This window comes from Mauremys mutica, chromosome 15 (assembly GCF_020497125.1).
Source record: "Mauremys mutica isolate MM-2020 ecotype Southern chromosome 15, ASM2049712v1, whole genome shotgun sequence".
In the NCBI taxonomy this organism is placed as follows: Eukaryota; Metazoa; Chordata; order Testudines; family Geoemydidae; genus Mauremys; species Mauremys mutica.
Window position 1 is genome coordinate 21,282,351 of NC_059086.1, and position 71,257 is coordinate 21,353,607.

A 71,257-nucleotide genomic window follows, 5' to 3' on the forward strand; every position below is an offset into this window, starting at 1 on the left:
AGGAACAGTGCGGGGACAGGGCCAGGATCACTGAGGGGGGTGGGTCACAGGTCAGTGAGGGGCCGGGTCCAGGACATTGAGAGGGTGAGGCCAGCAAGTGGGTGGGGTAAGGGTTGATGAGGGGCTGGGGGCGGGGCTGGCAGTGGGGCCAGTGAGCATGGTGAGACTTGGTGAGCGGGGCAGGGCGAGAGTCCATGGGCGGCCAGGCCAGGGTCAGTGGGGAAAGGGTTAGTGGGGGGGGAAGGGCCTGTGAGTGGGGTAAGTGTTGGCAAGTGGGGTCAGAGGCAGGGGGTGGCAGGGCCAGAATCAGTCAGGAGGCGGGGTGAGGAGTGGTGAGTGGGGCGAGGTTCGGTGAGGGGTGGGACGAGGGTTTCTGAGGGGGATGGGACGAGGGTTTGTGAAGGGGGTGGGACCCTGCCGTGAGATGGTGACAGGCCTAGCCTGGCAGAGCCCCACAGAGGGGAGCAAACCCAGCAGCAGAGACAGGGGCTGCAGAAGGGACTTGGGGGTTCAGGACCTCGCTGTGAGGGAGCAGGAGACAGGCAGAGACCCAGCGAGCAGGGGCGGCTCTAAGAATTTGGCCGCCCCAAGCAGGGCGGCATGCCGCAGGGGGCGCGCTGCCGGTGTCCTCTTGCAGACATGCCTGCGCAGGGGCCGCTGGTCCCGTGGCTCCGGTGGACCTCCCGCAGATGTGCCTGCGGAGGGTCCGCTGGTCCAGCGGCTCCGGTGGACCTCCTGCAGACATGCCTGCGGAGGGTCCGCTGGTCCCGCGGCTCCGGTGGACCTCCCGCAGACGTGCCTGCGGAGGGTCCGCTGGTCCCGCGGCTCCGGTGAAGCATCTGGAGGCATGCCTGCGGGAGGTCCACCGGAGCCGCAGGACCAGCGACCGCCAGAGCGCCCACCGTGGCATGCTGCTGTGCTTGGGGCAGCGCAAATCCTAGAGCCGCCCCTGCCTTTTAACAGCTTAGGTGTGGATACAGCTACTACCCCAGTTAGGGGAATGTTAGTCATTGGGAATCTATCTAGTAGCCAGGCAGGAGCACTCCAGCTCGCAGGTGGATCCGACGTGGATAAGAGGAGAAGCTGGGGAGACGGTACTGTGGTGAGGGGATAAGGCAATGTGAAAGCCCCTTTGCCATAGTTTCCAGTGTTCAGATTCAGTCCTGGGGACTCATGAGCCGCTGTGAGGTCCCACAAGAGGGAGGATGTCACGGACTCACAGGACTTGTGCTCTTGCTCGGCTCTGTAAGGTCCCTAGGAGGAACCCCCTTCAGTGCGACAGCCCTGCTCAGGGGTCCACTCTCCCTCAGGGGTTAAACCATTGTGCATGTAGGCTGGGATTTGTCCGTCTTAGCCTGGGTGTTCGCTCTCCTGGCTTCAGGGGTATTATGATAATAAGCTTTAACACTCTAGCATCTGTTTAAACCTTCTAACACTACAGCTACACTAGAGAGTTTACAGTGGTGGAGCTGCAGCGATGCAGTGGTGCTGATGTAAGCTCTCTAATATAACCACTCTGAGCTGACGGGAGAGTTCTCCAGTCGGCTTAACTACTCCAGCCCTTTGAGCGGCAGTAGCCATGTTAGTGGAAGAGCTTCTTCCGTCCACATAGTGCTGTCCATACTGGTGCTTAGGTTGGTGTAGCTTACATCGTTCACGTGGAGGGGTGGGGTGGCTTTTTCATACTCCTGAGCAACATAAGTTATACTGCAGCAAGTGCTAGTGTAGACATTGCCTAAGCTAGTTTAATGTTTTTCAAGTTGCTCCTGCCTTTGGTTCTGTTGTTTGACTAATTCAGACTGGTTTGCTATTTGAACAGCTGTAGCTAGAGTAAGGTGACCATTTTTTTCAAATTTAAACCCAGGACATTTAAAATAGCTCAGCCAGCATGAGTAATAGTTGCTGTCGTAGAATATAAGTTGAGAAAATATTGCGGAGTATGCTTATCTTTTTTTTTCTTTAAGTGAAAGAATACAATAAAATGTACTTCTTTTATTTATATTATATATTATGAAAGTAATTTTGCAAAAAAACCCACAAATATTTGATATGGGTAGATTAGTACATAATTGTATACTTAGGATTTTGGGATCCAAGTAATAAAGAAACAAGTGTAGCAGTAAAACAAAATGGTTTTAATAAAAAATGGTACAAAAGTACTTAATCTACATTCCTAATTTTGCTTCTTATATTTTTGTGAAGAGTGGATTGATTTTAATAATAATTTGTTTTCCTGGATGTTTTTATAAAATTCCATGCAAGTTTGGTTAAAATTATATTTAGTAATTAGCAAACATTTCAAAGTTTCAACATGTACTTGAGTTTTATCACTGGACCAGATATTGTTCATCAAAGAAAAAAGACGTTCGGTGGGTGCATTTGTTCCTGGTAAACAGAGACAATATTCTACCAATTTGCCAATATTTTTGTAGGAAACATCATTTTCACTGAAGGCTTTGAATATTTCAATCCATCTCTTCGATAGTGGTACAGAATTTTGTCTCCAGTGAGTAATTTTTTCATCTGTAATGTAGCGCAGGACAAAGCAGGTTTCATCAAACAGTTCATCTTCTACTAAATTGATTTCAGAAAAATACTGAAGAATGTAATCACTGCAAACTTGAATGTTGTCATGGGTGAGTTTAGTGTTTAACAAAACCCAATTGAATTTTTCGGTATGCTTAATAGGTCCTTCCCATTCCTCTAGATATTGAATACACGTGTCATAAAATTCTACCACTTTTTCTTTGAAAATAGCAGGTTTTAATATGCCTTCTTCCTCAAGCTGCTTCAAATTTTGCCGCACCTGTAACAGCAAGAAAACGTTTGCTTTTCTGTCAGCTAATTTTGTTTTTAAGTTACTGTAAATATTGCTAGTTTCTATAATAGAAATCTCTTGTCCTTCTATTTTCAAAATAGCATTGTGGAACATTGATGACACGTTATGCAAAAAGTAAAGCCAAGACTTTGTCTCTGAATTATCAAAATAATTTGTGATAATTGTGGGGCTCTTCTCGTTTGAGGCAAAATATGATTTTAAGGCAGGATATATTTGTAGGACGTGCTCAATCGCGGGTCGTAACGCCAACCATCGTGTGGCACTGTATCCCAAGACTTTCTTATATTCGATGTCCACGAATTCACAAAAATTCTTTCAATTCATTAACGTGCACTGTATCTATATAAAAGTATGAATAAATCTTGGTGATGAAAGTTTGCACATCAATTGGTACACAGTTGGCTGCAGTTTGTATAGCATTGTTCAAAATATGAGCGGCACAACCAATTCCTACAAGCTCTCTTCCACCCAAATTTGATTTCAGCTTGGTAAAAATGTTATTTTTCCCACTTCTTCGCATTCCTCCAAAGTTAGTATTGGTGTTGTCAGCACAAAATCCAAGTACCTTGGTATCTAAACGATACTTTTTTAACACTTCCAAAATATAATCAGTAACTATGTCAGATGTTTCGCCTGGCAAATCTCTTACTTCCAAAATTTTGACGTGTATTCCAGACTGGTATGAAAAATATCTTATTATGGGAATCAACTTTACTTCCTTGTGGTTTGATGCATCCGAATAAATAGAAATAAAATTTGCAGCATCTAAATCCTCTTCCAATAACTGTTTCGCATAAGGCACCAGCACATCGGTAACTATTGCCTCGCATTTTGTTCTAGAACATGTAAACCTGGCATCAAAACATGTTTTAATCAGTTTGCAGGTACAATCCATTGATCGGAATGAGTGATTATGCATTACTGTGTGGTACGCCCATAAACCTTCAGCTGCAGCTAGTTTTCTTTCAGCATCTTCAAATTGTTTTTTCTTAAAATATGATGTCACACTCGTACTTGCAATTGCTGCAGACACGGCCCGTTTATGTTTGACTGTTTGTATGTGGTTTTCAATGTCAGTTTTTCCACTGTTTGCAATAGAAAATATACTTCTGCATTTTACACATTGCACCTCACTATTGTCATTATTAGTACTTGCTTTGATGAATGTATATTTCGATTTTAACTTGTCATTGAAGACGCACTTTCGTCATTTTGGCGCCATGGGTGTCCAAAACTAAACAATTATTACAAACTTCGTCGGATGTCAGTCTTGGTCCGAGGGGGCAAAGTCACCGGTCCAGGATCGAGGGGGGCGAAGACGCCGGTCCTGGTCCAAAGGGGCGAAGGCGTCGATCCTGGTCCAAGGGGGCGAAGTCATCGGGTCCTGGCGAAGCAGCGAGGTGCGCCGTGAAAACGGCGGAGTGAAAAGCTCGAGTAACCGAGAGAGCACGGAGCTCTGAGGGCCAGTGTCACGGTCCGAAGATGCCAGATCACTGGTGCCTGTCCTGTGCTGCGAAGGACCTTTTATAGTCCGAAGCTAACACCGAATTGGTTGATTTTGGCGGGCTCTGTGTGATGACGTCATCATCGAGTTCCCACGGTCGGGCTGTATGTAATGCGCGGGAGTATTATCGAAGAGTCGCCGCGGCCACAATATAGTGAGAGTGCGTGTGCTGAATGCCGAGTATTGCCGAGATCCAATGACGAGAACCGTCGTGTAAAATAAAACTAAAACTAGGATAAATTAATAAAATTGATTTAGGCTGGTTTATCAAGGATTGATTTGATGTACTCAATCTTTTGATAAATTAATAATTTTTGATTTTGTAGTCCTAAACTGTACTGGTTACATCTCACGACTAACCAGACCAATGTCCAAAAAACCAGTACTGTACTGGTAAAACCAGTACGTATGGTCACTTTAAGCTAGAGTTAAATCTCTCTTCAGTTGTAGCTGCTGTGAAAGGAACATGCTACTTTAAAGTTGTGCAATGCTCCGCTATAATGTCATTTGGCCGCCTGCTTTGTCCACGGCTGGCAGCCCCGCTATCAGCTCCCCTACACACCCAGCAGTGCCTCCTGCCCACTGGCGGACCCCACAGATTAGCGCCTTCCCCCCGCTCCCTCTGTCTCCTGCCTACGGCAATCAGGACAGGAGACTGGGGGTGGAGGGAGGAGCAAGGATGTGGCATGCAGCCTCCCTGCTCCCTCCCCTGTCTCCTGAACGCTGCAAACCAGCTGATTGCTTCAGGCAGGAGACGAGAGGGAGCAGTGATTTCCCTACACCCACCCTGAATTTCCCCAACCCTCGCCCCCAGTTTTGTGAACTAGTTACATGCCAATTTAGTAACTGTTTGGAAATCTGAATTGAAATTGAAACATTAATACACACTTTAAAAGCATATACAGTGTATGATAAAATACGTGTATCTGAAAAAGTATAATAGGTTTGAAAAGTATGAACATAGACTAGCTTCCTTGCTTCCTTATACAGCTGTTGTTTTTTATGATGTCAGTACATTCATTTTGGTGATGTTGGCCAACCTAATAATTTCAAATGATGATTTGTAAGCAAGGTCTAAGTGAGCTCTCCCTGACAGCTAGTGATGAGCTGGGGGCTGGGGGGTAAGGCTTCAGGACCAGATTGTATTTACATTCACACCTAATCTACCTAGGTATCCAGCAAACAGAGCTGTGTTGCCCAAGTGATAGATTTTGGCTGGGGTTGGGTTACAAACCACTTGAATGTTGGGTGGTGGGAGGGATGAAATGTTGTTCTTATTGTATGAGTGAAGGGCAGTAGAACTGTACTTAGCCTGTGCTGATTGAGCGCATCAAAAGAGAAAGGGTGGGGGCCTGTCCCTCTCCACTGTTTAAAGACAGAGCTGATTAGGCTCCATAGATAGTCTTTTGTTCTGTTAAGTGACCACTGCAGCTGAAATAACTGATATTCAGGTCTAAGTGCTTAGTCCTGCTGCGGGGCCAGTGTTTCTGTGTAAGAGACGGCCCAGCCTGCACTAGCAGTGAGGTTTCCCCCACTGAAAGCTTAGCTGAAATCACTGAGAGCTGGATGGAACCTCAAGAGACCAACTCGCAGAGGTCACAGTGGCAGGTGGCAGCAGAAGGTGACGGTGCAGGGCCATTGGCAACAGAGTGGTGGAGTGAACGGTGGCACAACGAACAGCAGTGGCCAGAGTGAACAGTGAGCAGCTGGAGGAACAAGCAAGGTGCCTTCTTGCACCCCACCTGTCAGCTGAACTCACGTGAAAGCACCTCTGAGCTCTGAGTCTCCACTGACCAAGGACAACACCGGTGAGTGGAGTGCAGTGGAGGGAAAAGTGAGGGGCACATTAAATAAACATTTGTTGGACTATATTTTATCTCAATCTAGGAGGGGAGGGATAGCTGAGTGGTTTGAGCAATGGCCTGCTAAATCTAGGGTTATAAATTCAATCCTAGAAGGGGCCATTTGGGGATCTTGGGCAAAACTCTGTCTGGGGATTAGACTAGATCCCCTCCTGAGGTCCTGTCCAACCCTGATATTCTATGACTTTGCTCCAGAATGTTAGATTTGTAAATGGGAATAAAAACTATGTAAATGTTTCCTAGTAGGCCAAGATTTTTAAAATGCATTATTTGCCAAGGTTGTTATCTCACATCATTGCTATCTTGAGAGGTCATTATGTTGGGGAGTTTCTATACTAAACATTTTTATTATTATAATTAATTTTTACATAAGAAGGGTCATACTAGTTCAGACCAATGGTCCATGTAGCCCAGTATCCTGTCTTCCAACAGTGGTAAAGGCCAAGTACTTGAGAGGGAATAAACAGAACAGGTAATCAAGTGATCCATCCCCTGTTGCCCATTCCCAGCTTCTGACAAACAGGCTAGAGACACTCAGAGCATGGTGTTGAATCCTTCCCCATCCTGGCTAATAGCCACTGGTGGACCTATTCTCCAGGAATTTATCTAGTTCTTTTTAAAATCCTGTTATAGTTTTGGTCTTCACAGCATCCCCTGGCAAAGTGTTCCACGGGTTGACTGTATGTTGTGTGAAGAAGTACTTCCTTTTGTTTTTGTAAAAACCTGCTGCCTATTATCAGAGGGGTAGCCGTGTTAGTCTGGATCTGTAAAAGCAACAAAGAATCCTGTGGCACCTTATAGACTAACAGACGTTTTGCAGCATGAGCTTTCGTGGGTGAATACCCACTTCTTCAGATGCAAGTGGTGGAAATTTCCAGGGGCAGGTTTATATATGCAAGCAAGAAGCAAGCTAGAGATAACGAGGTTAGATCAATCAGGGAGGATGGGGCCCTGTTCTAGCAGTTGAGGTGTGAAAACCAAGGGAGGAGAAACTGGAGACACCATCAGCTCAGGATTAAACAAAGACTGTGAATGGCTTGCCAATTACAGAACCAGTTTCTCCTCCCTTGGTTTTCACACCTCAACTGCTAGAACAGGGCCCCATCCTCCCTGATTGATCTAACCTCGTTATCTCTAGCTTGCTTCTTGCTTGCATATATAAACCTGCCCCTGGAAATTTCCACCACTTGCATCTGAAGAAGTGGGTATTCACCCACGAAAGCTCATGCTGCAAAACATCTGTTAGTCTATAAGGTGCCACAGGATTCTTTGTTGCTGCTGCTGCCTATTAATTTCATTGGGTGACTGCTAGTTCTTATGTTATGTGAAGGATTAAATAACATTTCCTTATTCACTTTCTTTACACCAGGCAAGATTTTACAGACCTCTATCATATCCCCCCTTAGTCATCTCTTTTCTAAACTGAAAATTCCCAGTCATTTTAATCTCTCCTCCTGATTCATATCCCTAATAATTTTAGTTGCCCATCTCTGTACCTTTTCCAATTCCACTATATTTTTTGGGGGGATGGGGTGACCAGATCTGCACACAGTATTCAAGGTGTGCACATACCATGGATTTATATACAGGCAATATGATATTTTCTGTCTTATTATCTATCCCTTTCTTAATGATTCCCGACATTCCCTTTGCTTTTTTGACTGCCACTGCACGTTGAGTGGATGTTTTCAGAAAACTATCCACAATGATTCCAAGATCTCTTTCTTGAGTGTTAACAGCTAATTCAGACTCCATCATTTTGTATGTACAGTTGAGATTGTTTTCCAATGTGCATTACTTTGCATTTATCCAGATTGAATTTCATCTGCCATTTTGTTGCCCAGTCACCCAGTTTTGTGAGATCCCTCTGTAACTTTTTGCAGTCTGCCTGGGACTTAGAATCATAGAATGTAAGGGTTGGAAGGGTTCTCAGGAGGTCATCTAGTCCAACGCCCTGCTCAAAGCAGGACCAGTTCCCAACTAAATCATCCCAGCCAGGGCTTTGTCAAGCCTGACCTTAAAAACCTCTAAAGAAGGAGATTCCACCACCTCCCTAGGTAACCCATTCCAGTGCTTCACCACCCTACTACTGAAAAAGTTTTTCCTAATATCCAACCTAAACCTCCCCCACTGCAACTTGAGATCAATACTCCTTGTTTTGTCATCTGGTACCACTGAGAACAGTCTAGATCCATCCTCTTTGGAACCCCCTTTCAGGTAGTTGAAAGCAACTATCAAATCCCCCCTCATTCTTCTCTTCTGCAGACTAAACAATCCCAGTTCCCTCAGCCTCTCCACATAAGTCATGCGCTCCAGCCCCCTAATCATTTTTGTGGCCCTCCGCTGGACTCTTTCCAATTTTTCCACATCCTTCTTGTAGTGTGGGGCCCAAAACTGGACACAGTACTCCGGATGAGGCCTCACTGATGTCGAATGGAGGGAAATGACCACATCCCTCTATCTGCTGGCAATTCCCCTACTTATACAGTCCAAAATGCTGTTAGCCTTCTTGGCAACAAGGGCACACTGTTGACTCATATCCAGCTTCTTGTCCACTGGAACTCCTAGGTCCTTTTTTGCAGAACTGCTTCTTAGCCATTCGGTACGTAGTCTGTAACAGTGAACGGGATTCTTCTGTCCTTAACTATCTTGAATAGTTTTATATCATCTGCAAATTTTGCCACCTCGCTGTTTACTTATTTTTCTAGATCATTTATGAATATGTTGAACAGTACTGGTCCCAGTATCAACCTCTCAGGGATACCACTATTTATCTCTCTCTATTCTGAAAAACTGATAATTTATTCCTACCCTTTGTTTTCCTCCTTTTAACCAGACCCATGAGAGGACTTTCCCCTTATCCCATGATGGCTTACTTTTCAAAAGTCAATTTAAATTAAATACATTTTTAAAAAATATATATATTTTGTTAGAAATCTAGACCTGTTATATGTTTTGGTATAACTTGTATTATCCTTATGTTAAATTTGCATTAGCCTAACAAAACATTTACTTTATTCATATCTCTTTTTTATATCTCATCGGTTCTGACACCCCGCCATAAATTCGAACACCCCCCCTAATTTCAGTTTCTGGGGAAACCATTGGGAGGGAGGGAGTAAGGGGGGAGGCTGTGTGCCGCAAGACAGCTGATTGCCATGGGCAGGAGGCGGGAGGAATAGGGGGAAGGCGCTGATCCCTGTGGGCCGCCGGTGGATGGGAGGTGCTGGGGGGGGTAGGGGAGCTGATAGGGGGCTGCCAGCCTGTTTAATACCTGTATTAAATTGCTTGTTTAAAATTGTTTAAAATGTATATAATGCCTTTTGTCTGGCAAAATTTTTTTCCCCTGGAACCTAATCCCCCCTATTTACATTAATTCTTATGGGGAAATTGGATTAGCTTAACATCGTTTTGCTTAAAGTCGCATTTTTCAGGACCATAACTACAATGTTAAGTGAGGAATTACTGTATTTTACACACATCATCACCTAGTGGCTGATCAGTATTCTACAGCTTAGCGCTCCATTACACAGCGTGTGGGGCTGTCACACTCCAGGTTGGGGGGGAGCCAGGCCTGAGGGGAGCAGGGTGTGGGGGTCCTTCAGAGATGCAGGCAGTGTGAAAGTAGGTGGCTCAGTTTGGAAGGGCTGGTGCAGTGTCACTGGTTCTGATGTCGCCCACCAGGACTTGTGTTTTGCCGGCTACTTAGGGCTCTTCTGCACTGGAAACATTACAGAGGCACAGTGGCAGCTCTGCAGCTGTAGCACTTCTGTGTAGATGCTACCGATGCCGACAGGAGGGGCAGGAGGGTCAATCCACCTCCCTGAGAGGCAGTAGATAGGTCACTGAAATACAACATGCAGCTGAGTCTTTTCTCTCAGTGCATCAAGAGATGGCAGGGGAGAGCTCACTTACATCAGCCAGTGTTTGGACATCCCCACGGTGACCAGCCATGGAGATAGAGACTTACCTCATCTCTTTGCTTTCTTTCAGCTTCCATGACAGAATTCCCCGTGGCAGGTAAATACAAACATATGGAGAAGGTGTGTGTGTGTGTGGGGGGTCTGTCCATATGTGTGGGGTGCATGCTGCAGTGTGCAGCTATCACATAAATTGGGGTGAGGAAGGGATGAGTTAAGGTTATTTAATCTAGTCATTCAAGTGTAGGACTGGAGACCTGGGTTCAAATCCTGCCTCCACCAGACTCACTCCATGGTCTCAGCCCATCATCTCCTCACTACGTGTTCTAGTTTCCCCACCAGTGACTTGTTAACAAGGCGGGCTGTGTGGTAGAGTGCAGGGCATTCTGGCTGTTGGATACCAGTGGAAATCCCCAGCCATCGAGTATCTGAAGGGCTTCAATCAGTAAGGCTGATTGAAATTTGGGCTCTGGCAGTGGCTGGCTGAGCTGCGTCAATCTGAGGTGACCCCAGATTTACCCTGGGATAGGATCTGCCCCAAAAGATATTTTGTCTTTAGTTATTGTTAGACTTGTATCATCTCAGCTCTGGCTGTGGCTGGTGAGTGGCCCCACCCCTGCACAGGGCAAATGGAGGTGCTGTGTACTGACACTGGGGGCCGTGATGCTATCTGGGCCTGTGAGAGGTGGGGTGGGTTACCAGGGGATGGGCTGCCATGTTGACGTCACCACAGGAGGGTGCTCAGTTCAGCATATGAGCGGCCCTGTCTGTCTGGACACTGTGGAATATAGAGGAGCTGAGTCAGCCCCAGGGGAGTCTTTGGGAAGCAGAACTACAGCCCCGTGAGGCTGCTGCTGTTGGCTCTGGCCAGGCAGGGTCATCGGGGCACAGACAGGGAGGGAGCCCAGGCAGGGGCAAAGGGCAGTTCAGTCTCCTGACCAGTTTTGCCCTTTGCCCCTTGGCTGGGAGCCGCTCAGACTGAGGGCTGGCCTGGCCTGCACACACCTGTCCTGTTATGGAGGGGAATTAACCCCAGCAGCTCATTTCACATTTTGGGCATCAGAGAGCTGCAGTGGCTGCCACTTCCACTCACGACCGGCTTGGACCCAGGGCCCCAGACGTGAAAGCCCAAGTGCCTGTTCCCCCTACACCAGCCACTGGGCTGAGCTGGGATGAAACAGGAAATGGTGCCCTCCGGGGGAGAAGCCCCAGGTCTCCTTCCCCCAATGTACTGCATCAGTTCATCCCCCTCGCACAGACTGTACCGGAGCCAGCATCCACTGGAGAGAAAGATTCTGTGTCCCATTCTCCATCCCACGAGTCAGCCATTCACCTATGCCTGGGGCTGGATCAGAACTGGTGACTTACTTCCAGAGAAGAACCCCCCAGTGTCCCATTCACAGCCCCTCTGAGCCAGCCTGTCTGCCACACTGAGACAGAATGGGAGCCAGAGGAAACTATAGGAAACAAGCCCCATACTCCTTTCCTCTAGCCCATCTCTGAGTGTTTCTTCCCTTGGGTGTTTGCAGACTCCGGCATCTCAGAAGTGGCTCAGCTCCGACTGGTGAACGGCCCGAGTCGCTGTGCTGGGAGAGTCGAGGTGCTTCACAACCAGCAGTGGGGAACCGTGTGTGATGACAGCTGGGATTTAGCTGAGGCCAGAGTCGTATGCAGGCAGCTGGGCTGTGGGACGGCGTTATCAGCCCCAGGAGGGGCTCGATTTGGGCGAGGATCAGACCGTATCTGGCTTGATGACGTCAGCTGTGCAGGGACAGAAACAGCCCTCTCCATTTGCAGGGCTCGGCCTTGGGGAACCAATGACTGTAACCATGGAGAAGATGCCGGTGTTGTGTGCTCAGGTAACCTTCATCTACCACCCTGCCTGTTGGTGTCTATTTATCTCTGGGCCAGACTCCTCTGTGGCACAATGGGGACCTGGGTAACTGTAGTTCCCATTGGTTGGTTTTGGTGTCAATGGAGCCTGCAGCCGCTCACCCCAACTAAAAATCCAGGGCCAATTTCTCAAGAGTCCTGTTCCCAATCACTGGGTTCCGGCGGATTTTCATTTCAGGGGATAAGTCCTGAAGTTGTAACTTCCCCACGAGCTGGGCACAGGAGACGCAATTCTTCCTCACTTCCTGTCCTATTACATATTTCCCTGTCCTGTTTCTCAGCTGCCCTGTCTTACCCCAGAAGTGGCTTCATGTCAGTGGGGGGAATCTTCTTCCTCTGGGTATGTCACAAGTCGATATCTCTGTAACCCTGTGTATCTATGAATACCAGCGCCAGGAGTGAGGGTGTAAATCTGCTCCTCAGGAGGTTCCTGCCAGCAGTGCCAGGGGTGATCTTTTTAATTAAGTGCTCTAGTGAGAGCAGTGGGTCAGGCTGCCGTCCAGTCTGCCTAACTAGGTGACAGCTGGCTGGAAGGGGAGTGGACAAACTTCAACATTCCCCAAGTGATTAGCGTGGCTAGTAGTGGGGAGCCCTTGACAGGCAGTTGCTGTGTGCAGAAATTGGTCAGTTCCGTTGGCGGGAGGTGCTACGTTCCCCAGCGACAGGAGAGATCAGATGCACAGGAACCTCTCTGAGTGTTTATTCCCTTGGGTGTTTGCTCACTCCGGCATCTCAGAAGTGGCTCCGCTCCGACTGGTTGATGGTTCGAGTCGCTGCGCTGGGAGAGTCGAGGTGCTTCACAACCAGCAGTGGGGAACCGTGTGTGATGACAGTTGGGACATAACTGATGCTGGAGCTGTGTGCAGGCAGTTGGGCTGTGGAATGGCGTTATCAGCCCCAGGAGGGGCTCGATTTGGGCGAGGATCAGACCCTATCTGGCTGGATGACGTCAACTGTGCAGGGACAGAAGCTGTCCTCTCCGATTGCAGGGCTCGGCCTTGGGGAACCAATGACTGTAACCATGGAAAAGATGCCAGTGTTGTGTGCTCAGGTAACCTTCATCTACCACCCTGCCTGTTTCAGGGAGGAGGGTGGGAAGCTCATTACGGGGCATTGTCCCCTCACAGCCAGTGCTGACCCCAGCATGGTGCTTGGGGCCTGTGCTTCTGGGAGCAATATGGGGGTTCCAGTAGAGAGCCGTCTCCTCTCCATTTCTGCTGACCCTAATTTGCCTGTGCGGTTCTTTGGGCCTGTGCTGCAAGGAGCAGTGTGGGGGCTCAGTAGGGGACGCTCACGGTCTCCCCTTGTTGTCAGTGCTGGCCCCAAAGGGGGCCTGTGCTGCAGGTAGGGGTGTGTCAGTAGGGGTCTGTCATAGGTTTCACCCGCACTCTGAACTTTAGGATACAGATGTGGTGACCTGCATGAGAACCCCTAAGCTTAATTACCAGCTTAGATCTGGTTGCTGCCACCACCCAAATAGTTTAAAACAGCTGTTTATGAGTCATTTGGGAAACTCTGTATCCCCCCACCCCCAAAATCTCTCCCTCCCAAGTACTGTAACCCTTCCCTGGGTAACCTTGAGAGTCTTCTCCACGAATTTCCTGGTGAACACCGATCCAAACCCCTTGAATCTTAAAACAAGGAAAAAATCAATCAGGTTCTTAAAAAGAAGACTTTTAATTAAAGAAAGAAAGGTGAAAAGAAAACCTCTGGGAGAGAGCATACAAGCTTCTCTCACAGACAACAGATTCAAAACACAGAGGATGTTCTCCTGGGCAAAACCTTAGTTACACAAAAGAAACCCCAATTTGATTATCCCTCTAATGCACAAGAGAAGTCAGAAGAGAAAATAAACATAAACCTATGTATTTCTTCTCTAATACTCACTACCCTGGGTGATTCCTTGATCTTTTTCCTTCTGGCACAGAACTTAATGGACTCAGAGACAAAGGAAAACTTCCCTCCTTTCTCTTGAAAAATCTTGTCCCCCCATTGATTCCTCTGGTCAGGTGTCATCTAGGCTAGGTGAACTTCTTAACCCTTTACAGATAAAAGAGGCATTAACCCTTAACTGTCTGTTTATGACAGGGGATCCCTCCCTTTGCAGTTGTGCTGGCCCTAATGCCCTAGTGCAGTGCCATGGGCCTCTAGCATGAGGAAGCCTTGTCTGTGCCCGCTGGGGGTCAGCTCCCCAACTCCCTCGGCCACAGGCCACACAAGATGTGCCCTCTAGGCCTTGTGGGATAGGGGGTGACCTCTCTCTCCAGGTTGGCAATAGGGACACTTCACCCTTCGGCCGTCTGAGCATCCCACTGCAGCACCCGGTCCCTGTCCCGCTGGGCATTCACAGCAGTCACAGACCTGGTGCTCCCAAAGCAAGAGGGTCCCAAGGTGACCAGCTCCACCTCCCATCTCTGCCCTGATCAACACACAGATCTAGATCCCTTCACAGTCACACCAAGGAGAAGTGATTTCACAGAGTATAGAGATTCAAGGGGCAGCAAGGAGAAGGGTTGACAGGAAATGGTTCCATGGTCAATAAAATCATACCACGCTGACTAGAGCCTAGACTCACTGAACGAGATACTTTTCTGTCTGGTAGAGCAACGCTCACCCCACAGTCCTTCCAGGGTTTTACTCCAGGCTTGGCTGTGATCTCCTGTTCCTGAGACAAACGCTGTCAACCGCCTCCTGGGTGAAAGGGAGCTCTTGTCCCCTCTCCTCTTCCTTTGTAGGTACAGACCATTGTCTCTTCCCAAAGCAGGTCTCTCTTCGGAGACTTGTGCTGAGGGTCCTTTGTCTTTGTAAATTCTCAGGCCCCCACTGGGCCCAGACAGTGAATACAGCCTGTCTCCATGGCTGTGCTTTGTTCTATGTGCTGATTGCAGTGGCATAGCCAGGTTCTAAGTGTAGGGGGAGCAAACATAAAAAAGGCACCCCCCTTGGCCCCTCCTCTGGCCACGACCCCTTGGCCCCTCCTCTGGCCACGCCCCCTGGCTCCTCCCATTTCCCCGCCAGATTAACCCCGGGGCCGGCTCAGGACTCCTGCGGGCTTCCTGGGAGTGTGGATACTCCTGTCCCCCTGCAGTCCCGGGAGAGTCTCTCCTGCCCATCGTGCTCTCCAGGTATCCCCTGCCGGGCTGCGCCGCCCGGCCCCTCCGACATGGTCCCATTCCCCCCACCCCGGGCTCTAGGCTGCTGTGCTGCGCCAGGGTCCCCTGTCCAGACAGCGCGGCCTGCGCCCCTGCCCTGCGAGCCTGGCCCCAGGGAGCCCCTCGCCCGGACCCCCCAGTGCAAGGCACCAAACCTCCACCACTCACCTTCCATCCTGCGCTGCTGTCTGTCCCTGGCCTGCTCCCGGCGCTTGGTGCGCTCCACCCGGGACTTGCCAGTTAGGTGGCCTGAAAGGCTCAGGGGCTCTTTCGCCTCCCCCTGCCCGCCGCATTAGCAAGGGGCGGGGAGCGCTTGGCCACCAAGCCCTGAGCTGCTGCCGCAGTAGGTGGCTGCGGCGATGTTGGGGCCACGCTGAGCTGAGGAGCCGGCTCCCTCGCTCCTCCGGCCGTGCTTGCCACCCCCACCCCCATTGCTCCTCCAGCCGTGATGCCGCCAGCGCCGGCCCGGCAGGAGCCGCTTTTTGAAAATGTGCTGAAGGGAAGCGGCTGCTTCCCCTGCACCCCGCTATCTACGCTCACTGGCTCAGCCAAAGGGATTGCCATGGCGTAGGTGACACGCTTCACTTAAGCACTTCTGGAGCTTCATATTCTACATTTTATAGCTCTCTTCAGCTATGTCCCATACAACCATTTTGCCCCCATTAGGGTGACGAGTGGGCTGCTCCATCTTGGTAGAGACGTCACATGCGCCCTCTGGTCAGCTGTTGTGCATATATCTCACCCAGGGGATCCCGGTATAACTCTAGGCAAACCTGTGCCCTCTGCCAGTTGGAGTCTATTTATCTCTGGGCCAGATTCCTCTGCGGCACAGTGGGGACCTGAGTAACTGTAGCTCCCACTGGTTGGTTTTGGTGTCAACGGAGCCTGCAGCCGCTCACTCCAACTAAAAATCCAGGGGCAATTTCTCAAGAGTCTGGTTCCCAATCACTGTGTTCCGGTGGATTTGCATTTCAGGAGATAAGTCCTGAAGTTGTAACTTCCCCAAGAGCTGGGCACAGGAGACGCAATTCTTCCTCACTTCCTGCCCTATTACATATTCCCTGTCCCGTTACTCAGCTGCCCTGTCCTACCCCAGAAGTGGCTTCATGTCAGTGGGGGGAGTCTTCTTCCTCTGGGTATGTCACAAGTCGATATCTCTGTAACCCTGTGTATCTATGAATACCAGTGCCAGGAGTGAGGGTGTAAATCTTCTCCCCAGGAGGTTCCTGCCAGCAGTGCGGTGGGGGGGGGGTAATCTTTTATATTAAGTGCTCTAGTGAGAGCAGTGGGTCAGGCTGCCGTCCAGTCTGCCTAACGAGGTGACAGCTGGCTGGAAGGGGAGTGGACAGACTTCAACATTGCCCAAGTGATTAGCGTGTCCAGTAATGGGGAGCCCTTGACAGGCAGTTGCTGTGTGCAGAGACCGGTCAGATCCGTTGGCGCGAGGTGCTACGTTCCGCAGCGACAGGAGAGATCAGATGCACAGGAACCTCCCTGAGTGTTTCTTCCCTTGGGTGTTTGCAGACTCAGGCATCTCAGAAGTGGCTCAGCTCCGACTGGTGAACGGCCCGAGTCGCTGCGCTGGGAGAGTTGAGGTGCTTCACAACCAGCAGTGGGGAACCGTGTGTGATGACAGTTGGGACAAAACTGATGCTGGAGTCGTGTGCAGACAGCTGGGCTGTGGGACGGCGTTATCAGCCCCAGGAGGGGCTCGATTTGGGCGAGGATCAGACCCTATCTGGCTGGATGACGTCAACTGCACAGGGAAAGAAGCTGCTCTCTCCGATTGCAGGGCTCGGCCTTGGGGAACCCATGACTGTAACCACAGAGAACATGCTGGTGTTGTGTGCTCAGGTAACCTTCATCTACCACCCTGCCTGTTTCAGGGAGCAGGGTGGGAAGCTCATTATGGGGCATTGTCCCCTCACAGCCAGTGCTGACACCAGCATGGTGCTTGGGGCCTGTGCTTCAGGGAGCAATATGGCGGTTCCGGTAGAGAGCCCTCTCCTCTCAGTCTGTGCTGACCCTAATTGCCCTGTGCTGAAGGGTGCAGTGTCGGGGCTCAGTAGGGGACATTCACACTTTCTCCTTGATGTCAGTGCTGGCCCCAAAGGGGGCCTGTGCTGCAGGTAGGGGTGTGTCAGAAGGAGGCTCTCTCCCTTTGCAGTTGTGCTGGCCCTAATGCCTTAGTAGGGTGCCATGGGCCCCTCCAATGAGGAAGCCTTGTCTGTGGCTGCTGGGGGCAGCTCCCCGACTCCCTCGGCCACAGGCCACACTAGCCGTGCCCTTTAGGCCTTGTAGGGTGTGGGGTGACATCTCTCCAGGTTGGCAATAGGGACACTTCATCCTTCGGCCCTCCGAGAGTCCCTTTGCAGCATCCAGTCCCTGTCTCGCTGGGCATTCACAGCAGTCACAGATTTTCTGCTCCCAAAGGAACAGGGTCTCAAGGTGACCCGTTCCACCTCTCATCTCTGCCCCGATCAACGCACAGCCCTAGATTTCTTCATAGTCACACCAAAGAGAAGTGATTTCACAGAGTGTAGCTGTTCGAGAGGTAGCAAGGAGACGGGTTGGAAAGAAATTGTTCCATGGCTAATAAAATCATACCACGCTGACTAGAGCTTGGACTCATTGAAAGAGATACTTTTCTGTCTGGTAGAGCAACGCTCACCCCACAGTCCTTGCAGGGTTTTACTCCAGGCTTGGCTGTGATCTCCTGTTCCTGAGACAAATGCTGTCAGCCACCTCCTGGGTGAAAGGGAGCTCTTGTCCCCTCTCCTCTTCCTTTGTAGGTACAGACCGTTGTCTCTTCCCAGAGAAGGTCTCTCTTTGGAGACTTGTGCTGAGGGTCCTTTGTCTTTGTAAATTCTCAGGCCCCAACTGGGCCCAGACAGTGAATATAGCCTGTCTTCATGGCTGTGCTTTGTTCTATGTGCTGATTGGCTCAGCCGAAGGGATTGCCATGGCGCAGGTGACAAGCTTCACTTCAACACTTCTGGAGCCTCATATTCTACATTTTACATCTCTCTTCAACTATGTCCCATTCAAACATGTTGCTCCCATTAGGTCGAGAAACAGGCTTCTGGTTCTTGGTAGAGTCCTCACATAGAACCTCTAGCGAGCTATTGTGCATATATCTGACCCAGGAGATCCCCGTATAACTCTAGGCAAACCTGTGCCCTCTGCCAGTTGGGATTTATTTATCTCTGGGCCAGACTCCTCTGCAGCACAATGGGGACCTGGTTCGAGCTGTAGCTCCCACTGGTTGGATTTGGTGTCAACAGAGCCTGCAGCCGCTCACTCTAACTAAAAATCCAAGGCCAATTTCTCGAGTCCGGTTCCCAATCACTGTGTTCTGGTGGATTTGCATTTCAGGAGATAAGTCCTGAAGTTGTAACTTCCCCAAGAGCAGGAGACGGAATTCTTCCTCACTTCCTGTCCTATTACATATTGCCCTGTCCTGTTTCTCAGCTGCCCTGTCCTACCCCAGAATTGGCTTCATGTCAGTGCGGGGAGTCTTCTACTTTTGGGTATGTCACAAGTCAATATCTGTCGAATCCTATATATCTATGAATATCAGCGCCAGGAGTAAGGGTGTAAATTTGCTCCCCAGGAGGTTCCTGCCAGCAGTGCCGGGGTGATTTTTTTAATTAAGTGCTCTAGTGGGAGCGGTGGGTGAGCTCTGCCTAACTAGGTGACAGCTGGCTGGGAGGGGAGTGGACAAACTTCAACATTGCCCAAGTGATTAGCCTGGCCAGTGGTGGGGAGCCCTTGACAGGCAGTTGCTGTGTGTAGAGACCGGTCAGATCCGTTGGCGGGAGGTGCTACATCATCCAGCGACAGGAGAGGTCAGATGCACAGGAACCTCCCTGAGTGCTTATCCCATTGGGTGTTTGCAGACCTATTCACAGCCCCTCTGAGCCAGCCTGTCTGCCACACTGAGACTGAATGGGAGCCAAAGGAAACTATAGGAAACAAGCCCCATACTCCTTTCCTCTAGCCCATCTCCGAATGTTTATCCCCTTGGGGTGTTTGCAGACTCAGGCATCCCAGAACTAACTCAGCTCCGACTGGTGAACGGTTCGAGTCGCTGCGCTGGGAGAGTCGAGGTGCTTCACAACCAGCTGTGGGGAACCGTGTGTGATGACGGCTGGGATTTAGCGGAGGCCAGAGTCGTGTGCAGGCAGCTGGGCTGTGGGACGGCGTTATCAGGCCCAGGCGGGGCTCACTTCGGCCAAGGATCTGAGCGTATCTGGCTGGATGACGTCCACTGCACAGGGACAGAAGCTGCCCTCTCTGATTGCAGAGCTCGGCCTTGGGGATCCCATAACTGTAACCACGGAAAAGATGCTGGTGTTGTGTGCTCAGGTAACCTTCATTTACCACCCTGCCTGTTGCAGGGAGCAGGGTGGGAAGCTCATTACGGGGCATTGTCCCCTCACAGCCACTGCTGACCCCAACATCGTGCTTGGGACCTGTGTATCAGGGAGCAATATGGGGGTTCCTGTAGGGAGCCCTCTCCTCTCAGTCTGTGCTGATCCCAATTCCCCTCGGCGGTTCTATGGGCCCTGCAGGGAGTCGTGTGGGGGCTCAGTAGGGGACGCTCACGGTCTCCCCTTGATGTCAGTGCTGGCCCCAAAGGGGGCCTGTGCTGCAGGTAGAGGGGTGTCAATAAGGGGCTCTCTCCCTTTGCAGTTGTGTTGCCACTAATGCCCTTGTGTGGTGCCATGGGCCCCTAGCATGAGGAAGCCTTGTCTGTGGCTGCTGGGGGCAGCTCCCCGACTCCCTCGGCCACAGGCCACACTAGCCATGCCCTTTAGGCCTTGTAGGGTGGGGGGTGACCTCTCTCCAGATTGGCAATAGGGACATTCACCCTCGTCCCACCGAGAGTCCCTTTGCAGCATCCAGTCCCTGTCTCGCTGGGCATTCACAGCAATCACAGATTTTCTGCTCCCAAAGGAACAGGGTCTCAAGGTGACCCGTTCCATCTCCCATCTGTGCCCCGATCAATGCACAGCCCTAGATTTCTTCATAGTCACACCAAAGAGAAGTGATTTCACAGAGTGTAGCCGTTCGAGAGGTAGCAAGGAGACGGGTTGGAAAGAAATTGTTCCATGGCTAATAAAATCATACCACGCTGACTAGAGCCCACTCATTGAATGAGATACTTTTCTGTCTGGTAGAGCAACGCTAACCCAACAGTCCTTCCAGGGTTTTACTCCAGGCTTGGCTGTGATCTCCTGTTCCTGAGACAAATGCTGTCAGCCACCTCCTGGGTGAAAGGGAGCTCTTGTCTCCTCTCCTCTTCCTTTGTAGGTATAGACTATTGTCTCTTCCCAGAGAAGGTCTCTCTTCGGAGACTTGTGCTGAGGGTCTTTTGTCTTTGTAAATTCTCAGGCCCCAACTGGGCCCAGACAGTGAATATAGCCTGTCTCCACGGCTGTGCTTTGTTCTATGTGCTGATTGGCTCAGCCGAAGGGATTGCCATGGCGCAGGTGAGAAGCTTCACTTCAGCACTTCTGGAGCCTCATATTCCACATTTTATAGCTCTCTTCAACTATGTCCCATCCAAACATCTTGCCCCCATTAGGGTGATGAGAGGGCTGCTGTCTCTTGCTAGAGACCTCACATACCACCTCTGGGGAGCTATTGTGCATATATGTCATCCAGGGGATCCCGGTATAACTCTAGTCAAACCTGTTCCCTCTGCCAGTTGGCGTCTACTTATCCCTGGGCCAGACTCCTCTTTGGTACAATGGGGACCTGGGTAACTGCAGCTTCCACTGGTTGGATTTGGTGTCAACGGAGCCTGCAGCCGCTCACTCAAACTAAAAATCCAGGGCCAATTTCTCAAGAGTCCAGTTCTCAATCACTGTGTTCCGGTGGATTTGCATTTTAGGGGATAAGTCCTGAAGTTGTAACTTCTCCAAGAGCTGGGCACAGGAGACGCAATTCTTCCTCACTTCCTGCCCTATTACATATTCCCTGTCCCGTTACTCAGCTGCCCTGTCCTACCACAGAAGTGGCTTCATGTCAGTGGGGGGAGTCTTCTTCATCTGGGTGTGTCACAAGTCGATATCTCTGTAACCCTGTGTATCTATGAATACCAGCACCAGGAGTGAGGGTGTAAATTTGCTCCCCAGGAGGTTCCTGCCAGCAGTGCCAGGGGTGATTGTTTTAATTAAGTGCTCTAGTGGGAGCAGTGGGTCAGACAGCCGTCCAGTCTGCCTAACTAGGTGAGAGCTGGCTGAGATGGGAGTTGACAAACTTCAACATTGCCCAAGTGATTAGCCTGGTCAGTGATGGGGAGCCCTTGACAGGCAGTTGCTGTGTGCAGAGACCGGTCAGATCCGTTGGCGGGAGGTGCTACGTCGTCCAGCGACACGAGAGATCAAATGCACAGGAACCTCCCTGAGTGTTTATCCCCTTGGGTGTTTGCGTACTCAGGCATCTCAGAAGTGGCTCAGCTCCGACTGGTGAACGGCCCCAATCGCTGCACTGGGAGAGTCGAGGTGCTTCACAGGCAGCAGTGGGGAACCGTGTGTGATGACAGCTGGGATTTAGCTGAGGCCAGAGTCGTGTGCAGGCAGCTGGACTGTGGGACGGCGTTATCAGCCCCAGGGAAGGCTCACTTTGGCAAAGGATCTGAGCGTATCTGGCTGGATGACGTCCACTGCACAGGGACAGAAGCTGCCCTCTCCGATTGCAGGGCTCTGGTTTGGGGAACCCATAACTGTAACCACAGAGAAGATGCCGGTGTTGTGTGCTCAGGTAACCTTCATCTACCACCCTGCCTGTTGCAGGGAGCAGGGTGGGAAGCTCATTACCGGGCATTGTCCCCTCACAGCCTGTGCTGACCCCAGCAAGGTGCTTGGGGCCTGTGTATCAGGGAGGAATATGGCGGTTCCAGTAGGGAACGCTTTCCTCTCAGTCTGTGCTGACCCTAATTCCCCTGTGCGGTTCTATGGGCCCTGCAGGGAGCCAGGGGCGGCTCTAGAAAGTAGGCTGCCCCAAGCAGCGCGGTGCGCTGCGCCGCCCTTCCCCGGTCCCGCGGCGGGTCCCCTCTTCCCGCGGCTCCGGTTGAGCTCCCGCCGGCATGCCTGCGGCAGGTCCACCGGAGCCCGGGACGAGCGGACCTGCCGCAGGCATGACTGCGGTGGGTGCCGTGGTCCCGCGGCTCCGGTGGACCTGCCGCAGAGCCGCGGGAAGAGGGGACCCGCCGCAGTCATGCCTGCGGCAGGTCCGCTCGTCCCGGGCTCCAGTGGACCAGCCGCAGGCAGGCCGGCGGCAGGTCCACCGGAGCCAAATGCCGCCCCCCCGGGAAAGGGCCGCCCCACGCGCCTGCTTGGTGCGCTGGGGTCTAGAGCCGCCCCTGCAGGGAGCAGTGTGAGGGCTCAGTAGGGGACACTCATGGTCACCCCTTGATGTCAGTGCTGGCCCCAAAGGGGGCCTTAGCTACAGCTAGGGGTGTGTTAGTAGGGGGCTCTCTCCCTCTGCTGGGCTGCACACACCTGTCCTCTCATGGAGGGGAATTAACCCCAGCAGCTCATTTCTCATTTTGGGCAGCAGAGAGCTGCAATGGCTGCGACTTCCACTCACTACCAGCGTGGACCCAGGGCCCCAGATGTGAAAGCCCTGTGCCTGTTCCCCCCACGCCAGCCACTTCCACTGCCTCTGCGGGGGCCAAACGAGAACCGGTGCCCTCTGAGAGAAAAGCTCCAGGTTTCCTTCCCCCAGTGTACTGCGTCAGCTCATCCCCCTCGCACAGACTGTGCTGGCCAGTGTCCCCTGGAGAGAAAGACCCTGTGTCCCATTCACCATCCCACGAGTCAGCTTTTTCCCCGTGCCGGGGGCTGGATCAGAGCTGGTGACCTCCAGAGACAAACCCCCCACTGTCCCATTCACAGCCCCTCTGAGCCAGCCTGTCTGCCACATCGAGACTGAATGGGAGCCAGAGGAAACTATAGGAAACAAGCCCCATACTCCTTTCCTCTAGCCCATCTCTGAATGTTTATCCCCTTGGGGTGTTTGCAGACTCAGGCATCCCAGAACTAACTCAGCTCCGACTGGTGAACGGTTCGAGTCGCTGCGCTGGGAGAGTCGAGGTGCTTCACAACCAGCTGTGGGGAACCGTGTGTGATGACGGCTGGGATTTAGCTGAGGCCAGAGTCGTGTGCAGGCAGCTGGGCTGTGGGACGGCGTTATCAGGCCCAGGCGGGGCTCACTTTGGGCAAGGATCTGAGCGTATCTGGCTGGATGACGTCCACTGCACCGGGACAGAAGCTGCCCTCTTCGAATGCAGGGCTCTAGCTTGGGGATCCCATAACTGTAACCACGGAGAAGATGCTGGTGTTGTGTGCTCAGGTAACCTTCATCTACCACCCTGCCTGTTGCAGGGAGCAGGGTGGGAAGGTTATTATGGGGCATTGTCCCCTCACAGCCAGTGCTGACCCCAGCATGGTGCTTGGGGCCTGTGCTTCAGGGAGCAATATGGCGGTTCCTGTAGGAAGCCCTCTCCTCTCAGTCTGTGCTGCCACTAATTCCTCTCTGCAGCTCTATGGGCCTGTGCTGCAGGGAGTGGTGTTGGGGCTCAGTAGGGGATGCTCGCGGTCTCCCCTTGATGTCAGAGGTGTCCCCAAAGTGGAGTGCCGCAAGGATCAGTGCTGAGGCCGGTTTTATTCAATATCTTCATTAACGATCTGGAGGATGGTGTGGACTGCACCCTTAGAAAGTTTGCAGATGACACTAAAGTGGGAGGAGTGGTTGATACGCTGGAGGGTAGGGATAGGATACAGAGGGACCTAGACAAATTAGAGGATTGGGCCAAAAGAAATATGATAAGGTTCAACAAGGACAAGTGCAGAGTCCTGCACTTAGGACGGAAGAATCCCATGCACTGCTACAGACTAGGGACCGAATGGCTGGGCAGCAGTTCTGCAGAAAAGGACCTAGGGGTTACGGTGGACGAAAAGCTGAATATGAGTCAACAGTGTGACCTTGTTGCCAAGAAGGCTAATGGCATTTTGGGTTGTATAAGTAGGGGCATTTCCAGCAGATCGAGGGATGTGATCATTCCCCTCTACTCAGCACTGGTGAGGCCTCATTTGGAGTACTGTGTCCAGTTTTGGGCCCCACACTACAAGAAGGATGTGGAAAAATTGCAGACAGTCCAGCGGAGGGCAACAAAAATGATTAGGGGGCTGGAGCACATGACTTATGAGGAGAGGCTGAGGGAACTGGGATTGTTTAGTCTGCAGAAGAGAAGAATGAGGGAGGATTTGATAGCTGCTTTCAACTACCTGAAAGGGGGTTCCAAAGAGGATGGATCTAGACTGTTCTCAGTGGTAGAAGATGACAGAACAAGGAGTAATGGTCTCAAGTTGCAGAGGGGGAGGTTTAGGTTGGATATTAGGAAAAACTTTTTCACTACTAGGGTGGTGAAGAACTGGAATGGGTTACCTAGGGAGGTGGTGGAATCTCCTTCCTTAGAGGTTTTTAAGGTCAGGCTTGACAAAGCCCTGGCTGGGATGATTTAGTTGGGTTTGGTCCTGCTTTGAGCAGGGGGTTGGACTAGATGACCTCCTGAGGTCCCTTCCAACCCTGAGATTCTATGATTCTTTGCTGCAGGTAGAGGGATGTCAGAAGGGGACTCTCTCCCTTTGCAGTTGTGCTGGCCCTAATGCCCTAGTGTGGTGCCATGGGCCCCTAGCATGAGGAAGCCTTGTCTGTGGCCGCTGGGGGCAGTTCCCCGGGTCCCTCGTCCACAGGCCACACAAGCCGTGCCATCTAGGCCTTGTGGGGTGGGGAGTGACATCTCTCCAGGTTGGGAATAGGCACACTTCACCCCTCTGCTGTCCGAGAGTCCCCCTGCACCGCCCAGTCCCTGTCCTGCTGGGAATTCACAGCAGTCACAGATTTTCTGCTCCCAAAGGAACAGAGTCCCAAGGTGACCACGTCCCATCTCTGCCCCGATCAACGCAGAGCCCTAGATTCCTTCATAGTCACACGAAGGAGAAGTGATTTCACAGAGTGTAGAGATTCGAGGGGGAGCAAGGAGACAGGTTGGAAAGAAATGGTTCCATGGCTAATAAAATCATACCACGCTGACTAGAGCCTGGACTCATTGAACCAGATACTTTTCTGTCTGGTAGAGCAATGCTCACCCCACAGTCCTTCCAGAGTTTTACTTCAGGCTTGGCTGTGATCTCCTGTTCCTGAGACAAATGCTGTCAGCCACCTCCTGGGTGAAAGGGAGCTCTTGTCCCCTCTCCTCTTTCTTTGTAGGTACAGACCATTGTCTCTTCCCAGAGGAGGTCTCTCTTCAAAGACTTGTGCTGAGGGTCCTTTGTCTTTGTAAATGCTCAAGCCCCAACTGGCCCAGACAGTGAATATAGCCTGTCTCACGGCTGGGCTTTGTTCTATGTGCTGATTGGTTCAGCCGAAGGGATTGCCATGGCGGAGTTGACAAGCTTCACTTCAACACTTCTGGATCCTCATATTCTACATTTTACATCTCTCCTCAACTATGTCCCATCCAAACATCTTGCCCCCATTAGGGTGACTAGTGGGCTGCTGTCTCTTGATAGAGACCTCACATGCGCCCTCTGGTGAGCTGTTGTGCATATATGTCATCCAGGGGATCCTGGTATAACTCTAGGCAACCCTGTGCCCTCTGCCAGTTGGCATCTATCTATCTCTGGGCCAGACTCCTCTGTGGCACAGTGGGGACCTCGGGAGCACCCCAGCATGGTGCTAAGGGCCTGTACTGTAGGGAGCCAATTCGGGGTCACAGTAAGTGTCACTTTTCCCATGGTGTCAGTGCTGACCCCATTTCCCCACACAGTTCTTCATGCCTGTGCTGCAGGGAGCGGGATGGGGGCTCAGTAGGGGGCGCTCTCCCCTCACAGTCAGTGCTGAGCCCAGTGCCCCAGCACAGCACTTAGGGCCTGCGCTGCAGGGAGCAGTACGTGCGCCTCTGTGAGAGACCCTCCCTGTTGCTGGTCGCTCTGATCTCCCTGCCCCACTACAGCACAATGGGGCGCTGGGTAACCGTAGATCCCGTTTGTGGGATTTGGGGTTGAATGGATCCTGCAGCCACTCAGGGTGATTTCCATCTCAGCTAATTACCCCATAACCTGTAATATGCCCCACTGCTGTGACTGGAGACAGGTTCTTCCTCACTTCCTCTCCTACACAGCCCATGAGTTTCTGTGCCCGGTCTCTCATCTACCCTGTTCCACCGCAGAGGTGGCTGCATGGTAGTGGTGGGGAGTAGGGCTGTCAAGTTATTAAAACAAATAATTGTGATTAATTGTGAGATAAAAAATAATCATGATTAATTGCACAAGTAATCACCCCTTTGCATAATAAGAGAATAGCATTTATTTCAATTTTTTGGGATGTTTTCTACATTTTCAAATACATTGATTTCAATTAAAATACAGGATACAAAATGTACAGTGCCCTGTTTATATTTATTTTTATTACAAATATTTGCACTGTAAAAAAGAAAGAAAAGAAATAGTATTTTCAATTCACCTCATACAAGTACTGCAGTGCCATCTCTTTATCAGGAAAGTTGAACTTACAAATGTAGAATGATTTACAAATAATAACTGCACAGCTTCTGGCATGGAAACTGCTCCTTGGATTGTGCAACTGAATGACACTAGCCAATATCTCCGGTCCCAGACACAATCCTAGGAACCTCCATTTTGCAGTGTCCAGTTATGCCCGCTGGACACTGAGACCTTATATGAGTGTGTCAATTTAACAAAGAAATTGATATGTACCAGGCTTGTTATCCCAAGGGGAATCTCTGACACGCTTCAAACCAAACACACTGCTTCAGGTAGAACAAACAAACCAATTTATTAACTATAAAGATAGATTTTAAGTGATTATAAATCAAAGCAAAACAAGTCAGATTTGGTCAAATGAAATAAAAGAAAAACCCATTCTAAGCTGTTCTGAACACGTTCAGTGCCCTTACAAACTTAGATGCTTCTCACCACAGGCTGGCTGGTTGCTCTTCAGCCAGGCTCTCCCCTTTGATCAGCGCTTCAGTCGCTTGCTGGTGGTGGTGTCTGTAGGTGTAGGTGGAAGAGAGAGAAAGAGCCTGGCAAACATCTCTCTCTTTTATTAGATTCTTTCTTCCCTCTTGGCTTTGTCCCCCCCCCGCTTCAGAGTCAGGTGAGCATTACCTCGTCGCAGTCCCAAATTGACTAAAGAAAGGAGGGTGACTCACTCCAGAGTCCAACACATCCTTTTGTTGCTGCTCAGGCCAGTGTCCTTTGTTCCTGTGAGGCTGGGCTGGGTTTGTCCCATGCATGCCTTGATGAGGTGTGAACCTGCCCCTCTGCTCTTAGAGAGTTTTTGCCTGGGCTTATTTTAAGCCATGAGGATACATTTTCAGCCTCATAACTATATACATGAAATTATAACCTATAACATTACAGCAACAACAATTACTATAACATCACTATAACCACAATCCTCGGTGCATCATGAGCCTTCCAAAGACACCCAGCATGACAAACTTTGCATTGGATACCACACAATCCTTTTATAAGGATGAACATGGGGGTGCTCCCCCGAGGTACAGAGTGTCACAGGTACCTTCTTTGCATTTTGTGAAATCTGCAGTGAAGGTGTTCTTAAAATGAACAACATTTGCTGAGTCATCATCCGAGACTACTGTAACATGAAAGATATGGCAGAATGCAGGTAAAATACATAGCAGGAGATACACAATTCTCCCCTAAGAATTTCAGTCACAAATTACATTAACACCTTGCTTTTTTAACTAGCATCATGAATATGTTAGTACGTTGTCTGGAATGGTGGCCAAAGCATGAAGGAGCATGTGAATGTTTAGCATATCTGGCACGTAAATACCTTGCATTGCCAGCTATGAAAGTGCCATGCAAACACCTCTCTCACTTTCGGGTGACACTGCAAAGAAGAAGCAGGCAGCATTATCTCCCGTAAATGTAAACAAACTGGTTTGTCTGAGCGATTGGCTGAACAAGAAGTAAGACTGAGAGGATGTGTAGGCTCTAAGTTTTCCATTGTTTGTTTTTTTTTTGAGTGCAATTACGTAACAAAAAAAATTCTACATTTGTCAATTGCACTTTCACAATAAAGAGATTGCACTGCAGTACTTGTATGAGGTGAATTGCAAAATACTATTTCTTTTACCATTTTTACAGTGCAAATATTTGTAATCCAAAATACAGTAAAAGCTGTTTTTTCCAGCACTTCACCAACCGGAAAGCTCTATATATTGGCATTTCTGATCTTCATTGAAATACAGGTTTATAATTCGGTTGGCGCAGGCAGGGCCGCCCAGAGGATTCAGGGGGCCTGGGGCAAAGCAATTTCGGGGGCCCCTTCCATAAAAAAAATGGCAATACTATATTCTCATGGGGGCCCCTGTGGGGTCCGGGGCAAATTGCTCCACTTGCTTCCCCCCCCCCCGCCACGGGCGGCCCTGGGAAAAATAAACCTTCCACATCTTGCCACAAACCCAGTTTTGAGAAAACTTCTTGACAAGGTATCACTGTTTCTCAGCATCAGCTAGTGCTAAAAGGCACTAAAGCTCATTAAAAGGGTTGGACAAATATTTTCCATCAAAACTTTTTTTGGTTTGAAAACTAGGGGTTTTTAAAAAGCAGAAAAAAATCACAGACAATGTCTGCTTTCCTTCAAAATTTGTTGTGTTTTTTTTAATTGAAAAGATGAAATTAGTCTGCCAAAACCTGAACATGGTTTGGGGTTTCAGAAGTGTGTGGCCAAATATTTGCTGCTTGCTTTGTTTGATTGTTTAAAGAAACAATACAAAAATTCTGCTTAAAAAAAATCAAAAACTTTTGAACCACCTCAGCTTGTGACCAAACGCCTGAGCTCATCCAGTCAGAGATTTTTTTCAGGTTTCTGATACTCTGCTGGCTTCCTTGACTCATATCTGTCTCCATAACTTTGGGTTCATTTAGCTCAGAACATACTGGGTCAAACCAAAGGTCCATCCAGCCCAGTATCCTGTCTATTGGCAATGGCCAATGCCAAGTGTCCCAGAGGGAGTGAATCTAACAGGTAATAGACTCATAGAATATTAGGGTTGGAAGGAACCTCAAGAGATCATCTAGTCCAACTCCCTGCTCAAAGCAGGGCCAATCCCCAAATGGCCCCCTCAAGGACTGAATTTACAACCGTAATGATCAAGTGATCTCTCTCCTGCCATCCATCTCCACCCTCTGACAGAGGCTAGGGACTCCATTCCTTACCCATCCTGGCTAATAGACATTAATGGACATAAACTCCATGCATTTATCTGTTTCCTAGAGACTGGCTCCATGGGGTCCCTCACAAACTGGAGACGGTTACTGTGGCTTTGTCTTTAGTATAGCTTATGTACATACTCCACGAACTCAGCATTTGAGCTTGGTTGTTTTCTTTTTTGCAACAGGGGCTGCTAACGAGGAGTTTCGCAAGGGAGTTCTCCAGGTGAAGGAGGTGCAAACAAAGCATCCTGGGGGTAAGTTGAACTTACAAATGTAGATTGATTTACAAATAATAACTGCACAGCTTCTGGCATTAGGGATCTATTATCGACCACCTGACCAGTACAGTGATAGTGATGATGAAATGCTAAGGGAAATTAGAGAGGCTATCAAAATTAAGAACTCATTAATAGTGGGGGATTTCAATTATCCCCATATTGACTGGGGACATTTCACTTCAAGACGAAATGCAGAGATAAAATTTCTCGACACTTTTAATGACTGCTTCACAGAGCAGCTGGTATGGGAACCCACAAGGAGAGAGGCAACGCTAGATTTAATCCTGAGTGGAGCTCAGGAGCTGGTCCAAGAGGTAACTATAGCAGGACCGCTTGGAAATAGTGACCATAATACAATAGCATTCAGCATCACTGTGGTGGGAAGAACATCTCAACAGCAGTTGAGATGGCACTGTGGCATTTAATTTCATAAGGGTGAACTATGCAAAAATGAGGGGATTAGTTAAACAAAAGTTAAAAGGTACAGTGACTAAAGTGAAATCCCTGCAAGCTGCACGGGCGCTTTTTAAAGACACCATAATAGAGGCCCAACTTCAATGTATACCCCAAATTAAGAAACACAGTAAAAGAACCAAAAAAGAGTCACTGTGGCTTAACAACCACGTAAAAGAGGCAGTGAGAGACAAAAAGACTTCCTTTAAAAAGTGGAAGTCAAATCCTAGCGAGGCAAATAGAAAGGAGCATAAACACTGCCAAAGTAAGTGCAAGAGTGTAATAGGGAAAGCCAAAGAGGAGTTTGAAGAACGGCTAGCCAAAAACTCCAAAGGCAATAACAAAATGTTTTTTAAGTACATCAGAAGCAGGAAGCCTGCTAAACAACCAGTGGGGCCCCTTGATGATCGAGATACAAAAGGAGCGCTTCAAAACCATAAAGTCATTGCGGAGAAACTAAATAGATTCTTTGCTTCAGACTTCACGGCTGAGGATGTTAGGGAGATTCCCAAACCTGAGCTGGCTTTTGTAGGTGACAAATCTGAGGAAATGTCACAGATTGAAGTGTCACTAGAGGAGGTTTTGGAATTAATTGATAAACTCAACATTAACAAGTCACTGGGACCAGATGGCATTCACCCAAGAGTTCTGAAAGAACTCAAATGTGAAGTTGCAGAACTATTAACTAAGGTTTGTAACCTGTCCTTTAAATCAGCTTCGGTGCCCAATGACTGGAAGTTAGCTAATGTAACGCCAATATTTAAAAAGGGCTCTAGAGGTGATCCCGGCAATTACAGACCGGTAAGTCTAATGTCGGTACCGGGCAAATTAGTCGAAACAATAGTTAAGAATAAAATTGTCAGACACATAGAAAAACATAAACTGTTGAGCAATAGTCAACATGGTTTCTGTAAAGGGAAATCGTGTCTTACTAATTTATTAGAGTTCTTTGAAGGGGTCAACAAACATGTGGACGAGGGGGATCCAGTGGATGCAGTGTACTTAGATTTCCAGAAAGCCTTTGACAAGGTCCCTCACCAAAGGTTGTTACGTAAATTAAGTTGTCATGGGATAAAAGGGAAGGTTCTTTCATGGACTGAGAACTGGTTAAAAGACAGGGAACAAAGGGTAGGAATTAATGGTAAATTCTCAGAATGGAGACGGGTAACTAGTGGTGTTCCCCAAGGGTCAGTCCTAGGACCAATCCTATTCAATTTATTCATAAATGATCTGGAGAAAGGGGTAAACAGTGAGGTGGCAAAGTTTGCAGATGACATGAAACTGCTCAAGATAGTTAAGACCAAAGCTGACTGTGAAGAACTTGAAAAAGATCTCACAAAACTAAATGATTGGGCAACAAAATGGCAAATGAAATTTAATGTGGATAAATGTAAAGTAATGCACATTGGAAAAAATAACCCCAACTATACATACAATATGATGGGGGCTAATTTAGCTACAGCGAGTCAGGAAAACGATTTTGGCGTAATTGTGGATAGTTCTCTGAAGATGGCCATGCAATGTGCAGAGGCGGTCAAAAAAGCAAACAGGATGTTAGGAATCATTAAAAAGGGGATAGAGAATAAGACTGAGAATATATTATTGCCTTTATATAAATCTATGGTACGCCCACATCTTGAATACTGCATACAGATGTGGTCTCCTCACCTCAAAAAAGATATACTGGCACTAGAAAAGGTTCAGAAAAGGGCAACTAAAATGATTAGGGGTTTGGAGAGGGTCCCATATGAGGAAAGATTAAAGAGGCTAGGACTCTTCAGCTTGGAAAACAGGAGACTATGGGGGGATATGATAGAGGTATATAAAATCATGAGTGATGTGGAGAATGTGGATAAGGAAAAGTTATTTACTTATTCCCATAATACAAGAACTAGGGGTCACCAAATGAAATTATTAGGCAGCAGGTTTAAAACAAATAAAAGGAAGTTCTTCACGCAGTGCACAGTCAACTTGTGGAACTCCTTACCTGAGGAGGTTGTGAAGGCGAGGACTATAACAGCGTTATAAAGAGAACTAGATAAATTCATGGAGGTTAAGTCCATTAATGGCTATTAGCCAAGATGGGTAAGGAATGGTGTCCCTAGCCTCTGTTTGTCAGAGGGTGGAGATGGATGTCAGGAGGGAGATCACTTGATCATTGCCTGTAAGGTTCACTCCCTCTGGGGCACCTGGCATTGGCCACTGTCGGTAGACAGGATACTGGGCTAGATGGACCTTTGGTCTGACCCGGTATGGCCATTCTTATGTTCTTATGGGTCAGGCCCGTTACCACTAAAAGTGTTGCAATTTCAAATTAAGTTGAATTATGGATACCTTGGAATTTCATAATACAACCCCCCCCAAACAGGCCATCGGTCAGACCCACAGCACTGGCAAGACACAGCTCCGAAACTACCATTACTAGGGTGGGGCTGGCGCTGCTGATATGGAGTAAAAAGAGGCTCCACATGGCCCAGACTAGGGCTTAAATTAACTAAGGGCAACAGCCAGGGACCAATCAACTTTCCTCTGTCTCTGGCTGGCCAAGAGGTAGATAGAACCTCTGAAGTGAGTGCTTTCCTCCCACTTTCTACCGGGGCTGTCCCAGTCACCCCAGGCCCCATCAAATTTTCCACCCAGTGAGGCAGGTGGGTGGCACCATCTCTCTCTTTCTCATTTTTTCATGGCTGGAACAGTGTCCAGATAGCCATTGCAGGGGTCTGAGAGTCCATCTCGTCCCCATTCCGGTGTCCAGTCCAAGTCACAATTTAGCCTGTAACATTCACATTCTGTCTCCGGAATACAGGTTGTACAAATCATATCTCTCTCAGCAACCTTCACTTAAATCAACGGCTTGTTTTGTTTGGGATAGGGTGAAATTCCCTGGGGATCAATGGTATGAGATCTGCGGGTGGCTAATATGTTTTCCATGTTTCCTTCTCATTTTCCTGTAGACGTGTACAGGCCATGAGAGGTGCAGGATGTTGGAAGATAAGCGTCTCAGTTTAGCTTTTTCAAAGATTGATTTCAATGTGTCAGAGCCAGCAGAAGAGGGAAGAAGAGGACACTCAAGCACTGAAGGAACATTTCAGAAATTTGGAAATATGAGGAATTTTTGGTTTTTGAAGAGAGAAATAAAGAGCAATATGAGTTTAAACCTACCTGATTTCTTAACTGGGAATGAGGATGTGTGTCAATTTCAGACTAGTTCCTCCTGTGCAAAGGGAAAATGTGAGTTTGATGTAAAGAGATGATGCTGTATTATAAATTATAATTTTATTTCTGTTACATGTATGCTGGCCTGTAATGTATGAGAGGGCTCACTTTCTATTTCATCATATGAGTCAGAATTTTCTTTTTGTTATCTTTATACAACTATTAATTTCAATTTCCTTTTTTTCAATATATTCAAAATAAAATAAAATTTAAAAATGAAAAACAAGTATTGTGCAGTAATGTGTATAGAACTAGTAAATAATTGATTTTTTTTGGTTCAGGAACCAAACTAAAAATTTAGTTATTTCGAACCAAAACTGATTTTTTTTTTTACCAAAGCAAAAAAAAAAAAAAAGTTGTTGGATTTGTTTTTGTTCCATTTGGGATAGAAAACACCCAAAACTATATGAAATGAAAAATCTGAAACTAAATTAACTTGGGTGAGGGTTACTGGGGGGCGGGGGGGGGTTGGTTTTTGTTTTAATTCTGTAGTGTTTTTTATTGGAGATGAAACTTTTTTTTGTTAATTAATTTAGTTTTCAAGTGTTTTTTCCACTCCTTAAAAAATAAATATACCTAAAGTTCAAAAATTAAAACGTCCTTTTGAAATGAAAAGACACAATGTTTCATTTTGAAATGGTTGAAACAAACTGTTTTGACTTTTAAAAAAAATTCCATTTTTTCAGCCAAAAGTATTTTCCACATTCAATCCAAATTTATGGAGGGAATGGTATGATGGGATAGCCTAAGTTGATTAATTGATCTTTGATTATTAGCAGGTAAATATACCCAATGGTCTGTGATGGGATGCCCCAGGCTTTGGGGGAGTCTTGATACTACTGTGTGGCCTGGGGCTGTCTCTGCAATAAACCCAAACCGGAACCCCAAGTCCACACCCCCCAAATCTGGGAAAAGTCACATTAGGACCCACAGCTGAAGCTAAACCTCATGGCTAAGGCTACATTGTAGTCACTGGTATTTTTAGCAAAAGTCATGGAGAGGTCATGGGTAGTAAACAAAGATTCACGGCCTGTGACTTGTCCATGACTTCTACTACATACCCCTTCATATACCCCCTACATACACATTCAATCCAAATTCATGAATAGTTTCAGTGCCTCCCAATGCATTTTTTTAGGTTATGTACTATTCCCCCCAAAAACCTTTCACCCAGCTTTGAACACATTCGCATATTCATAGTTCCTCTGCTATGTAAAAACCATATAGTTCTATTGATTTAACTGGCACATCAATACTTTGGCCTTTTGAGTATTTTCCCCTTCACCAATTTCTTCCATTTGAGCATGTGGCCCTTAGAGGGTAAAACAGTAGATTAATTCTTAGCTTGCACTCCCTTCTGCTGTGACAAAACATGCACTCTTCTGCTGGGGCGGGGGGTTATACTGCTCAGCACTGGGAAGACACCCACTCATTTCAGGTACCACAGTGAAGACGAGGCAGCGTCAGACCTGGAGGGGTCAAAAGAGGAGTTTCTGGAGCAAGTTGATAAATTAGGGCCTTATCTAAAGCTTACTGAAATCAATGGAAAGACTCAACTGCCTTCAATGGGTTAAGGATCAGGTCTTCAAAGAGCAGCAAATTACGGTGCCTGGGCAGGACACGACATAGATCTGAAAGGACCACTGTGATCATAGATTCCTAGATTCCAAGGCCTGAAGGGGCCACTGTGTTCATCTAGTGTGACCTCCCGTAGAACACAGGCCAGAGAACTTTCCCACAATAATTCTGAGAGCAGATCTTTCAGAAAAGCATCCAATCTGGATTTAAAAATCCACCACAAACCTTGGTAAATTGTTTTAATGGTTAATTACTCTTACTGTTAAACATTTAAACCTTATTTCCTGTCTGAATTAGTCTAGCTTTAACTCCCAGACGTTGGATTGTGTTAGTTCTCTGCTAAATTGAAGAGCCCATTAGTAAATATTTGTTCCCCAGGCAGGTACTTATCAATTGTAATCAAGTCACCCCTTAACCGTCTCTTTGTTAAACTAAAGAGACTGAGCTCCTGGAGTCTCTCAATATCAGGCATGTTTTCTAATCCTTTAATCATTCTCAGAACTCTTCTCTGACCCCTCTCCAATTTATCAACATTCTTCTTAAATTGTGGATACCAGAACTGGGCACAGTATTCCAGCAGCAGTCACACTGCCACCAAATATAGAGATATATTAACCTCTTTGTTTCTATTCAAGATTCCCCTTTTTATACATCCAAGGTTCACGTTAGCCCTATTGGCCATAGCATTGCACTGGGAGCTCACGTTCAGTTGATTATTGGTCCTGCTGGTGTTGGTGTTGGTCCTGCTTTGAGCAGAGAATTGGACTAGATGACTTCCTGAGGTCTCTTCCAACCCTAATATTCTATGAAGGGGGAGAAATTGATGGCCAGCAGAGAAAAACACATTTTCGAAGGCAAGAAAACATTTGAGGAACCATTAGAAAAGCATATATTTGGTGAAAGGGAGGGCAAGTTAGTTTAGTGCTATCGAAAGAAGAATAGAACTAGATAAAACATGGTGTTATCTGGGAACGGGACTTTTGCAAGTTTCTTCCACACAGCTCAGCCAATCCAATAGCACCCTTACTATTCCAGTCTTGGATGTCTCCTAAAGAGAGAAGGCAGCAGCTGGGAGAAGGCAGTAGCGGCTGTTCTCAGTGGTGGCAGATAACAGAACAAGGATCAATGGTCTCAAGTTGCAGTGGGGGAGGGCTAGGTTGGATATTAGGAAACACTATTTCACTAGGAGGGTGGTGAAGCACTGGAATGGGTTACCTCGGGAGGTGGTGGAATCTCCTTCCTTAGAGGTTTTTAAGGCCTGGCTTCACAAAGCCCTGGCTGGGATGATTTAGTTGGTGATTGTCCTTCCTTGAGCAGGGGTTGGACTAGATGACCTCCTGAGGTCTCTCCCAACCCTAATCTTCTATGATTATCCACCATGATCCTGAAATCTTTTTTAGTCACTGCTTCCCAGGAAGGAGCCCCCTACATCCTATAAGTATGGCTGACATTTTTGTTCCTAGATGTAGACATTTATATTTAGATGATGTGGGTGTAATAGACCAGTGAGCCTTACTTTCTTACCTGGTTACACAGGCAGAAATTATAATTAGAAATAGAATTGTAGACCACCTTCATGATCATGACATGGTAGGGATTAGCCAGCACGGCTTCTGCAATGGAAAAGCATGTATTTCTAATCCACTAGATCAGGGGTCGGCAACCTTTCAGAAGTGCTGTGCCAAGTCTTCATTTATTCACTGTAATTTAAGGTTTCACGTGCCAGTAATACATTTTAACGTTTTTAGAAGGTCTCTTTCTATAAGTCTATAATTTATAACTAAACTATTGTTGTATGTAAAATAAATAAGGTTTTTAAAATGTTTAAGCAGCTCATTTAAAATTAAATTAAAATGCAGAGCCCCTCGGACCAGTGGCCAGGACCCAGGCAGTGTGAGTGCCACTGAAAATCAGCTTGTGTGTCGCCTTCGGCACCCGTGCCATAGATTGCCTACCCCTGCACTAGATAGTGGATAAAGGAGAACAAAATTAATATAATTTATTTGGCCTTTCAGTAGCCTTTGACAAAGTCCCTTTTAGGTGGTTAGTACGGAAACTAAGTAGGGCTATCGATTAATCACAGTTAACATATGTGATTAATTAAAAAAATTCAATCTCAAAAAAATTAATCGCAATTAATCGCAGTTTTAATTGCACTGTTAAAAATAGAATACCAATTGAAATGTATTAAATACCGGTATTTTGAATGATTTTCTTCATTTTCATATACATTGTATTGTGTGTTGAAATTGAAATCAAAGTGTATATTATTTTTATTACAAATATTTTCACAGTAAAAATGATAAGCATATTTTTCAAGTCACTTCATACAAGTAATGTAGTGCAATCTTTTTGTCGTGAAAGTGCAGCTTAGAAATGCAGATTTTTTTTTGTTACATAACTGCACTCAAACAGAAAACAATGTAAAACTTCAGAGCCTACAAGTCCATTCAATCCTAATTCTTGTTCAATCACTTAGACAAACATGTTTGTTTACATTTACAGGAGATAATGCTGCTCTCTTCTTATTTACAATGTCACCAGAAAGTGAGAACAGGCATTTGCATGGCACCTTTGTAGCTGGCATTGCAAGATATTTACGTGTCAGATATGCAAAACAATCATATGGAGCTTTATGCTTCGGCCACCATTCCAGAGGACATGCTTCCATGCTGATGATGCTCTTTAAAAAAATAACGCATTAATTAAACTTGTGACTGAACTCCTTGGGGGAGAATTGTATGTCCCCTGCTCTGTTTTACCTGCATGCTGCCATATATTTCATGTTATAGCAGTCTCAGATGATGACCAAGCACGTGTTCGTTTTAAGAATACTTTCATTGTAGATTTCACAAAACACAAGGTACCAATGTGAGATTTCTAACCAACCCAAGGTTTAAGAATCTGAAGTACCTTCCAAAATCTGAGAGGGATGAGGCGTGGAACATGCTTTCAGAAGTCTTAAAAGAGCAACACTCCGATGTAGAAACTACAGAACCTGAACCACCAAAAAAGAAAATCAACCAACTGCTGTTGGGATCTGACTCAGATGATGAAAATGAAAATGCATTGGTTTGCACTGCTTTGGGTTGTTATTGAGCAGGACTCGTCATCAGCATGGACTCATGTCTGCTGTAATGGTGGTCGAAGCATGAAGGGACATATGAATCTTTAGCGCATCTATCATGTAAATATCTTGCGACACCGGCTACATTAGTGCCATGCGAACACCTGTTCTCACTTTCAGGTGACACTGTAAACAAGAAGCGGGCAGCATTATCTCCTGCAAATGTAAACTAATTTGTTTGTCTTAGCAATTGGCTGAATAAGAAGTAGGACTGAGTGGACTTGCAGGCTCTAAAATTTTACATTGTTTTATTTTTGAATGCATTTTTGTACATTATTCTACATTTGTAAGTTCAACTTTCATGCTAAAGAAATTGCACTACAGTACCTGTATTCGGTGAATTGAAAAATACGATTTCTTTTGGATTTTTTACAGTGAAAATACTTCTAATAAAAATAAATATAAAGTGAGTACTGTACACTTTTTATTCTGTGTTGTAACTTAAATCAATATATTTGAAAATGTAGAAAACATCCAAAAATATTTAAATAAATGGTATTCTATTGTTTTTTAACAGTGCAATTAATCGTGCGCTTAATCACAATTATGTTTTTTTAATCGCACAATTAATCTTGATTATTATTTGTAATTGCTTGACAGCCCTAAAACTAAGTAATCATTGGGTAAGAATCAAAGTTCTGTCATGGGGCATTCAATTAAGGAGAATGGAGGGTGCCTAAAGGGTCTGTACTAGGCCCTCTGTTGTTTCATATGTTTATTAATTGTCTGGAAAGGGAAGTGAAGAGTGAAGTAGCAAAATCTGCAGATGGCACAATATGCTCAGGGTCTAGCAGGTTGCCATGTACGGGGTCAGGAAGGAATTTTCCCTGGGTCAGATTGCCAGGGATTTGGAGGTGGGTTTTTTGATGTTTTTTGTTTTTTTGCATTCCTCTGCAGTGTGGGGTGAGCGTTGCTTGCTGAGATTATCTGGGTATTTCTCACCTAATAAATTCCCAGCCATTGCAGCAGACTTGGGCGCTAATGCACTCCTATCCTTCCTATTCTCTGCCTGTGTCACACAATTTTCTAAGTCTCTTGCAGACTGTAATACTGTTGCCTGATTTTGTTTGTTGGGTTTAGTGTGCTGGTGCTGGGTGGAGCTGGTGGCCTGTGATATACAGGAGGTCAAACTGGATAATCTGGTGACTCCGTTTGGCCTGAACCTCTGTGACTCTTCTCAGAATAGCCAAGCCCAGAGAAGATTGTGTCAGAGTTGAGGGAATGGGTGGCTCAATGGGAAATAAATTCCATATTGAGGTTGTGCCCAGCAATGCTTGAGGGGAAACACGGCAGCGCACATTGGAGGGAATAGCTGGACCCACTTATACCCTTGCAGGGAGCTAGAGTCGCTGTTACCAGAGCCCTGGGCGAAGCCCCTGTTCAACGTGCACTCACAAAACAGAAGCAAATGTTACATTGTGTAAGTAAGATGCTAGAAGAGAATGGTGAGAATATTAGAGTGTCACTATGAACCAATGGGTTTCCCCCACCTCGACAGCTGTGCCCCAGGCCGGCAGGTCATGGGCACGGCATCTAAGTGGTGCCTGGGCTTGGGGTTGGGGGAATTTGATCCCTAGTGCATGGACCCTGTCTCAGACTCTGATGATGAAAAGCTCTTTACTATTCTCATCCCAAGACAGTGGCGTCCCTTTCTGGCTCACACAGACAGCAGAGAAGCGGCAACGCTAGAGCACAGCGACTGTGGCTTTCTGTCTATTTTAGCGCAAAGGAACAGAAACAACCACTCAGCTAAGAGCAGCCGCCATTTATTTGCTGCTTGACCACAGCAAGAGAACAGGGAGAGCAGCTGGGGACTGCAGCTTCCCTTTTACTGAGACCAGAATGAGCAGAGATGGTCTGGGAACAGGGAGCCTGATTTTCTGATATCCTGATCCTTGTGCCGTCATTTGCACCAGTACAAAGTGAGTGTGAAACATTACCATCCTCTTTTAGCAGCCCTTTGCCCTGATGCAAATACAGCAGCAGGTGCAGGGCAACAATGATTCAGACCCGGAGAGCCACTGCAGCTCGTCCCCTATCACTGGAGAGAGCATCTAAACCTCAAGGAGCAAAGCAGAACACAGCAGCAACCAGCTGTGGCTTCCCATTGGCCTGAATCCTGCAGAGAAGAATGTGACCCACAGCACCAAGTCACTGCCGCTCCTAGGCTGTGAGGAGCAGCAGACAGAGAGGAGACTGGAGAACAGAGCTAGTCCTTTGTCTGAGACCCAAGGACTTGGAGGAGATTCAGAGAAGATCCCTTTGTTCTTGGGGAGCAGAAGCCACTGCAGAATTTGAAGGCAGTTGAATGAATGCTGATCCCACCAATGATTCTCGCACTGTGCCTGTGGCTTGTTTGTGAGTACTGGGCTTTGTTTCCCCCTTAAGAAAAGTATGAGTAAAATTGTCCTGTCATAGACAGAGCTGTTATATGCTATTGCAGAGCTGAGAGCTTGCCTCAAAAACTGTCTGTGCCATTAAGGCATGAACAAGGCCCTGCTCTCCTTATCTATCATGCTGTGTGCTGGGATGGCTCCCTGGTGTTTCTGTAGCTTAACTCTTTTATGAGGCTAGGTTGGCTTCTTGCTCAACCACCAAGGTGCAGGACCAGTGTGCTACTTTTTGTCTGGTTCCTAGTGTGGCATATTGAAAATTCTGCTAAAATTGTGGCTGTCATTTAAAATGTCAGGGGTTTTTCCTGGTCCTGATTGCAGGCAGGGGGATCTGTAGGGAAGTGTGCAATCTGGGTCCAGCAGCAATCAGTCTGCAAAGAGGCAGCCTATAGCAAGGTGGGATGAGTTGGGCCTTTTCGCCTCAGGGAGCAGCCTGCTTTTTCTCTCTCTGTTTTTGGTTTTCGTGTATTAAGCTCTGGACTGTAAGAAATAAATGGTATAACATTGCAACCTTCCAACAAGAGTATCTTGCCTTTATCTAGTTTCTCTGTTTGTGTGTCATGAAATAGGACACACAAGCTTTCCCATCACATCTAAGTGTCCCCAGGGAGACAGTTCCTGATATGCCCCAGCAAGGATTCTCCAGCCTCATCCACCAACCTAACTGAACTGGCACCTTATGGAAATTCTGCAGCTATGAATCATTTTTCAGATGAAAGGGAAAATGATGCTATTTTTTCCTAAAGTATCTTTATTTTTTCTCCCAAAGCTTTGAGTTTTACATCCCAGCAGCAGCCGGCCTCCAACTGCATTTCCTCATCAGGTGAGCACTGACTTGAGTTGACTATGAAAACAGGGCTGCCTCTTGTATTCGTGCCATCCTTTTCTGACCACAGCTACATCTGTGTAATTGTAGGGTGGCCCAATGACAGCCACTGGCCCTGCTTAACCCTGAGAAAAGTGATTGTAAAATTCTGCCTTTCTGATAGAGCGTCATACCTACACTGTACTTGTGTGAATAGCTATATGAGAGACCTGGAAACGGAGAACTTACTTCAGCTGAGCTACAGCAGATTTAAACAATGTTAACTGGGTTGTCCCGGAAAATCACAAAAAAGAATCTCAGCTTTTGTAAATTTCACAATGGTAATTGCGCAGTCTTGACCAGCTATTCCAGCCTAGTCTTTATAGGTTATTATACCATTCTCCTCCCCATAGTTTGTAAGTCCCTTTTCTGATCATCACACTAATGAAACTCTGTTTTTCAAATGGGCTGAGTGTCCACAACTCTAAATGCAGTTCATTCGCTCTGCAGAGGCTCATTGTCCAAGGTGCTGAATAGAATTGGGTGAATTTTCTTCAGCGATCAGCAAATTCACTGGGGCACAGAATCTGTCTGCAAATGTGGGTTGAACTCAGTGAATAGTTTTAGCCAAAAAAAAATTAAAGGTTGAAATGGTTCATGTCATCTTTTTATTTTGAAATAGCCTTTTGTTTCAAAAGTTAGCTAGTTTAAGAAAAAAAAGGGGGGAGTTTAAAAATACCAAAAAAAAACACCCCATAATGAAACAAAAAATGAAAAAAAATGCTTGATTTGACCCAAAATGAATTAGTTTGTTTCTTTGTTTTTGTTTGTTTGTTTAAGAGGGAAAAAAGTAAAAAGAAAATTCAGCTTTGGTTCAAACTGAACCATTCCCCTGCCACCAGATTTTTCAGTTTTCCCCTCAAAACCAAAAATCAATGACTCGCTCAGGTCTAGCACTGAGCCCCTGCAGATCCCAAGGATTTCATTTCAAGCCCTGTGTGCTCAGGACTTTTGAAAATCAGGACTCTACAGATCCAATCCAGGCCCCAAGTCGGATTGTGCAGTCGAGTTGCTGTGAATGTTCATTTTTATGATGTTTCTTTCTCACACCCTTTGCAGGTTTTGGTCTCTAATGTGGCTTCTCTGAGAACACTGGCACAGGGCTCAGCTCTTGCAAACTCTTTCGATTTGTTTTCCTTTTTGTGCATCAGCTTTTTTTTTCCCTTTGGGAACATATTACAGCCCGAGTGACTGATCTGCTTCAGAAGACCAGCAGCTCAGCTCCCCAAAGAACAGAAATCTGCTCCCTAGCATCCAGTAACTCATGTCAGTCAACCAATAGCTATGACTTTTTTGGAGCAAATGGCACATGAAAAACACAGAATTTAAGGTAGATGAGAATGTCCATATTTCATATTTAGCATTATATCAAACTATTTAATGCAGTGGAGCCTGGACTTGGAGCTGGGCTCTAATTCTGGCTGTGCAGTCGGGGTGACCTTGGACAAGTCACGGTCCCACTCTGTGACTTGGTTTCCCCATCTGTAAGCTGTGGAGGATGACATGGACCTCCTTTGTAAAGCACTTGGTGATCTAAGGAGGAAAAGCACTGGGTACAAGCCAACTATTTTTACTACTGATGGCCGGATGCTGCCTCCTCACTACTAACGAGTAGTTCCCTACTCCATGAGTGGTTGCCTTGAAATCAGTGGGACTTCTTCAGATAAGATGCTATGAAATGGGTGACATTCACTCCTCTGTAGCTCAAGGCCTATATATCACTTATACAGGGGGTAAGAGGCATATACGCAGTGCATAAGCCTTGTGGGAAGGGGTGAATTTCATCCCATGTAAATAAGGGCTGAACCATCCACCCTATAGTCTCTCTCTCCAGTACACAGTAGCTTGCAAACATGTGCTTTCATGTCCCTTCATATATACTCCAGAGTTGATGATTTGGCCACTTTCCTTCTTTGAAGGAGGCTGCTCTCTTTGGGCTAATATAGATGTGATGCTACACGTTACAAACTGCCATGCACTGTGTGATGCTGGAGAAATGTCTTCATAGACAGGGCCTGCCCACAACATTTTGGCACCTGAGGTGGGGAGCTCAAATGACGCACCTATTCCCCCTCGCTTGGGCTAAAACTTTGAAAGGTCTCAATTCTGCCTTCTTCCTGTTCTACTCCTCTCATGGTACTGCTCTGCTACCTACCCCAATAAAGGAGAACTAACAACTTAAAGTGCCTTGTTCAAAAATGTTAAGTAACACTTAACTTTTAAACACCTGAACAGCAAAAGTAACTTGTCTTGTCTGCATAGTAAACTCTGGCATTTTTATCTGTTTGAATAATCAAAGTGGTGCTTTCCGTGCCTTCTTGGTTGCAAAGATTTAAACTGCTTCCTGAAGATCCACAGTCTGCGCCAGCTCATGCTCTGTTGAGATGGTTGCAAGGCCGACCAGCCTCTCCTGTGTCATTGTGGAGTGTAAATGTGTTTCATTAAGTTCAGCGTGGAGAAGCTGCGTTCTCCACTGGCAACTGTTACGGGAAGTGTTAGAAGTATGCACAGAGCAACAAAAGCATTTGGAAAGAGGGTGGTCATCGTATTTGTGCACATGTATTCCAGAACTGCCTTTGGAGTTGATCCTGCTGAAACGTATCTTGAAAGGGCTTTCAGTTCATCACGTAAATCACTCGCATCAATATCGCGCATGTCATCATGTGTCAACACTGTCTCTAGTGCCCTGCATTGCTGGTGTAGGTCTTCTTCAGGCATAGTGAAGAGTTTTGGAATATCTTACAACATCCCAAATATACTGCTGTGTTCCTTGAGCTGCATGAAATGTTCTTCAACTGACTGTATTGCACAATCTAGCACCTGGTTAAATAATTCAACTTTGATTTGTTTTTTGGGGTGTTTTATGGGATTATCCCGTGCCTCGTAATCAAAATGTTTTCTTCTTCAGTGACTCTTTTATTCTTGAAAGGGTGGGAAAATAGCTTCAGTGTGAGGTTCCTCTTCTAACTTCTGTGCACTCTTCAGAACGTTTTGAAATCCCTCATCCGACCAGTAAGACTGTAGGTCCAGTTGTTCCATTGCTTCAGATATATCAAGGTCAACACCTTGGAGTCTCTTGCTTACAACTTTTTTTTCAAACAGTATGTCATGCCACACCACTAAGCAAAACGGAAATTTGAAGCTATGTATGTTTCCGGTGATTCCATTTCTCTCTGTCACTCAGGGCCAGTGCAAGGATATTTTGCGCCCTAGGCGAAACTTCCACCTTGCGCCCCCCGGGGCATCGCTTATTATAAACTTTCAGAAATGAATCCTGCATAATGTGGCATTGTTCATTAGAATTAATACAAGGGGGTCAGAAGAGATGATCACAATGGTCCCTTCTGGCCCAGGGGAACCTATGAGCAAGGAGGAGGCTGAGAATGCCCCCAGCTCGCCGGGTCTCTAAATGTTCCCAGGCTCTGAGTACTTCGCCCTTCGGGGGGGACCCAGGGGCGAGGACGGCAGAGCCGGGCTCTCCCAGAAGCAGGTGAGGATCTCCCTGGGGATCAGGGCCGGCTCCCCGCATTGGCACAGTGCCACCACGGGGGTCGGTGTTTGGAAACGGCACCTGCGCCAGCCCTTTCCCCTCCGTTGCGTTGTGGGGTTTAGTTTCACTTTCCTTTGCTCCAGGAGGCGGTTGCGTCCAGCCCCAGGCACAGCTCGTTGTTAGGGCGAAGCTCACCTGAGCTCAGGACCGTGTCCTGCCTCCCCTAGCGGCTCCGTCCCTCAGCCGTGCTGGTCGCCGCACCTGGCCGGCTGTTTCCTCCTTGCTCCACCACAAGCTCCCACTGACCGTCCTGTGCGGTGCCCCTCGCTGTGGGGGCGGGTTTGTATGGAGGCCTCGATCCCTGCCCTGCCCTGCCCAGATGACTCCCGTGACGCCGAACACCGCTGTTTGGCGCCCCCAAATCTTGGCGCCCTAGGCAGCCACCAAGTTCGCCTAGTGGTTACACCGGCCCTGCAGAGAACCAGAACCCCTGCTGGAAACGTTCCTGCTTTGGGATCAGCCAGCCAGCAGGTGTTCGCAGTGACCCAGGGCAGCCTTTCCACAAGCCGGCAATCTGGGTTTTCAGGACCCTCAGGTTAGGACCGGAAGCAAAGCTTGTCTGTCCGTCTGTGCTGGGGCATCACCTGCTCCTCTGCACCAAACCTCGACGAGTCCAGCTCTCACCCTGCACAGATCTTATCCCCACGTGCTCACACCCTGGGTGTTAATGCCTGCGCCCTTCACTGTATGTCCCACCTATCGCCATTCCTCTGGGGACACGTCATTCACACCAACCCAGGCCTGCATCCTGCCCATCTGCCTCCTCTGCCCCAGGAAAGAATTTCAGCCCGTCACGCCCAATACATTTCAATACATATTGAGTGGGGGAAACTGAGTCAGGCATATTTTTGTGATAGAAACATTACAGAAATTCCTCACATTCTCCACAAGGGAGTCTCTGTGGCCGCAAGCTCCGGAACTTGCTATTTCCAGTTTGCTTTTCAAAGAAAGGCAGCCGAGCGCCCAGGCTCAATACGTTTTGTTGGTCAAAGACAAGAGAGCACAACACAAAAAGGAGCTAGAGGTTACCCTTTTGGGAAGCAGTTTTGCAGCGTTACATTGCACAGCTGCTCCTGAAGTGTGTGTTCAAGCCTAACTGTGTCTATATACGAGTTGTTTACAGCTGATGGACCTTTACACACCAGTTTTTTCCTAGTTTCTTACTTTGTTTTGTTCCAGAAGTCAGCAAAGCTTAGAGACATCTGCTGTAGCCGTACTGTGGTACACAGTGTGTGTCAGTGAAGCGTTGTTGCCGGCTCAAAGAGCCCGAGGCGGAGCAACAGCAGGGTTCGTTGCCCGGTGTGCATCGCACTAATTATCACACCAGGGTGGAGAAGCAAAACCAGGTTTATTTGAGCCCAAAAAGGTGCCAGGGAGAAAAGCATTCTCAAATCCTGCACACACATACAAAACAGCTCTCTCTCTTTTTATACATGATTTTAACTAAGCATTTCCATCACTCCTCACACTCCTCCTCTCCCCCCACCTTTCATTCCCATGCAGCAAATACACTTTGCAATAGCAATCACATGAAGCAGTTAAGTCATACTTGGCAAAAACCATATTATCTCGTTAGTAACTTTTTCTTGACCGGTCATTCTGTTTCACTCCCTTCAGCCAGGTGCAAGCAGGCTGTATAATTGCCTCCTGGTACTGATAACTAGTTGCCACACATTCCATTCTTTCCATCTGGCCTGTGGGGTTAATTAAAGTCTAAACATGGAAGCGGTTCGGACAAGCAGAGGCCTGATACAGGGAGCCTTCATTGGCACTGTCATTTTCCACCCCCCTGTTAACACTGGGCCATGCCTGGTGCCACCAACAGCGTCAACACAATAATTTATCTTGGCTGGTCTGTCTGGCATGTTTCTGCACCTAGCACCAAAATGACAACACTTCACATTTCCCTCAGTTAACCAACTTAGCTGAAACGACAAGCATGCTGGGGAAAGCTTAACACAGATACACGTCACGGTTACTGCAAAACAGAGGTGATGTTATATGTAACGCATCGCCAACAGAGCCCGGCCTATTAGCTAAAGCTGTAGCAAACTCATCAATCTCTAGATCAGCAAACCTCAAAATTTTGAGAGTTGTGTTCCTGCTTACCCGTGTCTGCACCCCCACAGAGCAGGGCCGCTGTGTGGGTGTGGGTGTGTGAGTGAGAGAGAAAGAGAGAGCCAGAGATAGAGATAAACGAATGGTAATTAGCTCCCTTTTATGGACACCCAGCCAGCCAGTTAGCTGTAAAATCCCTCTTGGTAGCTGTTCTTAGGGTGACCAGATCACCCAGGTCAAATATCAGGACGTGGCGGGGCAGAGGGGAAAAAAATGGCGGCAGAGAAAAAAACAAAAAACAACAACAACAAAACCCACATCCCCCACCCCCAATTCCTCCTCCCTCTGCAAGTGCTGGAGGGAGGCCCGGGAGACTCGGGTGAGTGTGAGTCCAGCCTGGCAGCACTGGGCACCTGACTCCCAGCTTATCGAGCTGTTAACAAAATAAACTCTCCTTGGCCCTCAGACCTGTGGCTCTAGTACCTTTTTTAATGAAGGTGACGGGGCCAGGCGGCGGCTGTTCTCCTCACCTGGGCAGCAGGACTCAGGAGCAGCCGCTGCTGCAGCTCCCAGTGCCATGGGGGTAGGAAGCGGCCGCTGGCCAAGCTCGGCGGCTGCGGCTCTGGCGCCCACGAACTCCCTGAGCCCGGGCCTGCTGCGGGGACCCAGTGGCGCGCATGCTGTGCCCAACCCCTGGCCAGTCGCGTCTGGGCTGGCTGCCCAGCTGGTGCAATCCCGCGGGTGGCCCCGGAGTGGGGGCAGCAGGCCCCAGCCCCCCCATCCCGCTTGGGTCCCACAGGGGAATGAACGGGGCTGGGCTGCTGATGCCCCCGCCGCAGGATTGCACCAGCTGGGCAGCCAGCCAGACGTGACTGGCCAGGGGCTGGGCGCAGCGTGCGCGCTGCTGGGTCCCCACAGCAGGCCCGGGCTTGGGGGGTTTGGGCCCAGGCATCAAAGCCGCAGCCGCCGAGTGCCACGTGCTTGGCCACTTTCTCCCCCCGCGGCAGTGGGAGCTGCAGCAGTGGCTGCTCCCGAGTCCTGCTGCCCAGGTGGGGAGAACAGCCGCCGCCTGGCCCCGCGGGCCGCCCCCCCCACTCTCCCTCCAGGTACCGCCCTGCCCGAGTCCTGCCTGCTCAGGACCAGGCTGAACTCATACTCACCCCAGCCCCGTGCTCCCCTGCGTTTCCTGGGCACGGCGTGCTTGGCAAGAGGCGGGGATTTGGAGAGGGAGCCAATGGGGCAGTGAGGGGGCGGGGATGGGGTGGTGGGGATTTGGGGAGTGAGCCAATGGATGTTATACCAATAAAAACTAGCAGGATCTTATTAAGAGGGATAAGGCAAAGATGCCACATTTATTGTAAATACCATAACAAAACAAAAGACAATGTTTTCCTACGTATTTCTATTACTACTTATTCCTTACACACACACACACACACACACACACACACACACACATATATTCATCCACACAATCATTCATTCAGGTTCTGTATAGATGTTATAGTTACCAGCCTAGACGTTGCTCATGCCAAGTTACTGGCCAGGTATCTTGGTCATGAGGATGGAGCCGAGTCTGTGTCAGATGCATCTGATGCTCCTGGAGGCTGGCAGCAGAACCATAGACTCAAAGTCCTTATTCTCCAGAGTCCAGTTTTATAGGGATTTTTCCCTATGTCAGTTCATGAGAGTTGCTTCATTTTGCTGTTGCTAAATCAATCAGCAGGTGGCTGGCTCCATGTTGTCAGATGCTTGTTTTTCCTTCCTTTGAGGGGGTGGGGGTCATCTGGTTGATCCCACTTGACACCTTCTTCAGCTGACACTGAATTCTTCAGGCTGGTAACTCCCTAACCATTCATTTACATACATTCTTTATCTTAATCACATTTAGTTTACTGTCTCTTTACCTTTTGGGGTGTTACCAATTTATGTGAGACTCCCTGTCTTTTAACAAGCAAAGATAAAGTGAGATGAAAACTTACAGAGGGTGGGGGTCTCTATCTATACACTATAACAGCTATTGTTTTGGCTTACTTAGAGTTAATTAATGTTTAGCAAGTTTTATACAAAGTATTTCTTTGAGCTTAACAAGTTTTATACCAAGTATCTCTTTGAGCAGGCTTCACACAGACACAGCTGGTGGCTTGCAGGTTAGAGGCTAAATGTTGGGAATCACAAATTTACTTCTAACATAAACCTTAAGTTATAAAGTATCAATTAACAATAAATCAATAAATCATTTCTCATATAAACCATGTTTAATATAAACCTTTTTTAATATCCCTACATAAGGGAAGGAGGGGGCGGAGTCGGGGCGGGGGAGGGGGCGAGCGCGAGCCCTTCCGGGCTCCAGAGCCTTTGCTTGTTTGTCCAGTGTCCGAACCTAACACGCGGGACAAACAAGCAAATATCGGGACAGTCCCAATAAAATCAGGACATCGGGTCACCCTAGCTGTTCTCTGCTTGCTTTACCTGTAAAGAGTTAAGAAAGTTCCCAGATAAAGGAAAAGGAGTGGGCACCTCACCAAAAGAGCCAATGGGAGGCTACGACTTTTTAAAATGAGAAAAAAACTTCCCCTTTGTTTGTTCTTCTCCAGAGAAGGAGAGACAGGAGACCACCTATGCTATTAATAGAAAGGCTGTGTAAGGCCCGAACCAGGTATGACAATTAATCTTCCATACCTAGAAGACATTATTGGACTGGAAATGTTTAAATAGACGCAATCAGGTTTATTTCTTTATTTTGGCTTGTGGATCTTCTCTTTGCTAACCCCAGATGCTTTTGTTTTGTTTGTAACCTTTAAGCCAGGAGTCGACAACCTTTCAGAAGTGGTGCGCCAAGTTCACTGCAATTGAAGGTTTCGCGTGCCAGTAATAAATTTTAACATTTGTAGAAGGGCTCTCTCTATGTCTAAATTATATAAGTAAACTATTGTTGTATGTAAAGTAAATATTCTTTAAAATATTTAAGAAGCTTCATTTAAAATAAAATTAAAATGCTGATCTTATCAATTTAGTGTGATCCTTGTCTGGGGTTCCAGCCACCAGCGCCGCTCAGCCTGCTGCCAGTCTGGGGTTCCATTCACTCAGCCGGCAGTGGGCTGAGCGGGCTGGCTGGGGGCTGAGTGGCTCAGTCCGCAGACAATCTGGGGCTGGGGTCTGGGGTTCTGGATGCCGGCCCCTTGCCAGTCGGGGTCCCGGCTGCCGGCCCCACTCAGCCTCCTGCCGGCTTGGTTGAGCAGAACCCCAGGCTGGCAGCGGGCTGAGGGGGGCCGGTGGCCAGGACCCCGGCTGGCAGGAGCTGGCGGATGGAACCCCAGACCAGCAGCAGGCTGAGCGGAGCTGGTGTCTGGAACCCCAGACAATAATCCCAGGCCCTGCTCAACCCACTGGCCGTGGGCTGAACCGCTCAGCCCGCTACTGCGTGCCATCAAAAATCGGCACGCGTGCTGTAGGTTGCTGACCCCTGCTTTAAGCTGAACCTCAAGAGAGCTATCTTGGTGCTTAATTTTCTTTTAAGATCTAGCAAAAAGCATAAGTTCAAAATGTATTTCCTTCCTTTTTGTTTAAATAAATTTTACCTTTTTTAAGAACAGGATTGGATTTTTGGTGTCCTAAGAGGTTTGTGGATGTTGTTTAATTAGTTGGTGGAAATAGCTAATTTCCTTTGTTTTCTTTCTCAGCTCTTCCCCGGAGAGGGGGTCAAAGGGCTTGAGGGTACCCCACAGGGAAGAATTCCCAAGTGCACCTTCCTGGGTTCCAAGGGGTTTTTTGCATTTGGGTGATGGCAGCATTTACCAAGATAAGGTCAGAGATAAGCTGTAAGCTGGGAGTGTAATACAAGCCTGGAGTGGCCAGTATTAATTTTTAGAATCCTTGCGGGCCTCCACCTTCTGCACTCAAAATGCCAGAGTGGGGAATCAGCCTCGACATGGTGGTAGAGCGGTGGGATCATTTTGAACCAGAAGCACAGACCTCAGGATTTTTCCTTTTGGCTGCTTGAAAGCCAGGGAGGTTTTTTTTTCTCTTTCTTTTGCAGCCTGAGGGGGACCAGGCATGGCAAAGGATTAGCCTGCAAAGCCAGGGTGTCCAACAAGCAGTTATTTTTCTTTTCTAGCTTCATGGCAATGAAATAGCTAGGCTAGAGTAGGGCAGCCTGTGCATGAGGGTGAGGTCAGGCACCGAAACCTTAGAAAAACCAGCCTTCCCAAAGCAGCATGCCACGGAGAACACAGGCCCAGACATCCAGCTTCATGACAGAAATGCAGAGAGGGGCTGGGGGACCAGGAACTTCCCAGGAGGGAAGGGTCAGCCCTTCCCAAACCAAGATCCCGGTGCCAGGATGCAGGGATGCCATTAACCCAGGCCCAGTTCTAACTGATGCACAAAGGAATTTCTTAGTAGAGGCAACATGCTTGGAGGAGAGGAGAGAGGAGAAGCGCTGCTTGGAGGCGGGAACGGAGGAGAGGAGTGGGATGAAGTGCTTTGAAATGGAGCTGAAGCGCTTAGAGCTGGAAAAGGCTAAGCTGGATCAACCAGGCAACCCTAACAGTCCTTCTCCAGGTACCGTTCCCCATTCCAAGAGATTCCCCACATACAAGATAGGCGATGATACAGAGGCCTTCTTAGAAAATTTTGAAAGGGCCTGCCTTGGATACAGCATCTTTACAGACCAGTACATGGAGGAGGTGAGACCGCAACTCAGTGGACCCTTAGCAGAGGTGGCTGCTGAAATGCCTAAAGAAAACATGAACGAGTACAAACTTTTTAAACAAAAGGCCAGAATTAGAAAGGGAGCTAACCCCCCCCCCATTCATTTATCACAGGGGGCGTGGACAGGGGTAAGGGGGCTGAGGCTGGGGCCGCAGCTGAGGGTGGATGTGAGGTCAGGCCGAGGTTGGGGCTGGGAGTGGAGCTGTAGCTAGTCTGCGGTGGGGGCCGGAAGCCGGGCTGTGGCCAGGTGAGGCTTCGCTCCCGGCCTTGCCTCCCAGTGTCACCCCCAAGCCGGGAATGGAGCAGTGGCCAGCGGCCGAGGCTGGGGGCTGGTCCAGGGCCGGGAGCGGAGCTGCACCAAGACTGTGGATGGGACCGTAAGAGAGCTGGAGGCGGGGAGGGGCTGTCTGGCACTCCCTCCCCCATGGGGGCTGGCCCGGGCCCTGCCATCCCCCCCAGATGGTCCTCCATGCCCCCTAGGCGGGTGTGCCCCGGACTTTGAGGACCTCTGCTCTTGATGGTCTAGGTGCCACTAGAGGGGGACAGAGCACCACACCAAGCAGGCCTGGCTTACATACTCCCCCCGGCTGAGGAGGCATGTCCCAAACTTCAGACACTTCCCAGTTGACATCCCGGATGAGCCCCCCACTTGTAACACGGCGGGTGGGGCGGGATCGAACCTGGGCCCACTGGAGCTCTTCGTTCGTACAACAGACGTCTATGGAGAACTGGTATGGAGGTGACAGCAATTTCTCTGCAGTAAAACTTAGCCATACACTAGAACTTGGTCAAGCTCTGGAGCATTAGCACATAACTCATAGAATATCCGTGTTGGAAGGGACCTCGGGAGGTTCTAGTCCAGCCCCCTGCTCAGGGTAGACAGCGCATGACTCGCGTTTCGGGAGGCTGGGCGTGAGTGTCGGAAGCTCCCTAGAAATGGGGGGGCCAACCGGTGTCTGGACTGTGGCTCTGCCCCCACTTGGAATTCTCCCGGAGCTCCTGCCCATGCTCCACCCACTCTGCCCCCAGGGCCTGCCCCCACTCTGCCTCTTCCCGCCCCTGCTCCACCTCGTCCCCTGAGGGCCCCCCTGCCCACTCCACTCCAGCCCAAGACCACCCATCTGCCACTTGCTCCTCTATGCCCCCTCCCCCGAGGCATTTGTGTGCTGGGGGTGTTCTCCCCCAGCATTCCTGTTCTCAGCTGCCCACCCAGAGCTTCCCCAGATGCTGGCTCACGAGGGGGCAGGGAGAGCCCCCGCCATAGAGGGACATGCCTCCCCCCATTCCAGCTGCCATGAAGGGGGCAGGGAGAAAGGCTCAGACACCCCTGAAGGACAAACCCTGTGCATCTCTCTCTGCACACTGAGGGTGAGGGTGAATTTTTATGAGCGTGTGCTGTGCAGATCTTTCTATACAGCGCCAGACAATATTATTTTCGGTTTGTACCCTGAAGGACGTGTGCGCATGAGTGCTGGGCAATCCCTGAGCTGATTCCTCCCACACAGAGCTGGTCTCAGTGTCTCTGTGTCCGTTTGCCGCTGGGGTGTCCCTACCTGTGTGTGTGCTGGAGAAGGCTTGAGGGCCTGGCACTGCTAGGACAGGGTGAGGAAACCCTGGCTGCTGGAACGGGTGGGACCCCAGCACATCAGGTGGGACCCTGGACGGGGAGTTCAACCCATCACAGGGGGTATCACAGGGTCTGGTCGTGCCCCATCCTGTCAACAGTCTCCTGGGACTGACCTTTTTAGTCTGCTGGGCCCCAGGGACTCACAGGGGCAGGCCAGTGCCCTCCACAACTCCCAGCCTGGGCCTTCGGCACCAGCAACTCCTGTCTCTGTGGCTCCCTGCAGTGGGTCCAGCCCAGCCAGGCAGCTGCGGGAGGCTTGCGCTGAGCCCTCCAGGGCGCGATGCCCAGGGAACCGTCCCAAGGGCACCGACAGCCTTTGCGAAACAGGGGAGCCAACAGGATCTGCAGATCCGTAGGTCAGCACAGAGAGGCAGACGTTCAGCTGTAGACCACCCTGGCCAAGCCAGCGCCATGATGAGCCAGCCACGCTGGGACGGCCTCCATCCCTGGCTCTGCCTCACTCTGCTTTGTCCTGCCAGGTGAGAGCGGCTCAGTCCCTCCCCATGGCCACCCAGCTCCTGGTCCCCGACACCTTGTCCCCTTTGTTCTCCACCTGCTTTCCTACATCTGCCTGCAGAGTGTCCTGCTGTTAGGTGTTGAGTCCTTGGGGCATCCCTTTGTCCTGCTGGACTCACTGTGGATCTGGGTCAGGTTCAGCCAGCTCTTTAATGACTCTGTCCGTTCCCCCACCACCCCTCCTGTGCTGTTCCTGGAGCAGTGTTAACCCTTTGCACCCACTGTGTAGCAGTGCAATGTATAGAGGGAAACTGAGGCACACCTAGGCTTCATGAAAATTCCCACTTTGTCACAGGGGGAAATTGAGGTGTCCAGCAGGGATCGAATATGGAGCCAACAGCAGAGTCTGGAATAGAACCCAGGAATCCTGACTCCTCCCCACACTCCCAGCTCTAACCATTAGCCCCTGGAAATAGAACCCAGGAGTCCTGATTCCCCATTTTGCACAAGTCACATCTCTGCTCTGTACCTCAGTTTCCTCAGCTGAACAAATGGGGATGACATGTGCCTTTTTCCAGGGGCAGGACTGTGAAACAGGCTTTAAGGAGTTGGAGGCTATTTTATCCTCTGCCACCAGGAGGCGCCAGCTGTGGGGAGATCGGAATACCTTGCCTGCTTTGAGCAGACCCCCAGCCAGGGTGCACCTTCAGGCCAGTCCCAACTAACCCTGCCCCCACCATACACCAACGACCCTCCCCAGCGTGACCCCTGTTCCCTGCAGGGCCCAGCACCCTGCACAAACTGCAGGGCAGGCTGGGGAGTTGGCCAAGGGAGCTGCCTGTAAAACCAAGGTTTGCCTGCACCAGCATGTGCACACCTGTGTGAGTGCACACAAATATGACATGTAAGCGCATGTGAGTGCACGCAGGTGCATGTGCTGAGTGTGCACAGGTGCATGAACACGCACACGCCTGTGCATGACTGTTTCTGTGTTCGTGCGTCTGGAGCCACCAAGGTGAGCCCCAGCGACAGGTAGCCCATTGTGCTGCAGCCAGACACCATCTGCCTTCGCTTGCTAACTTCCAGCCTGGCACGTGTCCCCCACTCTGCCCTGCACGACTGCATGCCGCTGAAGCCAGGCAAGGCCCGGGGGTGAGTTGGGGGATGCTCCACCCGGTGCTGCCAGGGGAAGGTGGGGTGTGAGGAATAGTGAATAACTCACCAATATTTGGAGAGCTTCACACGCTGCTGGGGGACAGGGCCAGCTCAGACAGCCAGGGGGATCCCAGGGGCTGGGGTACGGAAGCACAGAGTTTATATTATTAGTGATTCTATTATACTAACCCCTCCCAGCCCCAGAGGGCTCAGGGCCCTGTTGTGCCAGGCATAGCTCAGAGCTAACTCAAATGAGAGGCCCTGAGCCAACAGGGCATCCTCCCTAGCTACACCCCTCCCCACGCCCTTGGCTGGTCCCTGTCACCCAAGGTCCTCAAAACTTTGCACAGGTACCATCACCTCCATTATAGAGACAGGGAAACTGAGGCACAGGGGCATACCTAGGGTCCTACGATGAGAGAGACGGGGATAGAACCCAGGAGTCCTGACTCCCAGCCCCCTTCTCTAACCACTTGACCCTCCAGGAGAAAGGCTCCATGTCCTATTCCCAACCGTCCAATTTATCCGGACCCTCCTGCCTTGCGTGGAAGTGACCACTGGGCAACTGCTCCAGGGGCTTTACCCCACTGCAGAGCTCACAGTGCAACACCTTGCAGCAGCTGTCAGCCAGCGCGTTTGGGAACGACTCACTCTCAGCACTTGTTATTCTGTTGTTGTTTGCATTGCACTAGCGCCTAGGAGCCCACTCGTGGCCCAGACCCCTGGCGCTAGGCACTGCACAGCACGTATTACGGGAGTGCCTAGGAGCGCCTATCATGGCCCAACTAAAAGTCAACTTCCAGTAAATGAAATAAGGAAGTTTGATAGAACTTTATTGTCAATGATGGAGATTCCACATGTCCTGTTCTCTATGGCTGTGACTTCATCTGGGCAGCACCTAACTTGATTAGGCCCTCCTGATCTCAGTGATTGTGTGTCTGGGTAGCGCCCGGCCTGATGGGGCCCCGATCTCAGCGACTCTGTGTCTGGGCAGAGCCCGACATGACGGGGCCTCAATCTTAGTGAGTCTGTGCTGGGCAGCACCCAGTGTGAAGGACCCCAGTGTGACGTTGCACTCCATAATGTTTTATGGAAATATGTTCATGAGTGTAAGTATGCTTTATGCAAAAGGTCTCTTGTAAGGTATCTTTACAAAGCTTATAATCTACTGAGAGTGTTCATCCTATTTGTGTTAATGTATCATTCTTGTATCTGAAACTAGGAATATGTAAAAAGAACGAGCAGTACTTGTGGCATCTTAGAGACTAACAAATTTATTTGAGCATAAGCTTTCGTGGGCTAAAGCCCACTTCATCAGATGCATGTATGTATAGATGCAGCATAACTCTGAGGTCCTATTGTAATTATGCAAACTATGAGCCATTTATGATGGTTTAGTATCTTCATGGCTCCCATTGAGTAGAACAATTGACTGTAGATGTCTCTGTTTACCTGCAAGCCTCCACTGCATACGTGCGGGCCAGTCCTGGAAGAATGGAGAGGGGCTCACAGGACATGTGAACATGTCACATGATACTGGAATCCATCTTTAACCTGGTGCTTTTCCATTTAGAAGGAGGGGTGGGAACCCATTGAGAGACAAAGGATTCCCACCTTGTGCTAAAGCTATAAAAGGGGGTGGAACAGAACAAAGGGGGCTGCCACTCATGGGAAATCCCCTAGTTACCATCTGAGCTGGAACTAACAAGGACTGTACCATGGGAAAGGATTGGGCCCAGACTAGGAAGGGTCTAGTCTGTGAAAGAAGCTTATTGGAACATCTCTGAGGGCAAGATTTATCTGTATTCAGTTTCTTAATGTATTAGGCTTAGACTTGCATGTTTTGTTTTATTTTGCTTGGTAACTTACTTTGTTCTGCCTGTTATTACTTGGAACCACTTAAATCCTACTTTTTATACTTAATAAAAGCACTTTTCTTTATTAATTAACCCAGAAGAAGTGATAGCAAATGGGGCAGGTGACCAGCTTGGCTTAACAGTGAAATCGTCGGTGAGCTTAAACTCAAAAAGGAAGCTTACAAGATGTGGAAATTTGGACAGATGACTAGGGAGGGGTATAAAAATATTGCTAGAGCATGAAGGGGTGTAATCAGGAAGGCCAAGGCACAACTGGAGTTGCAGCTAGCAAGGGATGTGAAGGGTAACAAGAAGAGTTTCTACAGGTATGTTAGCAACAAGAAGGTGGTCAGGGAAAGTGTGGGACCCTTACTGAATGGGGGAGGCAACATAGTGACAGATGATGTGGAAAAAGCTGAAGTACTCAATGCTTTTTTTGCCTCAGTCTTCACAGACAAGGTCAGCCCCCAAACTGCTGCACTGGGCAGCACAGTATGGGGAGGAGGTGAGCAGCCCTCAGTGGTGAAAGAACAGGTTAAGGACTATTTAGAAAAACTGGACATGCACAAGTCCATGGGTCCAGATCTAATGCATCCAAAGGTGCTGAGGGAGTTGGCTGATGTGATTGCAGAGCCATTGGCCATTATCTTTGAAAAATTGTGGTTACTGGAGGAGGTCCCAGGCAATTGGAAAAAGGCAAATATAGTGCCCATCTTTAAAAAAGGGAAGAAAGAGAACCCGGGGAACTACAGACCGGTCAGCCTCACTTCAGTCCCAGCAAAATCATGGAACCCTTGGAGGAGAGGAGGGTGATCAGGAACAGTCAAAATGGATTCACCAAGGGCAAGTCATGCCTGACCAGCCTGATTGCCTTCTGTGATGAGGTAACTGGCTCTGTGGATATGGAGAAAGCAGTGGATGTGGTATAGCTTGACTTTAGCAAAGCTTTTGATACGGTCTCCCACAGTATTCTTGCCAGCAACTTAAAGAAGTATGGGCTGGATGAATGGACTATAAGGTAGATAGAAAGCTGGCTACATTGTCAGGCTCAACGGGTAGTGATCAATGGCTCGATGTCTGGTTGGCAGCCGGTATCAAGCGGAGTGCCCCAAGGGTCAGTCCTGAGGCTGATTTTGTTCAACATCTTTATTAATGATCTGGATGATGGGATGAATTGCACCCTCAGCAAGTTTGCAGATGACACTACGCTGGGGGGAAAGGTAGACACGCTGGAGGGTAGCGATAGGGTCCAGAGTGACTTAGATAAATTGGAGGATTGGGCCAAAAGAAATCCGATGAGGTTCAACAAGGACAAGTGCACTTAGGAAGGAAGAATCCTATGTACCACTACAGGCTGGGGACCAAATGGCTAAACAGCAGTTCTGCAGAAAAGGACCTGGGGATTACAATGGATGAAAAGTTGGATATGAGTCAGCAGTGTGCCCTTGTTGCCAAGAAGGCCAATGGCATATTGGGCTGTATTAGTAGATGCATTGCCAGCAGATTGAGAGACATAATTATTCCCCTCTATTCGGCACTAGTGAGGCCACACCTGGAGTACTGTGTCCAGTTTTGGTCCCCCCACTACAGAAGGGATGTAGACAAATTGGAGAGAGTCCAATGGAGGGCAATGAAAATGATTAGGGGGCACATGACTTACGAGGAGAGGCTGAGGTAACTGGGTTTATTTAGTCTGCAAAAGAGAAGAGTAAGGGGGGGATTTGATAGTAGCCTTCAACTACCTGAAGGGGGTTCCAAAGAGAATGGAAATAGGCTGTTCTCAGTGATAGCAGATGACAAAACAAGGAGTAATGGTCTCAAGTTGCAGTGGGGGAGATCTAGGTTGGATATTAGGAAACACTATTTCACTAGGAGGGTGGTGAAGCACTGGAATAGGTTACCTAGGGAGGTGGTGGAATCTCCATCCTTAGAGGTGTTTAAGGCCTGGCTTGACAAAGCCCTGGCTGGGATGATTTAGTTGAGTTTGGTCCTGCTTTAAGCAAAGGATTGGACTAGATGACCTCCTGAGGTCCCTTCCTACCCTGATATTCTATGATTAATAGCTGGGGGAGCAAACAGCTGTGCATATCTCTCTATCAGCGTTATAGAGGGCAGACAATTTATGGAATTTATCCTGTATAAGCTTTATACAACGTAAAATGGATTTATTTGGGGTTTGGATCCCATTGGGTGCTGGAGACAGGAGTACGTGCCGAGCTGTTTTTAATTAAGTCTGCAGCTTTGGGAGATGTGGTTCAGACCCTAGGTCTGTGTTGCAGCAGGCTAGCATGTCTGGCTCAACAAGGCAGGGTTCCGGAGTCCCAAGCTGGCAGGGGAAACTGGCTCAGAGGTAGTTTCAGCACTTCAGGTGACAGCCCCAAGGGGTCTCTGTGACCGAACCTGTCACACCCAGATCTCAGTGACTGCTCCTATCCTGTGTTCACATTCACACTTTACAAAGCTTATATTAAAAGAGCTCCTTACAGCTAACATCAATTTCCAAGTTTTGTTTGTCTGGTTTTTGTACTCTGGTCAAGTCGTTTGGGCAAAACTCTGAAAAGCAAACTAGCATGTTTTGAAGGAACTCCTTTAAACGTGTCTTTTTATGTTTTATTTTATTTTTGTAAAATCCTTTCCTTGCCCATGCTGGTGTGTCTTAATTTTCACTAGGAAGCACCTCTGGTCACTGTTTTTTTCATGTAAGCAAAGAAAAAAATAAATTCCCAGGCTGGAGGCGGAAGTCTCTCTTAATTTACAACATATCACTTATGGCTTGTGGTCTGACTGAGGGTTTGTGTTTTTAACCCTGCTGTGTCAGCCTTTATCTTCATGTTAGAAGAGGTGCCTCTCGCTGTAAAAGTTGTATAATTTTTTTACAGAATTTTTTCATGTTAGCAAACTGTGATGAATTGGGACTGGTTTTAATGTTCCCTCTGAATACTGTGTGAGGGCCTCAGCTCTGGCCGACCATCTGTCGCCTAGCAACTAATGGCCGGGCCCTTTCCCCCTGCAAGGGGATGCTAAAGGTGTTGGAGACAGAGAGATCAGGTGACCACCTGGCCCTGAGAAAGAGACAAAGCCCGGAGAGGAGGGGCTGGAGAGGGTTGGTAGTTTTTTGGAAGCTGGCTGGGAAATGGAGAGGAGCCTCGAGGAGGCTCGGGCCTCCCAGTGGGGCGGTGGCCTCCCCGGGGCCCCAGACGGACCTAACTAAGGGGGGTCTTGTTGTCTGTACTGGCAAGACCTGTTTTGGACTGTGTTCCTGTCATCTAAATAAACCTCTGTTTTACTGGCTGGCTGAGAGTCACATCTGACTGCAAGGTGGGGGTGCAGGACCCTCTGGCTTCCCCAGGACCCCGCCTGGGTGGACTCGTTGTGGGAAGCGCATGGAGGGGCACATGCTGAATGCTACGGGTGAGCTTCCGGCCCTGAAGACAGTCGGCTCCAAGGGAGAGGAGGCTCCCCAAAGTCCTGACTGGCGCTGTGGGGAGCAGTTCCAGAGCATCACAAGGGGACTCTGTGACACAAACAAATTAAGAAAAGTCTCTGTTCCCTCAGGACCAGTGTTTATCTTACATCTTCACACTGTGTGAAGGGGGTGGAGTCTGGGGGGCTCTTGTTGTAAAATGCCAGAGCACAGCGATAGCCGATGAAGGTTGGCAAAGGACAGAGCCCCCCCTGCATCTTCCCACCCCCCGCGCTCCAGCACTGCTCTGAGAACCCCCCCCCCCAATTCCCCCTCACTGCTCCAACCTCAACCCGTTGCCCAGCTCGGGAGAGGAGGATTTGCCTCTCCCCGCACATCCAGGTGCGTGGAACACAAACAACGTGCAGCCGGGCAGCTGTAAAATCCCCTTGTTGACAGGCGGCTCTGCAAGGTGACCCACCTGGCAATTCCCTAAGGGGAGAGCGACTCCGAGGGATGCCCACCACAAGCCAGGGAGATGCCATCCAGCGGGAGGCTCCTGGCTTGGGGCTCAGTCGTCCTGGCCCTGTGCGTGGCAGCCACAGGTACTGATGGCAGTATTGATGGTCCACGGGAGAAAAATCCGGTACAAACCAAGCTCATTTAACTACAGCAATCATTCCCCCCCTCCCCTTTGCCCACGCGAGCCAAATAGGGCAAAAGCACCCTGGGCGCAACCAGGCAGTCATCTGGGAAGCACCAAAGGCGAGCAGGATATAAACTGTACCCAGCAACACTCCAAGAACATTGTTTGGCTTTTTAGTTGGTATCAGCTTTTTCTATTTTTCAGAAAGACAGAGAGCATATTTTTACCCCCTTGGGGTTGGCTGATTATTGCTTAAAGTGTGTGTGTGTGTGTGTGTGTGTGTATCTCACACACACACTTACAAATACCCTTGTTGATTGCAGGCAAAACTGAGGAATAACTTATAATAAATAAAATAATATTTTCCTGTATTTGTTTTAAAGATAGAAGCCATTGAAACCTGACCTACCTTTATCATTTAGGTGATTTGCATTAAAACATCCGACGAAGTGGGCATTCACCCACGAAAGCTCATGCTGCAAAACGTCTGTTAGTCTATAAGGTGCCACAGGATTCTTTGCTGCTTTTACAGAACCAGACTAACACGGCTACCTCTCTGATACTTGCATTAAAACAGACATTCTCGGCTTGTTTTTGGATTTAAAGTTATCAGCCGCTTAGAGACTCTGTCTCAAAAGGACACAATTAACTTCTAACTCCTGCTTTCAAACACACATTGATTTGAAAAGGAAAAGACAACCCATTTTGGCTCCCCTGTGGCAAAGTGACCTTTGATTACACAGAGCCACCTTAAGGCTTAGTGTGGGGTACTGACAAAAGCTTCTATCTACTACTTATCAGAGGGGTAGCCCAGAGTCCTGTGGCACCTTATAGACTAACAGACGTATTGGAGCGTGAATGCATCCGACGAAGTGGGAATTCACCCACGAAAGCTCATGCTCCAATACACCTGTTAGTCTATAAGGTGCCACAGGACTCTCTGCTGCTATCTACTATTTGTTACCAAAACAGATTTAAAATCTTTTCCCATTCTCCTGGCTTTGACTGCCCTGCTGCAGCCACAACTTTGGTCTTTATTTAAAACAATTTTAATCTTGTAAAGCATTACGTTACCTTAAGGGTTAAATGCTAAATACCAAAATTAAACAACACTAGTTTCTTTTGTTTGGCAAAAGTGTTTTAAGGTTGTAAAACCAAAAAATAACAATTCATCTTAAACTTATAAAACAAAGATTATACACACCAGGAGTGTTCTTTAGCAAATTTGACTAACTTGTTCATAGTTAAATAATTCCACTTAAATAATCTCTTGCCTGGATTATTGACAGACATTCGGCTGGAGAAATGGGCCCTTTCTCCAAAGGAATGGCTGCAAAAAACCCAAGAATTTCGTAACACCTTCTTTCAACATTTGTACAAAGTTTCACTGCTTAATTCCCTCCAGTAACTACAGAGTTAACTTTCACTCTGTTTCTTTCAACTTCCTCAAACTGTGGTTGCCTGCTTGCATTGTTTCACTACCAATTTAGCAAAGAGGGTGGGCTTTTTGACTAACCCCCACCCCTCCTGGTCCTTTTCCTTAAGGATATTACTCGCAAGGTGTAATGATGCTGTTCTGGCAGGACCCAACTGAGAGTGCCAATTCAGGACAAATCACTTAAAACAGGGCAGTTACAGCCCAAGGTTGGGGTTTTTCCACCTCTAAGGCAAACCAAACCAGCCAGACAGAGGATTTTGTTCTCACCCCACTGGCTAACCAGAAGTCACACAAGCAATTCCCTTAGACACTCCCAGTATCACCACTAGTCCCACTCGTCCTAGGGACAAATGGTTATGAAAAACAATATCCCAATAAAGAAAAAAAGGTTCTCTCGATCCCAAAGAATCAAGCCCCAGACCCAGGTCAATATACAAATCAGATCTTACTCACAAATCACACTGTCTCCAATCCTTTAGAATCTAAAGGTTTATTCATAAAAGGAAAAAAGATATAGATGAGAGTTAGAATTGGTTAAATGGAATCAATTACATACAGTAATGGCAAAGTTCTTGGTTCAGGCTTGTAGCGGTGATAGAATAAACTGCAGGTTCAAATCAAGTCTCTGGAGTACATCCCCCGCTGGAATGGGTCATTCAGTCCTTTGTGTAGAGCTTCCATTTGTAGCAAAGTCCCTCCAGAGGTAAGAAGCAGGACTGAAGACAAGATGGAGATGAGGCATCAGCCTTTTATAGTCTTTTCCAGGTGTAAGAACACCTCTTTGTTCTTACTGTGGAAAATTACAGCAAAATGGAGTCTGGAGTCACATGGGCAAGTTCTTGCCCACTTTGCTGAGTTACAAGGCGTATCTGCCTTCTCTCAATGGGTCAATTGTGTAGCTGATGGTCCTTAATGGGCCATCAAGCAGGCTAGGCAGAGCTAACACCAACTTGTCTGGGATGTCTCCCAGAAGCACAGCATAAGTTTGAAGTACAGACAGTACAGAGCCAATATTCATAATTTCAACTACAAAAATGATACATGCATATAGACAGCATAACCATAATCAGCAACCTATAACCTGGTTTTAGACACTTCATTTGACCCCCTTCATACAAGATTTGGTGCCACTACAGGACTTTTGTTTCAACCATGTTCTATATGGTCCCAGATTATGTCAATAATGTCACACAAGGGTGACCCAAATCATCCCCCATGAGGCTTGCCACCTGGACAGAATGCACATGTAATACGCAGGGATGCCCTCCTGTGGTGAGGGGGGAACTCTCAGACTGTCCTCCACCCATCTTCCAGTCACACACACCAGGAGGGGGGTGCCCTGTCTGCTAGGGGCTCATAAGCTAAAGAAAGGTGTCTCACTCTCCGGGGAGGGCTCAGCAGCATTAACAGCATGGTAAAATGGGGAAGTTACACTCACTGACCACAGGAATAATGACTCTTTGCTGAATTAAGCAGGTGATTACTGGTTAAATTCCTTTCTCGGCCTGTTTCGATAGAGGGTATTGGTGCACCTTGCGAAGGGGTCTTGCTGGGGTTCAGGCAAACCTTACCAGGATGTGCAGACTCAATGTACCCAACCTGGTTGGCATGATCAGCCCACACGGAGTGAGGGGACCTTAGCCAGCCATTCCTGTTGCAACGAGGAAGGGCTGGGAGTGTCCCTCTTTGGAGTGTCCACCTGTAAGATTGCCAGGACCTTATTGGGACTGGGACCAGGCACGCCCAAAGACACGCCACCTGGGGTACAATAGATAGTACAATTTAATTTACACAGCAAGTCTCTTCTCAAAAGGTTAACCGGCAAATAAGGACTGAGGAGGATAACATGATAGTGAGACAAAGGACTGACAGAAATGGTCAGAGGTGAAGAGACCGGGTGGGGCACAAGAATGTTGCGCACCCCTACTGCAGTTTAAATATAAGTTTATAGGATCTTCAGAGGGAGCTGAGGGGGTACCCCGAAGAGGCCTTGAAGTAGAGAGAGAGGTCTGCTGGCCAGCAGGGGCTTAGACATTTCTCTTTTGTCTCCTTTAATTGTGTATTAAGTTTGTCCTGGGAGTCCTTGAGACTCCTCCTTTGAGATTCACGGCGCCGTTTTTCTGTTTCTTCATGCCAGTAGAAATATGCCTCACACTGACATTGGCCAGAAGAGCACCTCTGAGGTACACAATCTTGTCAAGGTCGAAACTTTCCCTCTAAGGGAAACCATAATTTTAAATCCTCCCTATTCCTGGTGTTAGGTAAAAAGCAAGTCCTACTCACCTCTCCAGCACCCGAGTTTGTGCGGAGTTGGTATAGGGCTCAGAAATCTGTCAGAGACCAGACAACAATTCGTTGATCAACGGGCTCACACCATCCTTAGCTTAAAAGCAGAGCTTCGGAGTAAGTGTGGCAAGTTTATTAGGGGTGAGCATCAATGTTTATACACAGAAGTAAACAAAGTGATTAACAGATCATAATGGTCATGCATAATCAATCAAGATTCTACAGGATAAAACAGGTTAAAATGTAAATTAGAAAAGACAAAGGAGGAGATGGCTACTTATTGGGAGGGGGAGGTGTCATGAGTAGTTCGCAGGTCAAAACTTTTGATTAAAAGTTTCAGACAGAGACATGTAGTCTGAGTTAAGTTTCAGTTCATAAAGAGTTCAGACTCAACATTGGTATACCAATTCCATTTTTTCCAGTAACTTGCAAGTAGAAGGACCGTAACTCGAGTACATGTATGCAGCCGGTGTGCCCTTTGGTGGGATGACAATTCCTTTCAACTTACCACCCCCCATTTCCCAGACCAGACCACTTTCACACAGGGAAGGCTAATGTAGGGTGTCCACAACTGTCTACACCCTCTTCCAGCAAAGAGCATCGGCCAGTCTCAGAGAGAATGGTGCCGCTTACTCTGTTGCTTCCGGTAGGGCGTTTTGACCCGTTAGTGGCTCGTCAGAGGAGGAGGGGAACCAGAGGGAAAGACAGTGAGGAAACCAGACCATTCACATATGGTAGGGGATGGGGTCATACAATCCTAGACCCAGACAGACCCCTTGCCAGTCATGCCTTGCAGAGGGAAATTGTCTTGGTTGGGGCTCTCGTCGTAGCCCACTAGTTGGAGCCACAGGGCTTGCTTTAGAGACACCTCTGGTCACGAGCCGGCGGCTTCACAGAGAGCTTTGGGCGTCTTCCTGTGACCCTTTTTCTCACTCAAACATTCACACTGGCACACAAAACAGAGGTCCATCCATAGACCTACCCAGCCACTCCCAGTGGCTCTTCCCAGGGAAACCAGAACAGAAGCAGAAGGGCATCAGGCATGTCTGGCAGCAAAAAGTCCGAATAGAGCGTGCAACTTACCCGAACCCAGAGCCTACGGGCAGTCCTCCCCCAGAAACCCACAACAGAGATTTCAAAAGGTCTCTTAACTTTCACATGGGCCCTGGGTCTGGCGGGGAACGGCTCGCGGTCCTCCGGTCCTGGGGGTCAGCTGTCTATCCGAGTTTCTTCTCCTGCCCCTTGTACACAGTTATTTTAATTAAAGTTATCTTGGTCAAAGTTTGGGCCTACTCAATTTTCCCTTACACCCACAAGCCCCCTTCAGGGCTGGATTAACTGTTTGTGGGCCTGGCTCCAAATATATTTATGGACCCCCATGGAGGCAATGGAACATGGCACGGGCGGACCCCAGAGCGAGGGGCCAGCCAGGGGCAAAAGGGCACGGCCTGGCAGGGGTGGTCCCTCTCTGCTGAGCCCAGTGAGAGGGCACTATTTACAAACCAGCAGTTGCTCGATCAGGGGTCGGCAACCTTTCCGAAGTGCTGTGCCGAGTCTTCATTTATTCACTCTAATTTAAGGTTTCATGTGCCAGTCATACATTTTAACGTTTTTAGAAGGTCTCTTTCTATAAGTCTATAATATATAACTAACCTATTGTTGTATGTAAAGTAAATAAGGTTTTAAAAATGTTTAAGAAGCTTAATTTAAAATTAAATTAAAATGCAGAGGCCCCTCTGGACCCAGGCAAGGACCTGGGCAGTGTGAGTGCCACTGAAAATCAGCTCGCGTGCCGCCTTCGGCACACGTACCACAGGTTGCCTACCCCTGTGCTAGATGCACACTGGCCCACCCGACCCTGTGCTGCCAGTGTGCCCCTTCCCCTCGGGGATGGGCCCATGCTGAGACACACAGCCCCACCACCCAACACAAACACCCTCCGACTCCCTATGGCCAGAGGCCCGCCAGAACCACTATGCCCAACGGCCCCCCAGATCCTGCCATAAATGTACAGCATCATGCACACCATCCCTACTGAGCACCCCCCTGCCCACAGCCCCACCACAACTGCCCAGCACCCCACACAGAACCCCCACTCTCTAGTCCCCCAACACACACATCTACCCCACCCCTGCACCGCCCAGCACCGCCTCCCCCAGACACCCCAGAGAGTCCCTCTTCCATGCCCTGCATCCCGGCCACAGTCACCAGCCTTCCTGGGAGGCAGCTGTGCCTGCTGGGCTGAGCTAGGGCTGGTCCCAGGGCCGGGAATTGCTCCGTTCCCTCGGGAGTGGTGCCATCAGCCAGGCCAGGGTCTGCCCCAGCCGGGCTCCCTCAGGACCCACTTGCCTGGAAGGGCCCAGCCCAGCCCCTCAGTCCCTCCACACTTGGCTGAAGCTGGCCAGGCTCCTGCACCAGTCCCAGGCAGCTCAGCTCCGGGGAGACAGGCGGGGCCCCACAGGTGGTGGGAAGCAGAGACTGCCCAGAGCTGGAGGTGCAATGGGGTCCGGCCAGGGGGCAGAGAGGAGCCGGTGGGTGGGGCCAGGGGGTGGAGATGAGCCCTTGGCCAGCTGGCGGGCAGGCAGAGAGAAGCAAGTGGGGGGAGCCAGGAGGCTGGCAGGGCCTCAGGGCACAGTGCAAGTGGAACAGGCCAGGGCCCCTTCTGAGCATGGGCCCTGCTCCATGGCGCCACTGGCACCATTGTAGACCTGAGACTGGCCCCCTTAACCTCTCAAGCACTTACCCCTTCTCCTCTCAGTACAGACTCTTCCTAACTGTGTGTAATCAGGGCTGGATTAACCTTTTGTGGGCCCGGCACCAGACATATCTGTGGGCCCCCATGGAGCCAATGGAGCATGGCACAGGGGGTGGGGGGCCAGTCCCCAGAGTGAGAGGCCAGCCAGGGGCAATGGGGCATGGAACAGCTGGGCCAGCCCTGCTCCACTCAGCCCAGTGCAAGGGCACTATTTACAGACTGGCAGGTGCCAGACACAAGTGGCATGCCCGGCCCTGTGGTGCAAGGCCCATGCCGCACCACACAGCCCCCCTACCAAACATGAACACCCCCCTGACTCTCTATGGACAGAGCCCCCCCAGACCTGCTATGCCCAGCGTCCCCCACCAGACCCCCCTCCACAAATGCACAATACTCCTAGTGCCCCCCTGCCCACAGCCCCACCACAACTGCCCAGCACCCCACACAGAACCCCCACTCCCTAGTGCCCCAACACACACAGTGTTAAGATTGTGACAAAGCTCTGTCCTTGTCTTCGTGGGTCCCATGTTTCCTGGCAGATTTCGCTAGCCTCAGAGGCTCACTGTGGCCCTCCACAGAGCCCTTCTCTCTCTGGAGGCAATGGTCACAGCCTACTGAGCCATTTTCATCATAAGCCAGTGAGGGAGCTGAGGAGAAACTATCCTTCCTTGTACTGTCTCAGTTGGCTCCCAGTCTCAGTGATTAATCGGGGGGCAAAAGGGGGGAGCCTGGGCCCACCCTCTATTCTGGGCTCCAGCCCAGAGACCTTAATAGTATCAGCTATAGCAGCTGACTTTTTAGAAACAGGATGTGTGTAGAATTCCCTGGGCCACTTCCCCACAGCAGCCCCCACTTCCTCAAGATCCACTTCACCCTCACCGCAGGGCTTCCTTCCTTGTGCCTGAGATGGTGGGTACTGATCAGTTTCCCCAACAGCACAATTTCCTCCTACAGCTCCTGACATCCGCCCCCACCCAACTAACTTTTAACTACTTTCAGCCAGCCCCTGATTGGCTTCAGGTGTCCCAATCAACCTAGCTGTCCTCCCTGCCTTCTGGAAAGATCTTATTGGCCCCAGGTATCTTAACTGACCTGGAGCAGCTGCCATTTGCTTATTCTGGTCATAGGGATTTGTTTAGCCTGTGACTAATATATCTGTCTCCCATTACTTGACTATAGCCATCTGGCCTTGCCCTGTCACCAGATATTAAGAAATCAGGCTATTTAATACCAGCAGACAGGGCAGAACCACAAGTAAATACCTGCCTTCAGTATCTTGGGCAGTGTCCTTTGCCTCAGTGTCCCATCTTGCAGCATGAAACTCTGGTAGATGAATATCCCTTTAACATGCCACTCCCCTTTTCCCTCTGCTGCACCACACTCAGGCCTGGTCTACACTAGGACTTTAATTCGAATTTAGCAGCGTTAATTCGAATTAACCGTGCACCCGTCCACACCAGGAAGCCATTTAATTCGACATAGAGGGCTCTTTAGTTCGAATTCTGTACTCCTCCCCGACGAGGGGAGTAGCGCTAAATTCGACATTGCTATGTCGAATTAGGCTATGTGTGGACGGAAATCGACCTTAGTAGCTCTGGGAGCTATCCCACAGTGCACCACTCTGTTGACGCTCTGGACAGCAGTCCGAGCTTGGATGTTCTGACCAGCCACACAGGAAATGCCCAGGGAAAATTTGACACGCTCTGGCGCCTTGTGGCTGTTCTGCAGGACCGCAGGCAGGAGGACAGAGCCCCCCTGCACTGTATCTGCAACCGCCCTCCCCCACCACAAAGTCCCAAACCCCCCTCACCCAAAGTAACAAAAAGGAGGGGCGACAGGGGCCGTGAAAACTTTCACTGCACCCCTGCAGAGTGCACAAATACAAGAAGGCTCTCATTCCCTAAATGTTGAGAAGTCCTTCCCTTCCTGGCTCACCGAAGCCCCAGTCCCAGTTTCATCCCCTAACTGTGTAGTTGATTATTAAAAGTAGTTTGTTGTTAATTATTATTTCCATCAAGTTTTTCTACAGAAGACTGTCTGTGAAGGGGGGGTTGTTAATTGCATAGGACAGTCACCTTTACCAGGGTACAGACACGGGGGCAGGATCAGCAGCAGGTCACACACACAGTGCAGTCAGTAGGCACCCTGGTCGGTATGGGAGGTGGTTTCCATGTTCTGTGTGGGTGGGGGGTACGTGACTTTGTGGCATGGGAGGGCGGTTACAGAACTTATGCAGCGGTCCTTGTCCCGGACCACAGAGCCACGCAGCAGGGGAATCTGTAACCGTCCTCCCCGCCACAAGGTCACGTAGCCCCCGCACAGAGAGTCCTGAAAAGGAGGGATGGCAGGCTCCGTTGAAACAATCAGTCCGGCACTGCAGACCGCTCTAGGAGCAGGAGCCTATCATTCCTCGAGTGTAGAAGCGGTGTTAACATCACTGCACACCCTACCCACCATAGTCTGCGTCCCTGTTTCAACCCTTTAACGCGAATTCATTAATAAAGAAAACATTGTTAATTAACAATGTTCCATTAACTTTATTTTTAAACGTGTGTTGGAAGGGGGGAAACGTGGTGAACGGGGTATGTAACCGCAGAAGAAAGTCAACAGTAACTGAAGCAGGGGCAGGTTCAGCTTCTCTGTAAAGAAACTGAACAGTCACAGGTCACGCTGCTCGCTGAGGAACCTAGCTTTCAAAGCCTCCTGGATGCACAGCGCTTCCCGCTGGGCTCTTCTAATCGCACGGCTGTCTGGCTGAGCGTAATCAGCAGCCAGGCGATTTGCCTCAACCTCCCATCCCGCCATAAAGGTCTCCCCCTTGCTCTCACAGAGATTGTGGAGCACACAGCAAGCTGCAATAACAATGGGGATATTGGTTTCGCTGAGATCCGAGCGAGCCAGTAAGCTCCTCCATCTCCCCTTGAGACGTCAGAAAGCATCTTGAATGATGACAGTTACCCAAGACCACCCTCGACACATTTTTCCCCCCAGCATGCATTGTGGGGAAATCCCAGAATTCAAATGGGCAGCGGGGACTGCGGGAACTGTGGGATAGCTTCCCACAGTGCACCGCTTCCAATGTCGATGCTTGCCCCGTTAGTGTGGACTCACAAAGTTGAATTAGTGTCATTAGTGTGGACACACAAAATCGACTTTGTAAGGTCAATTTAAAAATTTGAATTAACTTAAAACAAACTAATCTGATAGTGTAGACTAATCTCAGAGCTGCTTGTGTGAAGCCAGCAACGTCCCTAAATTCAGGGGTGCAAACCTGATCATAGGCTCATAGATTATTAGGGTTGGAAGGGACCTCAGGAAATCAGCTAGTCCAAGCCTCTGCTCAAAGCAGGACCAATCCCCCAACGGCCCTCTTAAGGACTGAACTTACAACCCTGGGTTTAACAGGGCAATGCTCAAACCATTGAGCTATTCCTACCGCTCATTCACATGGGTTATCTCCCCACCCCTAAAGCAGTGGCATAGCCAGGTTCTAAGAGCAGGGGGAGCAAACATAAAAAAGGCGCCCCCCCCTTGGCTCCTCCTCCGGCCACGCTGTGCTTCTCCCCACCCTTGGCTGGCTCCTTCGGCCACACTGCGGCCATGCTGCGCCCCCCCCTCGCTCCTCCGGCCACACCGCCCCCCACATGGCTGTACAGGGAGGCTGGCAGAGGACAGGGGGATTTATTCCGGTGAGCCGTGGGCGGCGCCGAGGCTCCTGCTGGGAGTGACTGGCCGTGGGTCCACCCAGTGTGGCTGCCCTGAGCAGCGCAGAGCCGCGGCATCCGCTCCTCCAGCATGCACGGGATCTGCCGCTGCCTCTGCTTTGCGGCCGTGATGACGGGCTCTCCTGGGCCAGCAGGAACTGCTGGCAGCACCGGCCGGCAGGTGCCGCGTCCGTGCCAGGCTGCCGCTGCCGCCCCATGGCTCCTCTGGCTGTGCTGCTGGCAGCGCT

The 71,257-nt window shown here is 48.9% G+C and overlaps 1 protein-coding gene and 1 long non-coding RNA gene across 2 annotated transcripts; both read left to right on the top strand.

Annotated features, from left to right (window-relative positions):
- Window positions 1–10,203: 10,203 nt before the first annotated feature.
- On the top strand, window positions 10,204–33,578 carry LOC123350275 (deleted in malignant brain tumors 1 protein-like). Its single transcript, XM_044988768.1, has 9 exons — window positions 10,204–10,225; window positions 11,655–11,987; window positions 12,743–13,069; window positions 16,695–17,024; window positions 19,209–19,538; window positions 21,618–21,941; window positions 23,205–23,534; window positions 29,638–29,706; window positions 33,138–33,578. Exons 1-9 carry the CDS (start codon window positions 10,204–10,206, stop codon window positions 33,152–33,154), a joined length of 2,082 nt encoding a protein of 693 aa, XP_044844703.1. The 3' UTR covers window positions 33,155–33,578.
- Window positions 33,579–40,285: 6,707 nt separating this feature from the next.
- LOC123350277 lies at window positions 40,286–43,544 on the top strand. The gene is made up of 3 exons (XR_006573741.1): window positions 40,286–40,462; window positions 41,267–41,320; window positions 42,422–43,544. It is a non-coding gene; the product is annotated as an uncharacterized LOC123350277 (long non-coding RNA).
- The last annotated feature ends 27,713 nt before the right edge of the window (window positions 43,545–71,257 follow it).

Excerpts from the sequence above, each read along its gene's own strand:
- LOC123350275 (XM_044988768.1), top strand. The coding sequence starts at position 10,204 with ATGACAGAATTCCCCGTGGCAG. Across the intron at positions 17,025-19,208 it reads TGCTGGTGTTGTGTGCTCAG|ACTCAGGCATCCCAGAACTA; the intron begins GTAACCTTCATC and ends GGGTGTTTGCAG. Across the intron at positions 19,539-21,617 it reads TGCTGGTGTTGTGTGCTCAG|GCATCTCAGAAGTGGCTCAG; the intron begins GTAACCTTCATT and ends TTGCGTACTCAG.